This window comes from Adiantum capillus-veneris, chromosome 27 (genome assembly GCF_014529385.1).
Source record: "Adiantum capillus-veneris isolate H3 chromosome 27, ASM1452938v2, whole genome shotgun sequence".
In the NCBI taxonomy this organism is placed as follows: domain Eukaryota; kingdom Viridiplantae; phylum Streptophyta; class Polypodiopsida; order Polypodiales; family Pteridaceae; genus Adiantum; species Adiantum capillus-veneris.
Genome location: NC_140957.1, coordinates 85,854,464 through 85,909,867, shown reverse-complemented (window position 1 = coordinate 85,909,867; position 55,404 = coordinate 85,854,464). Strand labels below are relative to the sequence as shown.

Here is a 55,404-nt window from a genome sequence, read left to right as displayed (position 1 = left end):
TTTTCGGCAAGTGCTTGCTATTCCTCTGTGTAGAGTTCACGTTTGTACACTCCATGCACTCTGTAGAATAAATGAAAAGGTGTTTCATTTGTACATATGTTTTGCATGGACCTTAAAGCTAGTGAGTAAAAAAGAGTCATCAAAGCATAAGAGGAAGTGCTCTCAGACATTGGTTTGCATGGAGGCAATGTCAAAATCAAAGATAACCCTACTTGATTTCTCATGGTTGTTACAAGGAAAGCATCAATAGGCTATGTGAAGGCCAGAAGGTTTCTTGTGTTTAGACTCAAATATTTTGATATCGAGGAGAAGAGAAACCTGTTCAATAAATGGAAACAGTTACATAGAGTGGTTAAAGACAATGTTGGTGGTGGGGCAATCCAAAATCACAAGACAAACGTGTGGAGATCACTTGATAAAATCTTCCACTACGTTGAGCAGCATTTGTGGGACAAAAGTAAGCTCACATCATTTCAAGCTGCCTTGGTGGATTGGAAGAAGGCATACCTGGCAAGGTGGGGTGGGCAACATATCACTCGTTACATGGTGAGTTAGCATGTTCCATATGTAAAAAAACATATGCTCCATAAATCCCTACTCTACTCACCATTTTGTCTTATTCCAATGCAACACATACTGTTCAATCATGGTCCTTATTTTGTCAAAACATATGGCTTGTTGTCAATATGGTCCACACAAGGCATGAAAAAGACCCATTACATGGCAAGAACATGATACTTTAAGCACACCAAACATGGTGGAGGAAAAGATAGAGCCAATAGCCTGTTAGAGTTACACCAATGGACTCATAGATGACTTATACATAGAGCAAGGTAGAAGGATCTTCTTAAGAGTTCAAAAGTTACACGTTCTTTACAACTCATCCACAAAGAGAGGAAGCAAAGGGCTTGGGGAAACTCAAATGCGGGGAAGCACCATGCAAGGTGGCAACATTTACGAGTCCAAAATAGGAGAAGATGGGCTTGACCCTATCGTTTTTATTCTCTTCGCTACACCTGCACCCCCTTCTTCCTCACTGTGTACCACTTTGACGTGCACACCCCTTAGCCTAACTCTTTCCTCTGTTGATGGTAGCATCCCTGCGGGCATCAAACGTCTTCTATCCCTTAAAAATAGCCTTTTGTTGTATGGATCCAAGCTCTCTGGGTCTTCGACTCCTACTTCCAGGGCATGTATGTATGACAAGAAATAAGGGGCCCTGAGTGCTTCGCACCATAGCCGATGCCAAAAATGCATAGAGCAAATTGTTTCTCTATCAAGATTATCCTTTTTGCATTTAGTGGCATGGGATACCCACCAAAAAATCTTGTGATAACTTTCCTTGCAAACAAAGGAAACTTTGCATTATCCTCGAAGTATTCCTTGTGGTATATTATGATCTACAAAAGAATATCAAAACATTCATGGGTTATTATTCACATGGATACAATAGTGTCGAGTGCTTGAATTGTTTCTATAAACCTTTTTGTGGTTAAAAAGCCCGATGTACTGAGACAACACCGCATCCTTGCCTTGTAATCTAGTGACAAGTCCTTACATTGAGCCTCCTACTCTAAGGAAACTATCATCATACACAAGCACTTGCCAACAATCAGATTTATCTCAATATTGCATCATTGGGACATGGGAAAAAGCATTTGCATGCCTTAAATACATTACCATCTGATTCTCGTCCATTTCCACCATGGACCTTCCCCACAAGTGAATTGAGTGGCTATTCACCAGTTGGGCTAGGGGTGCCACGGGGATACCCATGTTTTCTAAGTCGAGATGTCTTGTGGTCGATTGGAACTGCTCCTCTGCTGGAAAATTGGCTTCTCCAGACTTTGCTTCAATATCTTTGATCAATTAACCCCCTGAAGTGAACTGTGTGTCATGCACAGATGTATCAGCAAGGAGATGTTTGTCCACTCCATCGTCCACAAATCCCATGTCTGTCTCACAAAAATTTGCAATTGCAGCTAAGCAGTAGTTCTCCTGTATATTCAGCTCATGCATAATATCCATGAGGAGAATGTAGTGAATGTTGGCCATAGCAAAACTGGGAGCACAATTCAGAGGCAAAGATACTTCCTCATTCGGCTTTCTTACTTGCTTCCAAGTGCTACATTCGCAAGAGAAGCAAGAGTTAAGCCTGCATCAAATGTCTCCTTCAATACCTCTTCTGGGTCAAAACTGTAACTCTACGTCCTCTACCTCTTCCTCCTGTGCCAATGTCAACGACCAAAATTTGACGACTGGGAAGTCTTTGACTCACCATACCTCAACAGGTACAAGTAACACACAAACCCATGGTTGAATTCCACTAAGGGACACTTTTTAGAGTGCTTAGGAAATCTTTCTTTGACAATCAGTGCATTAGAGGGACACTTTTCCAGTCATGAATTCAACATTCTTGCAACACGCTTCTCAAGGTCAAGATTTGCTGGGTGCACAAATCGCTTACCATCAATTTCCAGGGAGCTATCACAGATGAGTGTTTCGTACTGTTGAAAATCTGTTTGTAGGTACTCCATTGAGCAATCAACGATCCGTTGGACACAAAACATCACATTAAACATTACTGATAGCTCTGGTGCACGGTCATGATCACGGGAGCTGTATAGGAACGTAAACAATTTTTCTTCACATGTATCCTTCCCTACATCGTCCGTCTCTAGTACTATGTTTCGTATGTATGAAAGAAACAGCAAGACAAAGCTACTATTACATAATGAACATGACCAATGTGATCATCTCGATACTATTCATAATGTACCCACTTCTATTTGGGGTCAGAACCAAGCAAATAGAGGGCTTGAAGGATTCTTCAGGCCCTTCTTCACTTGTTTCTGACCCAAGAGAATATATCAGTAGAATTCACAGTATATCCATGTCCATTCGACACAAAGGGTTAGAACCAAGCAAGGGGGCCCTTGGGAAATTATTAAGGCCCCTATTTGCCTGCTTTTGACCCGTGCGTTGAGAGGCCTCGTCAGAACCATGCAAGAGGCTTAGTTATGCATTTAATACTCTAAAGGTATTTACTTGCTTGGTTCTGACCCGCTTGTTTAGTAGAGTTGAGGACGTAAAAGTCATAACCAAGCAAGTAAGGGTGTAAAGAATCCCCCAGGGCCCATATTTGCTTGGTTCTGGAAAACATGATCATCTTGATACTATCCACGCTACGGCCACACATCTTTGGGGTCAGAACCAAGCAAAGGGATGGCTTGGTTCTGGCCCCCTCGCTTGGTTCTTGACCCAAATATATCAATATAATTCACAGTATATCCGCGTCCATTCGGCAGAGAGGGTTAGAACCAAGAGAGGGGGCCCTTAGGAAATTATTAAGGCCCCTATTCACCTGGTTCTAACCAGTGCATTGAGAGGCCTGGTCAGAACCATGCAAGAGGTGTAGCTATGCATTTAACACTCTAAAGGTATTTACTCGGTTGGTTCTGACCTACTCGTTTAGTAGAGTTGATGACATGGTAAAAGCCACAACCAAGCATGTAAGGGTGTAAAGAATCTCCCAGGGCCCATATTTGCTTGGTTCTGACCAACGTGATCATCTCGGTACTATCCACATTGCACCACACAGATTTGGGGTCAGAACCAAGCGAAGAGAGGGCTTGAAGGATTCTTCAGGCCGTTCTTTGCTTAGTTCTGACCCAAGAGAATATATCAGTACAATTCACAGTATCTCTACATCTTCGACACCATAGAGGGTTAGACTAAGCAAAGGGGCCCCTTGGGAAATTATTAAGGCCCCTATTCACCTGGTTATGACCTGTGCATTGAGAGGCCTGGTCAGAACCATGCAAGAGACTTAGTTATTCATTTAATACTCTGTCTGAGAATAGTTGGCTTAGTTATCAATAGTTTATAATGAAGAATCGGGTGACCATAGCCAAACTAAGCCCACTCACTCACAATGCCCAAACAGAGCATTAAATGAGCAACCTTAGCCTTGCATGATCAGACAAGGGGTCATTATTCCACTATGCTTTGAGCCTCACAACTATGCATGGAGAATCTCAACCCTTTGTTACCGTGCTCCAACCTTAACGACTACTCTCCCCATGTGCCCTAACCCCATGACAAAGGTGCAGACAGACGTGAAACACACGTAGAGGAGAGCTAGCCGGGGGGTGAGTGAGTCACAGAGAGAGAGAGAGAGAGAGAGAGAGAGAGAGAGAGAGAGAGAGAGAGAGAGAGAGAGAGAGAGAGAGAGAGAGAGAGAGAGAGAGAGAGAGAGAGAGAGAAATGACATGAAATGAAATGTTATATTAACGTCTTCAAAAGGACAAAATGACATATGAGACCAATCTGTTACAAAATGGTGAATCTAATACCATGTCTCTTATTGCACAATATGCCGCTTATGCCAGTTAGAGCCAAAGATAGAGCTACATTACATATGTCATTTCACACTGTACTATGAGATACGGGTCCGTTTCCATTGCTTATTCAGATAGGGTTTCGGTCCTTTCTCTAGGGTCATGAGTTATGAGGATCAGAGATGTCTTGGGCTATATCTACTTGAGTTACACAGATATAGAGGCACTTTACTGGGGAGAGATAGAGAGAGATAGTCCGAGAGACAGATTACAGATTTATTTTCACTAATCCAATGGTACTGAGGTGGATGGGGATGCGGCAGGTAACAACAAATGCAAAGCTTTGGAGGTCGCTAAGAGCACGATTGCGAGAGGTGGCTGAGAGCAAGATCACGAAAAGGTGAAGGCAAGGGTGATGGCAATGTGGCATTAACAGACTCAAAGCTTTGGAGATTGTTGAGATCAAGATTGAGAGAGGTGGTTGAGAGCAAGATCGCAAAAAAGGCAAGGCCGATCTGTTTCTCCTATTTGGAAATGGTGATGCGGACCCCTAGCTCCAAAAGGACACATGCATTGGCCTCGCACAAGGACAACTAGTGTAAACATAAGAAACAGACTCAGATTCTCATGTAGTATGGTCCACCAAACGCCATGAAAATAGAAACAATGCTCATTAAGGAGGCGCATGGTATAGATTTTAGAGGTAGGTAACCCCGCCTTTGTGTGTCAGCCTGCTCCCGCCTTGCATTTTAACTCTACCCCCGCCCTAGCTGAGCCTTCACGCAATGTGCAAACAGTATAAGGACAAGTAGTCCCGCCACCTTGCCATGTCCTCTTCTTCCTCGATTTATCAACACAGATCTATCTCTACACAGTGCTTAGGTATCCTATCATTCTTTTCTGCAGTTCAAATTTGAAAGGTCAGTACCAAGCAAATAGGGACGATAGAACTCTGTTGCGGGCTCGCTTGGTACTGACCATATTCCTTGCAGTTGCGTTGTTGTCGTGCTGTTTGTAGATCTTTTATTCTATTCTGTAGTTCAAATTTGCAAGGTCAGTGCCAAGCAAATAGCGATGTCATTACTATATTTGATGCTCTGGTTTGCTTGATACTGACCATATTATTTGTAGCTGTGTTTGACGCGTGGATCCCCTTATGTGAAAGTAACATTCACACACATAATGTGGTTGTTTCTTTGTTATGCTATTTGTAGAGATGGCTCGTGGAAAGGCCACACCTAGAAGGGCAACAGGTGAGCCCTTGCATGCTCAAGCAAGAAGACGCCGATGCTAGGTGCATAGATGCTCCCTACAAGAGCCGCGTAGGATTGAAAAGCACATGCAACCGGCCATTCCAAGGCTTCCCCTTCAACAAGTGGTGTGAGAGATATGCGAGAATTGAAGAGTGGGCATGCGATGGGCCAACATTGCTCTTCTTTGCCTATAGGAGATTGCAGAGAATTACCTCGTTGAATTTTTCAGTGATGGCTACATCCTGGCGGCCCATGCAGATCCTGTCACAATTATGCCTAGGGATTTTGACACCCTCCACATGCCACATTTTTGCTACAATGGGCTGCTTCAGCCTATCCAGGACAACATGACAATGGATATTCTTAATATCCCCCCATGCATCCTCATGCACAACGGGTAGAGCCTTCAAGGGTTGCAAGCAACAGACGCACACGATCACAAGTCAACTGAGAGGAGCCTGAACATGCCATGAAGGAGCCCGCACATGTAGAGACAGATCCCGAGCCCGTACAAATAGAGACAGAGACCACCAGGATGGAGCAACCGGTTTAGAGCCTGAGCCAACGAGAGAGGAACCCGTAGAGGCAGAACCAGAGCCCAGCAATTCAAACCCTGAGTCGGTAAGAGCAGAGCTCAATGACGTAGAAAAGCAACAAGCAAGTACCTCTTCGCAAGGGTCAGCCAACATAGAGCAACGAAAAGCTAGCGAAGAGCAAGAACGTTTGCAAGAAGACTGGCATATTGTAGAGAAAATCAACAAAGAAAATGAAGAGGAGCTACAAAATGCTTGTCAATATAGCACCTATTTGAGCACATATTCCTCTTTCCAGATGATCAAAGACGGCCTCCTTTATCAACCTCAATTGAAAACATTTTCTCTGCATGCGCGATTTCTCCAATGCCAACGCAATGGATGCAGTCGTCCACGTTGTTGTATGGTAAAGATAAAGTTCATTATGTGACATTGTCGGAGTTAGTACCAAGCTAAGAGGGACCCTTAAATATTTACAAGGTCGCTATTCTCTCGTTATTGACCTTAGTATGGGATCAAGTCCAAGCAAATAGAGACACTTGGAAATCTTTAAGGCCACTAATCGCTTGGTATTCACTCGGGTCAGAACCAAGCAATTAGGGACTTATATGATCATTTCAAGATCTGTATTTGCTTCATTCTGACCTATCTCTATATATACAGTAACCATTCTAAAGGCTAGTTCCTTTTCATGTCATGCACGCTATCTCGATTTTGCTTGCGAATGTGCAGGAAAAAATCTATGTAATAGATCCGCTAATATCGCCTATGCTTTAGAACAATGGAATGTCATTTTTGACGTTGCTGGGATGGTTCAACATAGTAAACTGGGATCTAGCTTGATTTTTGGTCACTACCTACAATCAAAGGCGAGTTTTGTGTCTATATACAAAGCTATGTTGGATTTAGGGTCTTACTATTTTTCATTGTTGATAGTTTTGATGTTTTCTTTTTGTGTACTGAACATTGGAGCTTGGTGTTCTTTGACATTGAACCGAAGGTCGTCTACTACAAAAAATCCGGGCAAAACAGAGGATTCCATGGGTGTGTAAAGGCGTAAGGCTTATCTTTATGTTTTTGCATGTAGTGTCTATTTCTAATGCCCTACTGAGCAAGTGCTTATGTATGTAGTTCCATGAGAAAATTTGTTTGTTGTGTGGAGCACATATTGTTAGAACATGATCTAGGTGCTGCCACTGAGCATCGATGGGTGAGCGTGCCTACTCAGACTGATGATTTTAGCTGAGGCTGGAGGACGTGTATGAATGCTATGCTCCTTCTAAGACAAATTTTGGATGTACCAAACGTAAGTACGCATGTTGTTTTAGTGCTTGTATCACTACAATGCCTTTATGAAACGAATATACTTCTTTACTTACTTTCTTATTATCACGCATCTATAAGACCTTGAATTACATGACTACATCCCCTATGATGTGCGCAATTTTTTTGTGATGGCCATTCAACATATTATAATTTTGGTGCATAGAGTCGGCCAATAGAGGAAAGCGCACGAGCTGAGGAGTTTGAACAAGCCCGCATTGAAGAAATCACGCAGATGTACCAGCAGACTCAAGAGGAGGTTCGAAACATGCAAGAAGCAATCAATCAATATTCTGCGGACTCCACAAAATTAGAGGATTGGGTCACACATCAACATCAAGAGAGAGAGCAGAGTGAAGCTTCACAGGTTCAAGATGCATGGGAAGCCATGGACGAAGCCCAGACATTCGAGAGACGTGAAAGGGCACCCAAGACTAGTGTCCCCCGAGGGAGAAGGAGTAGCAACCATGGGAGAGGGAAGGGGAGCAGTGGTAGCAACAGGGGCAGGGGGCACGCAAGCAGTGGTGGTAGCAATCGAGGAAGGGGGCAGGGAAGCAGTGGTAGCAACAAGGGCAGGGGGCAGTAATCATCATCCCTTTGTATAATTTTGAACGAAAAATTACAATGTATAAAGCCTTGAGACAATAGAAAGTTTGCAATTTTGATAAAATTTTTGAACGACACAAAATGTCTTTGTATTAATCATTTTTGGGTGTACATCTTGGATGGCATGGTAGTAAAACTCATTGCGTGCACATGATTTGTGACCTACCTACGGTTGAAGCAATCAAGTGAAGTGTGTTTGAGAGAAACTCCTTGCATAATGTTGTTTTCTCCTTGCGTCTTGGTATCTGAGAAAAACAAAGTGTTAGTATCTATATCTTTAAGGCATCAAAGCCAAGTGAAATTTATCCATTTAGTTAGTACCTGTCTATTGTTGAGACTTCATGCATACACTTGTGGAAGCATTGGAAGGTCTTCATATGTAAGATCTACCCTAAGCTGTGTAGGAGTTGTACTTGACATTGTGTCCATCACAGTAAGTAGTCTCTCTCAAAAGTAGATCTCCATTGCTAAAGGTTTTTTCTTAGAGTTAGACTCTATATCTTGGTCGAGTGGAATAACCCACTAAAAAGATGATATCTAGAATAGTAAAATGACACTATGAAATTTTGAGAGCTTATCATGTACTTGCAAATTATGGACTTCTTTTGCCCTCCGACTATTTCCTATCCCAATTATCATCTAAAAAGTCCAAACAACTCTTAGACTTGCAAATGAACATTGTTGTGGTAGTTCTTATTTGCTCATCAAAAAAGAAATCTACAAATACTTCAATAGGCATAAATAGAGCGAGCCTAAAAATCTTTGTAGCAATTGAATACTTGAGGGACTTTTGTATATCTTGAAACAACTTCCTTAAGCTTTTACTAGTTTGAGACACTGGCAAAGACCAATCCTTGTTGTCAAATGATGGAAGTGGCAAATGAGTCACACGAACCTAGGCAGATGATATTTGGGGTTCCAAATATGACATATCATAAAAGAATATTCCATTATGTGAAAGCCGTAACATTTGGGTGGGAACATAGATACTGGATGGAGCCTTCAATGCAAGTTCTAAAATTCTTTGGTACAAAGTTAGTATGATTTACGGAATTTACGCTTTGAATGTGTGACATTGTATAATTTCAATATTTTTTTTTTGTTTTTTCTTATTTTCTCAACAAGGTTCGCTCTAAAATGCCGATTTTCAAGTAATTCTAGTCTCTTCCTCATTGGTCCAGCGCCACTCTCTCTCTCTAGAACTAAAAAACCTGAAAGTGAGTCCAAAGTTCTCCTAATGTAACTGCTACACTGTGTAATTATAAAACTTTTCATATCTAAGAGTAGAGTTATGAAAAGATACTTTCCAATGTACCAGGAAAGCTTCCAGTTTCAAAGAGATGAGTTGAATTTCTTTTCATTTTAAGAATGTGATTGACCCTTCCATCTATGTTGCTCTCTAGACGCCTTGCTTGCATCTCTATATATGCTTTGTGCACAAGCATAGTAATGTTTTACATCATCACCTACTACAATAATGCATAAGTAGCTTAGTACAATAAGGTGCACACTATTTGTTCATGTACGCTTTCAAGTCATTTGCACTTTAAAATGTGATAGAAATTAAAGAAAAATCAAGTCACTCAATTGTTTATTTTTGCAAGAGTTTTGGCCATTATGTTAAACTGAAGGACATGGCGCAAAATTGAGGTTTTGACATGAAATTATGCATGTCATTGATCTCTATCTCCCTCTCTTCCCAAATTATAAAAGCATGTTCCTTGTTGAGAGAGAAGATTACATACTTGAGTCTATTACTTTATGCACAATCTATATCATACCAACCATTTGGCTTAGTGCCTTAAATGTGAGACCGAACATTGAGGCAATGTAGGAGAGCCTCTTCTTGTATAGATATTATGTCAGCTTTTGATGACATGAAATTTCTTGTCTTAAAATTTAGCTTGGATCGTGGCCTACATTTCTTTGTCTCCCAAAAACTTCATGGATTTAATTTGTTAGCTCCCACCATTATATCCATATTCTTTAAGCATGCTACATGTAGTATTTGGTTCCATAGGTCAATCTAATGTTTAGGGACAATGACTCTCTCTCTCTCTCTCTCTCTCTAACTTTGAAGTCATTGAGATTGTTTCTACAATATTAAAAATCCCACCCCCTCTCCCTCCTTGAGAAAGTATGCAAGCATCTAAGCACTTGCACTCAAGAATTGAGACTCTTTATAATAATATTTTTTAGGCCTCTTGTCTTCTTCTTCTTCTTCTTCTTTTCCTCTCTCTCTCTCTCTCTCTCAACTCATTTGATAGTATTTGTCACTCAATTATCTGTTTTGGTGATCTGAAACATTCTGTTTGTGTGTGTGTGTGTGTGTGTGTGTGTGTGTGTGTGTGTTTGTGTGTGTGTGTGTGTGTGTGTGTGTGTGTGTGTGTGTGATTTAAGCTATGCAACAGGATGACTCCTTGTGAGCAGTGTTTAGAGAAGGTTTGCATAAGCTTTTCCGTTGAGAGTCTAGATTAATGGGTCTCAAACCACGTTAATAAGAAGTAAAATGGGTAAAAGTAGTAAAAAATGCTCTAGAATTGTAGATTTTAGAGATTACTAGTATTTTTGGTGTGCATCTTAATGGAAAGGAGATGTGCATTGTAGATACATCAACAAAGTGAAAGCCACTTCGGCTACAAAAGGACAGGTGCCAAAATGGTCTTGAGGGCTTGGGGGGAGAGAGAGAGAGAGAGAGAGAGAGAGAGAGAGAGAGAGAGAGAGAGAGAGAGAGAGAGAGAGAGAGGCAGGTTGCCTAGTCAAGGGAGACACACATGCAGCCACCGCTATTTGTTGATACACTGTCTATGAGCATCTTCTCTGATTGACATTATGCAAGGGTAGAAGGGGAGGGTTACATGTGGAGAAGTCAAGAGTTTAGGAAACATTTTATGCCAATGAAGAAATTATCGAATATTATAACATCATTAAAAATATCTCAAATTATTTCAAATATTTGAAGCATCTGATAGAACATTAGGAAGTGAATGGGGTATAGGAGGGCCTCTTTATTTGGCAGTTTAAGGGAACGCTTAAAGCTTACTCCAAGTTTGACCAAGCCTAAAAGAGAGGGCAAAGAGAGATTTAAAAAAAAGCCATTTCCATATTTTGTATTTGAAAATAGTCTATTTAGTAACCCAAAAGAGAGGTGGGTAAATAAATTTTAAAATTTCTTTTTTCCACCCCTCTTCTCTCTCTAACATACAAAACACTTTCTCTCACTTAGATCTCATTAAAGGATGCACTTTTCATTCCCCCTACTAGAAAAGCAGATTTTCCACATTCTCTCACTGCACTCTCTGTGAAACGTGAGCCAAATCTCTCTCTTTCTTTCCCCTCCCTTTCCTCTCTTGTCACTTCCCCTCCCAATCATTAAGGAACATTATTTGTTGCCTACTTCTGACAGAGTGCAGATCCTCCAAGGTTGCATTTCTACCCTCTCTCCCTCTCTCTCTCTCTCTCTCTCTCTCTCCCCCCTCCCCCCCACCCTTTATGGTTCTCCCACTCTAGCTCCAGCTGAGAGCAATGGAAAACTCCATTACCTTTGTGTGCACCAACATTTCTCTCTCTACACTCATGATCAACAAATTTGAATCCAAAAAAGATTGAGCTTCACTCCCTCTCTTTCTTCCCTCCACAACACAATCCTTTTCTCCTATCTCTGAGTAATCCCCACTTCTTTCCTCCATAGCCACCTTCACATGTTTGTAGCAGTCATCATTACACAATATCTCTCTAATTTTCTTGATTAGCTAACACAAATGTCATTCAATCCCCTACCATTGCAAGACATTACTAAGACAAAACAATATCAATTAAACGTTGAATTAGAGCAAGAGTACGCTACTATGCGACTTGGCACATCTAATCCCAATGTTGGAGATCAGCTACGGAACCTTGGGTGCAAGGCAATCAACTTATGGGTTGATGGCCATATTTACCCTGACGATCCAATGACCAATGTATCACTGCCCTTTCGTAATGTCACTGAGCTGCTGCCTTTTATTGGAGATGGGAGAGACAGATTTTTTGGCTACTGTTGGAGATTATATTCATCTTTTGTTAATGAAAGGGAAGCAAGAAAACATCTCTGTGATGTCTATTCATCATTGCTAGAGAAGTTCAGCAAGTCAGAGAGGAAGCCAACGAGAAGACGAAGTAGCTAAACAGATGTCAAAGCTTAATAAAAAAGTAGAGCATCAAAACATGGAGCAAGAGCGTCGTCTAGACAATTATGTTCAGCTACAACACACTGCACATATTATGCATTGGTGAATCGATCATCTCACACACATTCCATTGGGCTACCACATTCGCAAGCGCAAGGTACATGCGATGTCTATGCTATCTTCAAGCGGTGGAGCTCAAAAGAAACATATCCGTTAAACTCAATTGGGATACAGATTCAAGCTTCTAATTTCATACATTTTTGGTAGGTTGCTATAATATTATTTCAATATACAGGAACTTGGCTCGGATGATGGTGGGAATTGATTTTGATGCTCAAACGATTGGACATATTCTACTGCAGTATATCATCAAGCCAAAGGAGTTGGTGGAGCTATTGGATGATCCATCCAATGTTGGCATTGCTAATTTTTTGCTCCAAAAGTATTTCATTGAGTTAAAGAGCATTGTGTTGCCTAAGGAGATGATGGAGGTGTGTGAAAACATAGGAATAAGTTTCAAGGCCTATGAAGATTGGATAGAATTGCCACACTAGGTCACAGAGCAAAAGGTTTGTTTAGGTTACTGCCAACACCTTGCAACATCACCATTGCAAAAAGATACGCCAATAATGATGTTGCAAGCTTGTTGGGTGGATTTCAATATGTGAAGGATGCCCTGCTATTAGAAGAGAGCAAATCCTTCCGTTACAACGAGTTCAATAACGTTTATGTTGACTTGTTGAAGCTCTAGGAGTCAATGATTATATTTTATGGGCTGACATAGGAAGAGTGTGATGGAAAATTTATATTTGTGATGAAGCTTGATGAGTGCCAGATTGTCAAAGGTCAACGGTTTGCAAGGGTAAGTGTTACGCTTATGAATAAAGCCTTGGTGGGTGTCGGTGTTGAGGTAAAGGCCAACGAGAAGGGAAATACTTGTTTAAGTGTTCAGTGAGAGAAGAATATTTGGTGGCTGGAAGCTTTTCATCTCCCACACGACACATGAGTCCCTCAAACGGTATTTAAATCACACCCCAATCGTTGATGTCATTCGGCAACAACAAGAAGGACAATGATTGCATGTTTCAGGTCTCTCAAGATACTTAAAAACTCTCAAGTGTATGTTAGGGTGCAAGCAAGGTGCAATGAACCTCTTTCCATGCATTTATTGATTCCTGCCACAGTAAAGTCTCATTAGGAACCTAGGGCAAGGGTGCAAAGGCCAACAAGTCAAAGGGCGGTGAGGGTAAGGGTGGCAAAGCTGCAGTCAACTCTGCAAAAGGTGTGTCCACTACAAAAATAGTGGATAAAGCACTACAACAATGGTTTCAAGGTATCCTCAAGTGTAACCAGAGTGTACCCCCTAATCGAGACATGGACGATCAAAATTGGGATCCTATTCTATCGATTCCTCTTATAAATGTGCATGTGTACAATCTTCATGCCCGTCTACAAATTCTTGACAAGTTGCTTATGCTCTATATTAATTATGCTTGGAATATGGAGCCTACAAAAAGAAGAGAAGAGAGTATCAGAGAACTCGAATCTATTCTATCAAGTGTTGGTCTACATGGGGGTGCAATAGAGTTATCAAAGGACAAGAAGGCATCTGGTAAAATATGTATGGGTGGTAGTAAAGCTAGGCGTTTGCTTTCACACTATTTTGACTCCCAAAGTCCCAATGAGTTTCGATTGTGGACTACAGAGGTAACAAAGCAGCCCTAGGAATTAAGCGTGCTTGTGTGTGGCAGTATGAAGATGATATTTTTTGTTTGCTTGAAATAGCAAAGCTAACCTGTGCTGAGATATCCACCTTAAAGTTTGTAATAAATAATAGTTTATAGTGCAAATGGGATTCCTTGGGGGAGACGCACATAACATATTACATGGTGGGTTGAACACTTTGTCTTGCATTGAAAAACATCAGTGTTTGAACTAGAGTTTTATTATTTTTTCAGCACATTCTTTTTTCTCATAGCTCATTTTTTCTCGACACATTCGGCTCATTGGGCATCTAGAGTAGCCAAGGAATGGAGCACTCACACTATCAAACAAAAGCAATGTATTTTAAAAATACACAGCATGGAGGTGGGAGGAAAAAGAGCAATGCCCTATACGAAATGTCCGATTGGTTCTATAGAGTTTTAGTGAGGGGAGAAAGGAAGAAGAATAAAGTGCAAAGAACTTTGAAATGCAGAATAGAGAAAGTGGTTAGCCTGAGGCGATCACAATCATATCATGCTTCTAGTACAAAAGATCGATTTCGATAATGGTTGGAGACAATGCGACGAAATGGTAGGCGCTGGGTGGAAAATCAATGATTTTTGACACTAACCACTTCTATTGTAAACATGCAAATGAAGGATGCCTTCATCAAAAACAGTTTATCCCATGTACTCTCTCTTGATGAGATTTGTAATCTTTTCATATAATATCAAATGTCAAATTTCTATCATTCCGTGCAATTGTTCCACTTGATTTTGTACATTGTTTCTTTTAAGTATTTGAATTGTTCAAGATGTTAAATTTAAGATGATCACCATGGCACACGGCCCATCTTGTGGTGTCGACATACACAGAACCTTCATTAGGAAATTTTGGAGGTCATTTGGAGGGCCTTATTGAAGAGAGAGAAAAGAAGACGCAACCAATGAGCAACAACCTTACGTAACGTAGAATACATGGAAAACATCACAAAAATGAAAGAAAAAATTTTAAAGTATTGAGTTTTGTCGCATTTTCATAAAGTAACTTCCTGGTGTCACAAAGTAGGGCCCACTGCTAGTAGACGTCAAGTTCATGACAACTGACTACTGATTGATAGCTAGCTCTCTCCCTTCATTAAAAGATATCCACTACCCTTATGAAAGGCTTTCAAACCTCAGTCTCCCTCCATTTTACCTATGGCTTCGTCTTCTACCCGCCTAAGAAGTTCTAGAGGTTACTCTACATTGTCCCCAACCAGCCTCACCATTAGTGTGCCAAGAAGACCATGTAGTAGCATAAGCACTATCTCAATATCAAACTCTCTCACTACAGATAATAGGTGGCAAGAGAAGAGAATAAGCAAAGTTTCTTGGGTTCTTATGCAGCCAAGAAGGAGAAAAAGCTCGAAAGCAACAAACATATTTCGTTTTGCATGGAAAGCAAGAGTTCTGAATTTCAAAGTCGAGGTCGGTAAGAAGACATTGAAAGAAGTCTTTGCTCAACATGTTTTCACTCACTCTGATGTGATTGCTAATGGCGGCGATGTCTCCATCGTGCATAATCCACGGTGAAACTATAAGTTAATTATTTAGCACTCCTCTATAAATGTTATCTTAATTTCAAATGTGAATCTGTTTGCTTTCTTCTCTTATCACACAGGTATATAATTAGGTTATACAGATGTTTGTATTTGTTTCTATTCTATTACATTCACAAATTTTTATAGGAATGGGAGCCATTATAGGTCTCATCTTTGTGACCCATGCTCATATTGGAGTCTTGCAATATGCTGGCAAAACTAGCAAAAGCCTGGCAGAGGAGGGTATTTTCTTTTATGACCATTTCTACCAACTCAATCAAAGGAATCCGAGAGGAGTGTTGGTGAAGATTCCACTACCAACCAACTGGAACTCCGTGGATTGGCCCGTTCCCGACACAACAATGAGTGAGGCACTGAGGAGCAGGCTCTATAGGGATGTTCAGAGGTCTCTCTGAAACTCTATACCCACTAAATTGGTGAAACTTGCAAATTTTTGTCCTATTGGTCTCTTTGTTGAGTTATTTCATGCCTACAAAGTACATGTTTCTAAAACAATGCTGCTCTGCAAATCATTTGATTCCCTCTTGTGTGATAAGCTTCTTGATCGAAGGTGGTATGTGAAAGAAAAAAATGGCATATGTTGCGAGATTGCTCTTGACACTTTCATTGTCAAGTATATGCTTGCAACACAGACATTAATAATCTCCTTTTCATACAAGCATTCTCACATTGTTGAAGGTTGCTATGCGCCTATGGATCAAGAGGCAGCAAGTTTGGCAAACAATGTTGTCATAGACGTAGAAGTGGTGGACAAAGACCTAAATCTTATGACAGTAATTACAATAAGCCAGCAATGCAATCTTTTGCAACTTCGTCATGACATAGTGGAGGACACTACCGACACTGATTCCGTAAACTTTTCTTTCTTGCTGGACGGACGAAGAGTAATGCAATGAAGAGAGAAGCATTTTTTCTGTGGAGATCTTTCTGGCCGTATTCAAATTGTGCCCATGTAATCAGCCCTGAATGGGTTCAATGAAATGTAAAATTTTTGACTAGTTTAATCTTCATATCAAGTGTTTGCTCAAGGCTCTCTCTCTCTCTCTCTCTCTCTCTCTCTCTGAGTATTCGAGACACATAGACAGTATCAATTTAAGGTATAATCAATGAATTACTAAGTACATTAAGTACAAATTTCGATGTGCTCAATGGGCTTAAGTACATTGCTTGCAGGTATGTGACCAAAATGTCCTCTAGGTAAAAATCGTGAAGATGCCCTTCAAATGAAGGTGGGGATATAGTAGTGTCGGATGGATTAAGTAAACCCTTATGTGGTGTGTCATCAATCAACAAAGTGTTGAAAGCATCATAAGGTACATCGATATGCTCAAAGGGCTTGTAGAAAAGTGGTACACTAGCTTTAGTTGGGTGGAAATGTCCCGCAATGGTATTAAAATTTCTTTGACTATACACAAAATAAAAAGCCAATCTCTGAATTTCAGTCAAATTACAAACTATGGAAACAAGGGGATTCAGGTTATGGGCCTGCATTGAAGACCAGATAGCAGCCCTAAACCTTGGGAATCAAAAAATTCAAAAATTCCTTTGTGCCTGGTCGAATTAATACTCTGACATTTCCCAAGCGGAAACTACGTAAATCAGAGAACTCTGTATGTACACTATATGGCTGTCATAGCAGTAACAATCCATTGAGATCCAAGATAATTAGTCTCTGCAATCATTGTGTGCATACATATAAGTAGTTAGAAACAAAAAAGCAATGGATATTACCGGAACAACCATATCTACTTGAAGCAAGAGTCCATACTGGTCATTTCTAATGTTGACATTTTGTTGTTGAGTGTCGATGTTTCCTTGTGTATTGCCAAGGGTATCCACCTCTTGTGGTTGTGCAGTACATGACTCTTGTGTTTCCATGGTCGAATGGTTAACCTGTTCTGTTGTCTGTTCCTGGCCTTGATTTGCAATATTGGCCTCCTCCTCTGGCACTCCCTTAGCCTCCTCTCCTTGGCCTAGAACCTCTGTTACATTCTTCATCTCTGAAGAGCATTTCACATATGCATTTTCAGGGGCTTGGTCTACTTCACATTGCTAAACCCCAACTTCGGATTCAGCTGCTTCGACTGCAAAGCTTACCGGTGTCTTCTCCTCTAATATGGGGTCAGTTTGAGGAATTTGGTTTAGGGTGTTGGAAACTGGCCTAACTTCCTCTTCACCGGTCATTGTTAAAGCTATAATATGGTCGTCGACAAAACTGTCTTCTGCATCTAAAATTCTTGGGGTTGAAAGAGATAGTAGATGTTGAATCATCGAAGCACGGTACCTTTGAAAATATTCCAATGTATAATTTTCCAGAGCATTCTTCAAAATTAGGTTAACTTGTGGTCAATACTTTAATTAATAATAGCACAAATGTTGGTCCATACCATAGCAAGGATATACCTTTGACATAAATGGATTCAAAGCAAAAAAACTCTGGAGTATATACTCTGCATGGAGAAGACATCTCCAACCACAGGAATTTGGATCTGTTTGATTAGGCACTTTGACAACTTTAAAGGTGGACTTGTACAGTTCATGATTTCCACAGAGTTTTCCATAGACATGAAGTAATCTTTTTACACATCTGTGAGCAGTGAAGGTTATTTATTATAAACAATATTTAGGTCATCAACCATACCCCAAATAAACACTAAAGGTTTTATCAACACTTACACTTATCTTTGAAGGTGTTGCTTGTATGGAGTTGATAGTCCATACCACTTGTTTGTCCAATTCTATGCATACAAGGCTCCAATGATTATTTGATTTGTATGGCAACACCAGTGTTGTCACATGGAGCATTGGATAGTGGACAAACCATCTCTCCAATGTGCCATGAGGGGTGTTCTTTATTCGGAGTGGTACAGACATTTGTGGATCTAAAATATAAATTTCATTTTGGGTTTCTTGAGGGAGTTGGCTCTTTATTAAGCTACAATCACAAACAAGGATTTAATTAGAGGCCAAGTACCAACAAAGAAAGATCTTAAAGGTAGAGATGAGCACTTACTTTAGGCATACATAAACAATAGAGTCGGTAATTTGTGCATTTGGATCTTTCAATATCCCAATATCAACAGAGTCCAGTGCTAATTGCCTACTACCATCAGCAAAGGGAATGCTTGCTAACAGTCCCTTTGTCATGGAGTGTAAAACATCATTGTTTCTTTCATTTATCTATGTGGTAACTTGCCCATAATTTCTCCTCTGGGCCTCTTCATGAGCAGCAGTAGACTATATACTCTTTAACTTGTCTGCTTCATAGAGACATCTTTCTTCTTGCTCAGCTCTAGCTCTGGTGTTCACCTCATGAGTAACCTCATGAATCTTAACCCCTTGAACTTGGCGGCCTAGTGGTATTAGCAGTATATCTTTCATTTTGGGATCAATAAACTCATTAGAGATAAGGAGCTTATAGTATCTCCAATGCACTCTCTTAAGAGTCTCGCTGTCCTTGTCCATTATTGTCACACGGTGAGCATGAGCAGCAACAATAATAATATCCTTAAAATACTCCAAAAGAAAATCTTTTGCTACTTCTTGAAGACACAGCAGGGCAACTGCCTTCCACCTCATTGTACCAGCACATGCTTCCTCACAGATTTGTCTTACTGCTCTTTGAAAAGGAAGTTTAGGGACACAAAGCTCAATACAGTTTTGAGCTTTCCTAATCTCCCTAAATAAACCCATGTTTCTTTGAATATTCTTCATTCTTGGGCCCTTCAATATCTTCATTGGTCTACCTGAAGTTTTCTTCTTACTAGTAGACCTTACCTGAAGTTTTCTTCTTACTAGTAGACCTTCCACATGCTTTCTTTGCAAGCCCTGGTCCTTTCCCTGCCTTCCTTGCTGTTGCCTTGGTTCTTGCCATTCCACCGAAAGAGAAAAATGTAGAGGATCACTGTGTGTGTGTGTGTGTGTCTCCTGTCCTTCTTTCTCTCTCTCTCTCTAATCCCTCTCTCTCTCTCTCTCTCTCTCTCTCTCTCTCTCTCTCTCTCTCTCTCTCTCTCTCTCTCTCCCTTTTTCTAGGATCATAACACGCGAGCTCATATTTGACATGGGCTAATAGCCTATTGCGCGTCGTGATCCACAAGTGGAAGGAGGAAAATAAGAAACTTACTTCAAGCCTTTTAGGCAACAAGCCCTAATTTTAATGATTATTAAATTGAGTCTAAAGTAGTAATCTTGAGATGTAGAATACTATCTCTATCTCTCTTTCTCTCCCCTATCTCTCTCTCTCTCTCTCTCTCTCTCTCTCTCTCTCTCTCTCTCTCTCTCTCTCTCTCTCTCTCTCTCTCTCTCTCTCTCTCTCTCTCTCTCCCCCCCACCCACCCCGTTTTTTGTGGATCACGGCGCGCGGGTTCATCTTTAAGCCAGGCTAGTTGCTGTCCGTGCATCGTGATCCACAAGGGGATCGAGAAAAGTTTGTAATCTATATCATGCGTTGTAAGCAACAAGCCTCAACAGTTTTATAGGAAACTCTCTCTCTCTCTCTCTCTCTATGGATCATGGCGCACGGACACAAAAGCAAGCAAAGAGAACACTCTATCACATGTCGTGATCCATTTTATGACATCCCTCTCTTTCTCTTTCTCTATCTCTTCTTCTTTCAAACCAAGCAAAGTTTCAAAAATACTATCTCTCACACTCTCTCCGTCGATCTCTCTCTATCTTTATCTTCCAAACCTAACAGGCTATCAGCAACTCTCTCTCTCTCTCTCTCTCTCTCTCTCTCTCTCTCTCTCTCTCTCTCTCTTTATCTCTTTTTGACTCTTCATCTTTAAAAATCATTATGGAAATACCTCTCTAGGTGGAATTCAAATGGAAGAAAACGTGTGTAGGAGCCTTGTGTTTTGGTCGCAGAGGATGTCTCGGCTGTAGGTGTCTCTTTGTCTCTCTCTATCTCTCGTAAAGGTCCTCTTCCTTGTTAGCTATCTCCCTCTCCTTCTCGTCTATGCAGGCTTTTTCTCTCTCTCCCTCTCTCTCTTTGTATTTCACTCCATATCTCTCTCTCTCTCTATCGCACTCTCTCTCTCTCTTTCTCTTATCATGAAATTAAGTGTGCATTTGTTACTATAAATGTACACGTATTTTTGGGTTGTTAAAATCACTTTTTGGTCGTACCACCCATTAAATGCATGTCCTTGTAACACACGTTCAATATATGCGGCTCACATCGTTAAAAATGCCAACGGTAATATCTATTATTGCATGAAAAGGGGAGAGGTGAGAGATAGAGGCTAGAGAGAGACAGAGAGAGAGAGGGGGGGGAGAGAGAGAGAGAGAGAGAGAGAGAGAGAGAGAGATTAACTGGTGTGGTCAAGCTAATTACATACCTCAAAAGAGAGAGAGAGAGAGGGAGAGAGATCGAGAGGGGGGGGGGGGAGAGAGAGAGAGAGAGAGAGAGAGAGAGAGAGAGAGAGAGAGAGAGAGATTAACTGGTGTGGTCAAGCTAATTACATACCTCAAAAGATACGGAGATAAAGCCTTGAGAGACAGAGGGAGAAAGTGAGGAAGTGGGAAAGAGAAACCTAAGAACGCCTCTGCCTCCTTCAAGGTGCAAAAATCAGAAGCTTGAAGACTCAAAACTACATTCCCAGTCCAAAACCTCTACTCCAACTACAATGTCTAGTCCTGGCAAAGGTAAAGCCCTTCTCTTCAGTTTCACTATGTCCTTAGTTTAGTGGTATTTTGTGAGTGTGCTTCAAAATGTAAAAGGTCATTTCACCATTCAAATTCCATAATTGGATCACGACGCTCCAGTTACTTTATGGAGATTCGTTTACATACTCCGTGCGCCATTATCCTCTTCTAATATTTACAAAGGGATTTTTTGTATAATAATATTGTAGGTATTTCAATGCATGAAAGCCTGCTAAGTGGATCACAGTGCGCGAGCAGTGTTTTTGATGTTAATTTACATACTCCACGCGCCGTGATCCTCTTTTGGTTTTGTACAAATGTTTTTTTTGAAAGTACAATTGCTTTGATGTATTGGTAGCTATTCTATTTTATGAAAGCCCAATAAGTGGATCACGGTGCGCCTATAGCTGTATGGATATTTGTTTATGTATTCTTCGCGCCGTGATCCACTTGTATGGCTTTTACTCCTCACATATATAACCCAGTTTTGCATTTAATCCATAGTAATCATCTTATTTTTTTGACTATATGATTAGTTGGTAACAATTGTGAGATACCTAATTATAGTTTGTTCAAAACTTATATGATCATTTGGTGCTCTTCTTTTTATATATACTCATGAAACTTATATTTGTGAGTATGAAATAAATGGCAGGTCCACCGCTAATCTAGGACTTCCTCATTTGAGGCATGAAGCATATATAAAACATGTAGCATATGCTTGGTTGAATCATAGGAGTGTTGGTTCATGGTGCACTCATCTGAGCTAACCTCCCTTGACCTATGGAGGAATGCAAAGCCCACCACTTGTCCAAGCTAGGTTCCCTTGACTTATGGATGAATGCAAAGTCCACTTCTTATTCAAGCTACACTCAAAGTGATAACATTTAGTTAAAATGATTATCATTGAGTATTTTTAAGTGGTTCTCTATTGCAACAAATGGAATTTTGTTTGAAGGTCAAGCAATTAGGTTCAAAATACACATAATAATATATCTGCCACCTACAAGAAAATATATTCTAATAAGCTATTTCATATTGAATAGGAAAAGGTAATTTCCAAGAAGAATCTAATTAGATCTAAACCTTCATGAAGACATGCATGCATACATTGACTTCTAGGACAACTCAAGAGTACATGCAGTTAGATTCCATAGTTTTCCTTTCATAGTTTTTTTATTTTCTAAACCTCTTTTACATGAAGGATGTAGTAATAGAATTCTTGAAGAAAACATTTGTATCCATTAAAAAGATCTCTCTCACACATCCAAAGTCCATGAATTCTCCCTTCTACACTTGCAAGTTCTATTTTGACATCAAAACATCAATTTCTCTTGGTTACAAATAGATGAAACCTTGAGATGGACTAACATAAAATTTCTCAAGAAACAAAACATAATTATTGTTTACTAAATGATCGAACATAGATCCCAACTGAATAAAAAGGAAATCCCCAAAAAAGGGGTGCACTCTAAAAATACATTGGACTCTCCTTACAATAGGATGCACTTTAGTAATACATTAAAGTCCCCTTAGAGCAAGGTGCACTTTATTAAAGTGTTCATCAAATTGATACATCTTTTCTCCAAGATAAAATTTATTTAATGTAATTATACAAATACTAAAAGATACCCATTACAAAAATGAATGAGACATCTTGTGGATTATTGTTAATCAATGTTTTTGCATTGACAACTACACACCAAGGACATAATTTGTCTTAGAATCATAGTACTGATTCACAATTGTGTTGTACGATATTCTCTCTTGTCTCTTGAAAATAACCATCCTACCAACCATGGCATCATTGTTTCTTGCAAGAAGCTTTGAAGTTGCCTAGATGTTTGCCTCCACATCTTTGGAAATATAAGATATGTCCCCACCATGTTTCACATCACCCTGTATGGAGTGTCATAAAAAATTAGGGTGTTTTTTGCATCCAAATCCTCAAACATCTTCCAAATATAACTCAAATTTTTGTAATAAAACCTTTTGAATCCTAGCATGATGTTTGGATTTTGGCAATTCTTGTTACTCATAAGAATCTTGAACTTGGTATAATGCTTAGGGAAGCATTTATGTATGATGTGTTTCACTCTTGTTAAGTTATAGCAACTCCATATCCATAGCTCAAAGTATTCACTACAAAAATCCAAAAAAAATATCTGCATCTGGTTGCACTGCATGAAAAACTTCATCTTTATCCTCCATGAGTCACATTTGTTGAGCCCAAGTTGGCATAGAATCTCCATGTTTTGTTTCAATTGTCTTGAGAAGCAATCCCTCTAGATCCAAGATAAGTACTCTTTTGATGTCCTTGCTGATAGCAAGTGGTAGGTGATAAGGAGGTGGTTGAAGCCTTGGAAAAAGTCTTGGATGAGGTTGTTTGGGTAGTTCAATAGTTTCCTTCAAATTGTTCATGCATATAGCCAATCCATTTTCCTGTAATAAATTTGAAATTAAAAAACAAGAACATTTATTGTCAATGAAACAATAAGCGTGAGTTTTATATTGTATATCATATGATAATATTAGATGGAAAAAACCATCTATCAATATACTCATTGCCATAAAGAAAGTCAAATTGGAAACCTAACCTTTTTTATGTTGCACTCTCTCTTAGTCTCAATATTATATTCTTCAACTAGATCTAAATCAATTAGTAAGTACTACTTGTCAAAGGTATGCTCAAAGTGCATAAGGTCTCAACCAATTCTCTATTGTAGAATGTGTGCTTTGGTATCAAGTCTACCAATTTACAATATAAGATCCATTTGTATATGGAAATAGGAACTCATAACCACTTGTGCAAGTGATCAAATAAAGTTTAAATCTTGATTCCTATAACACAGGATTTTGACTAATGTCTACTCAATCTTAGCATATATAGAATTAAGGTCCATCACTTGTCCAACCTAAGCATGGGACTTTAATATAAGGTCCATGTCCCTATTCTCAATTATATAATGGGGATTTAGTCTCAAGATTCACAAATAAAATAAGCTAGGATTCATTAAACAATGATGACAAAAACATCACCCATTATCCATGCTAGAGCCCACGTGGGTAAATTAGCTATGGATTTCAAGGTCCACCACTTTCTTGAAAACTTATGATTGTTTGTTGCATGGGGAATTTGGTTTGAAGGACCACTGCTTGTCCATAGTTGGAGCATGGAGAGAATTAAGGTGCACCAATTATCCAATCTAGGCTTACTTTTATCATGAAGAGAATCAATGAGCATCACTTGTCCAAGATATGCATAACCTATTGATACAATGCCACCACATGTGAAACCTAAGTGGTGGATCTCCTCTTGGTTTCCATTTATTGATAGGATAAGTGGTAGAATTTTCTTCCATCCATGTGTCAATGGAGCCCAACTTAGATAAATGATGGAAATTGAAATTGAACCCCCCATACTACAACATATCATAAGTTGATCAAATAAAAGAAAAAAACACTATCCATTCTATAAAATAGCACAGGTGTGGGACCTTATATCAAGTGGTTTTCCTTATAGCTTGGACAAGTGGTGGACCTTTCTTCTTTCTATGCTTCAAAAGGGCTTAACATGCACATGTGTGGGACCTTATATCAAGTGGTTTTCCTTATAGCTTGGACAAGTGGTGGACCTTTCTTCTTTCTATGCTTCAAAAGGGCTTAACATGCACAAGTGGTGGCTCTTGCTTCTCTCCACTCTCCATTAGAGATTGGAACCAAAATCCCATGTGGAATCAAACCATCATGGGGTTTTCATGTTTTAATGGATCTTAGCTTGGATAAATGTTTAAACTTGCTTCTCTCCATTCTTCAATGGAGCTTGGCTTAGAAAAGTGGTAGCTTTGCTTCTCACTATGTTCCAATGGAGCTAAGTTGACAAAACAAAAATCCTTGATGTTGAAGATACCTGGGGTTTTCCATGGTAATGGATTCTAGCTTGGACAATTGGTGGAGCTTGCTTCTCCCATGTCTCAATTGATCCAAGATTTGACAAATGATAGAAATTATCTTCTCTCCATTTCCAACGATCCTTGAGACCAAAAATCCCCATTCCTAGATTAGAAAACTAGCTTTCCTTCCATCTCTCTCTAGAGGTTAGACAAGTGTTGGATCTTTGAACTAAACAAACTACTATCTATGATGCTTAGGTTGGAAAAGTGGTGGATCTTTTCTTCACACCATGTTTCCATAGATATTAGCTTAGACAAGTGGTGGATCTTTAAACAAAAATCCCCATGTAAACATAAATCTGGTGTTTCCATGTTTCAATAGATCCTAGCTTGGACAAGTGGTGGACCTTGCCACAACATTACCCATGTAACAGATATATATGGTTTTTCCATGTTTCAATAGAACCTGTTTTGGACAAGTGGTGGACCTTGAAACAAAACTTTCCATGTACAACATATATATGGTTTTTCCATGTTTCATTAGACCTTAACTTTGAGAGGTGGTAGAGATTTTTGATGTCATTGTTTCAATGGATCATAGGTTGGATGAGTGGTGGATATTAGCTACTCTCCATGCTTCAATGGAGCCTAGCTTGGACGACTGGTGGAGCTTTGTTTTTCCCCAAGTTCCAATGGAGCTAAGCTGATAAAAACAAAATCCTTGATGTTGAAAACATCTGGGGTTTTGCATGGTTTAATGGAGCGTAGCTTGGACAACTAGTGGAGCTTGCTTCTCTCCATATCTCAATTGATCCAAGCTTGGACAAGTGGTGGAACTTATCTTCTGTCCATGTCCCAATGATTCTTGAGACAAAAAATCCCCATTCCTAGCTTAGATAACAAGTGGTGGATATTGCTTCTCTTCATGTTTCAATCCTAGTATGGACAAGTGAATTTTTATCATACAATTATGTATATGTTAGACACATGGCTAATTGTAAGGCCAAGAGTGCTTATTTTTTGCAAGCTTCTAATTTAGAGCTTTCAAACAGAATTTAGAGCTTTTTTTAATCATGATGCTAGTTTTTCATTGTAGCACCCAAAACAACATCTTTTTCAACACACTAATAATCATAATACACCAATACACTTGGATTAAATACATCAATCCTAATATACTCTTTATTATTATCCCCATAACAAACCATTTTAAAGTACACTATAATATATATGGAGGATTTCCACTAGCTAGTGATTATGATTAGCAATTAAATGCCACAAACCATTGTTCTAAGTGCTTTTCAAGAGGCTTGTGTAGTATGCTTTGTTAAATTAGTATATAGAAGACCAAGATAATACCTTTCCATTGAGAAAGTACAAAATACTAAGATTCAAAGAAATTAGAATCTTCATGCATCTACCAATGTAGAAGGACAAGACCTTGAACTACACACCTTACAGTAGTCTAAACGGTCCCTCTATTGTGTCATTCACAACCAAAGCCATAATTTATACAATGTGAGTGTCTTAAAAAAAATACATTGCTAGGAGATACTATGTAAAGGGACTCTAAATGTTACCTCTATTGTGTCATTCATAACCAAGCTTTTCTTCTATACTATAGAAGTTCACTTTAAGTTCTCCTTGCTATGCATTAGGTTGTAAGTCTATCAAACAAAGCTACATTGCTAGGAAGTAGTATGTAAAGGGAATTATTGACTTCGAAGGGAGGCACTTAGAAACTGAGAGGAGAGAACAAGCATTGTTAACAAGAGATAAGTGTATGGAATTATTTTTATTGTTTCTATCTTCATCTCCATCTACACTCTTTATTTATTTTGTCTCCTCTCTAACAAGATGCACAAATGTGAGATGTCACTCATCTAAATAACACATATGATGGATAGATGGTAGGAAAACTTGCCTTGATGCTACATACCCTTACTAAAACTACTCAATTTCTTCAAGTTACCTACAAAGTGGTAAACACATTGAGGAGAGCACACAACCCTTACAAAAAGGGGGAGCCCTTCATCGTTAACTACTTTTATTTGTATCCATTATCCAAACTCACATATGAGCTGTCATAATAACTAATATCTAATTCTCCTAAATGATTTTATCATGTTAAACTGATCATTTAATATGGGGAAGTACCAGGGGAGAAAAAACTAGAATATTGGTTAAGCTGGAAGACCGGCCACAGTAGGGATCCAAAGGAGGGAAAATAGGGATCCAAACAAGGGGCCATCTGCAAAAGAGCAATGTGAAACAATGAGATTAAAAGACCCTAAGGTTCAGCCCATTAAGACTTCCAAAATGCTAAGGTTTCAAAATTCAAAGGTTGTGCCCAAAGGTCAAACTCTAGGGAAATTGGATGCTTTGTGTGTGTCCCAAAAAGTCTTCTCAAGTCCTACATAGGAGGGGATGAGCCCAAGAAGTAGGGGATGAGAGAGAAACACAACACACACACACAAGCTTCCTTTGTACACAAGGGGAAAGAGGGACACATGTCAGCTCCCTAGCCTAAATGCCCACAAGGTGTACTCAAATCCTATTGGATGGCCATGGAGGTGGACCAATGAGAATTAGGCTAGAGTAAATCTAGTTTAATAAATTTAAAATCGCTTAATAAAGAACCAATAAGAATTAATCTCTTTAGAAGACTATTGGACAGTCTCCCAAGGGGTCCAATGAGCATTCAACGGCCCAATGGCTTGCCTGATTCCTATTGGCCAGGAGACAAAGGGGTCCAATGAGAGTTTAGTTGAATTAATTAATTAGAAAAATCTCTCACAAAAGGGGAAAGGGGGACACATTTCAGAAGGCTATCACTTATGCTGCTTAATTTCCATTGGCTAGGCTTGGGGAGGACCATTAGGGTGGTTGCAGCATGAGCAAATAGAAAGAGGGGTCGGCCAAGAGAGAGAGTGGGATGATTTTTCAAAGGCATTATCACTTACACACTCACACAATCTCATCTGTGGAGCAAGAAGACTCTCTCTCTCTCTCCCCTTCTCAAGGTTTAATAAAAAGCTTACCACATACTCCAAGCTTGTGAGAAGGGAGGCCTACACCAGCAACACTTGGCTTTGTGACGCAAATCCAACCAACAGCCAAGATTCAATGCATGCTCATCTCCTCTACCATGCTAATTACTAAGCTAAGCTATGCTAATATGAGTGATTATGTGAGGAGATGTACATCTTTCTCATAAGAATACTCCTTCTTCCTCTTAATCTACTCTCATACCCCACTAGCTCTCACCATCTTCAAAGGTGTGTGAGGTCTTGGGTCTGAGATCATGAGGGAATTGATGTTGTGTTTGATAAGTGTTTTTCTTAGTGCATGAAGTTTCCATCTTCATTGCACTAGCTAGTGTTGAAGGAGCACAAAGAATTGTATTGTGAAATGTCTCTCTTGATGGGAGAAACCATAATACAAAGCCTTTTGGAGGGGGGACCAACTCCATGTAATCCGGTCCTCAACTGTTGGCAATAGCTTAATTTTCCTCTCTTTTGAAGTATTTTTCATGCTATCTAACTAGGTGTTATACTTTTTGTTGCTGTCTCCACCCAAGCACTCTTGTTATTCTCATTAGGAATCTATTCTAATGAAATGCTCACTATGTTCATGCTATTTTCCACTACACACAAGTTACTTGGCTAGTAAATGCTACATGAGCATTCACTCAACAAGGAGATCAAGCACATTTGACACCATTATCCTAGGGAGGCTCCACATTGATAATAATCCGTTGATTATTTTAAGACGTAGAGAAATACTATGGATTTATAATTTGATTCGTTACCATAAAAAACATACATTTGGATCCAAAAAGAGTGCACAATAATGTGATTGGGAAAATAAAATCTCATTAGAAATAATTTCATTGCAGTTATCTTTCACTAGTGTCCTAGAATTCACATAGTCTATTGATGCTTCTTACATGTGATATCAAACTTTGTTTTTTTTCATCTATTGTAGATCTAACACAAGCCTTGCAAATAAGTAATGTGATTTTTACATAGTGGACTCCCTGGGGATATTTATACATTTGAAACTATAATTTGCATATGCTGCGTTAGCTCAAAAAACTAAATCTTACTTTAGCTACACCTTCTAGGGCACACTTTGAAAGCAATGCATTCTAAAATGAAATATTGTAATAGCAAATTCTCCCTAAGGTATTAGAGGCATAAAAAAGGCACACCTATATACAAGAGCACTACCTAGTGTCACACCTAATTTAAAGCTCTGCCTAGTGTGGCACCCATTATTGATGCAAATATAGACATCATAATCCTTGTCACATTGTTTACAAAAGGAAAGCTTGCACCACTTGAAATGCACAGCTTGGGCAAGTGCAAGAATAGCCTTGTTATAGGAAACTAGAGAGACACTTTAATAGACCCATCTTAGAATCTTATAAAAAATTATAAATCATAAATTTTGGAGTGTGTAAATTGTTTTGATTAAGTGAAGACATGCTCCTCAAAACTAACTCAAAATTATTTATTGTGTAGGCACCATTTAATTTGGCCATAAAGTCTCCGTATAGCAAGCACTATAAGAAAAAGAACAAATTTTACATTGTAGAAACAATCCCAAGAGACCCAAGAAATATAAAGCACAAGTATTGAACTTAAAAGAATGGTATTCCAAACTTTGCTGCTGGTATGTGAAGCCTTGGCTTTTAAATATTTATACAACAATAGCTCACATGCCAATGGCTTGAATGTAGATAGTCTAGAAGCTTATAGAAGAATAACATTTTTAATGTTTCAGTGATGTAACTGGTAAGTGTTGAGCTCAAAGGTTGGTTTTTAAGATCTAGGTCAAAACAATTTGGCTTCCAGATCTTCATATAGGAAGAGCTCACAAACAAGACGGGACAATTTAAGAGTTCATAGAAAAAGAGTTCACAAACTGGATCCTTATAATAAGATTATAAATCAAGGTGTAGTACTGAAGGTTTTGATTGCAACAAAAGTTTTCTAGCTAGGCATCTTTGTATCATTGGCTACTTGTTTAGGGGTACTTTCAATCTTACCATTGTGGTGCTAGATTCTTTGCTATTCTGCTATCAGATTCTTTTATATATGTGTTGTGTAGTACCAATGCCATACTCAATTAGTTCTTCCACAACTATCCAATTTCAAATATTCCCACTGACAAGTATCAACCCCTTTCCTCAAGGTTTCCAAGGTCAAAAATATATGAGGATTGTGCTAAATTTGGTAAAATCATTATCTACCGTATCAAGCTCAAAATTGAAGATTGTGTAGAGTTGTGCGGACGATCTTTCATCTCTCGATGACATACTGAGTGAAAAACTCTTCTTCCAAAATTATGGGACCAAAATGGTTAAGAAAAACACGAAACTTCCCAAAATATCGCTCAAAATTTAAAAGTTATCAAAATACTTTTTATCAATTTTAATGCATTGCTCCAAATTTTGTGTCTTTTTGATAGTAGAGATCCATCCTTAAGTTTCATATTTATATAAATTGTCTACTCATAATAATCCATTTTAGCTTGAGAGTCCACAACTCCAGCAAAAGCCATAGTTTTGTCATCTTCGGTTGAGAGCTGGAAATTTTTAAGGAGTCTTTTTGGGAAATTTTGGAAAAATACAAGGGGTATTGTGAGAAGGTTTGGAATTTAAGGGGTATTTCAAGAAATTTTCTTTGCAATAAGTCTCCAAACATTAGAAAAATATGTTTCGGTTGGGCTTCTTGCAATCAGTCTCATAATTTTGTCATCTGAGTTTTTGACTCCGTGCATCGTTGACAGCTCGCAATCCATCCGCGTGCACGCAGACGGACTGTGAGCTCTTTTCCTACCCAATCTTCAATTTTTTAGAGTATTTTGGTTACTTTTATCGACACAGTCAAAGAAAACGTGAGACTCCCCTACAAAATGTCAATATTTTAAGGCTATTCTGGTAACTTTTTTGAGAACAAATTGATAGTCGTGTCAATGAGAGGAAACGTGAGATCCTTAGCAGAGCTCGCAGACTGTCCGCGCGCGCGTACGGATTGTGAGCTCTTGAACATGCTAGCAGCTAGAGTAGACATTGGAGATAGTTGTTGGCAGGGTGGTGATGCTAGCAACTAGCGGCCGGGTAGCCACTCCCGTTACACTTAGCGCAGGGATTGACAGGCAGCAGAAAACGTCATTGAGCCAGTAAGAGGATGACAAGCAAGCGTGTGTGACCGCACAACGAAGACGGGAGGGCTGTCAGAAAGAGGAGGAGGAGGGCTGAGAGCAGCATGAGTCGGGCTGCACAGGTTGCCTTCGAGCAGTAGAGGAAAGAGGTAGTGGTGGTGCAGGGGCCGTCAATTAGCACCCAAGTGCACCGGCGACAGGAGATAAAGCAAGAGCACGTGAGGGCCAATAAAAAAAAACCAGACAGTGCTGGTTAAGGGAAGAGAAGTTAGCGAGCAGGAGCGGACGAGGGTGGGGGCACGTCAACTGGGGCATCAGAGAGCCGCCAAGCAGGGCAGAGAGAAAAGAACCTTCATAAGCAGATTGCAGAGAAACGTGACGAGGTGGAAGAGCCTTGAAGGTGAGCAGGAGACAGAGGCTAGGTGACGGCTTAACTAGAGGGGGGAGGGCCGTTGGGGTAATGCTTGAGGTCCGGAAGAAGGGACCGCAGGTCAAGGCCAGCGTGCAGGACGAGTCGTTTTTGGCAAGGCATGGGTTGAGCAGTTGGTGCCGTACAGATGACGAGACCAAGGCTCCTGCTACACGGCATGATGGCAAGGTGATAAACGGGGGGAGCTAATGTTGTCGACAACACAAAACCCACCCACATCCTTTGGAGATGTGATTCCCTATGCATTCCCATTACCTCGCTTCTTATAACGGCTGTAGAACATGATCACACAAAACCCACCCCTGGCACATCCTCTGCAGATGTGATTCTCTATGCATGGAAATGCAAAGACATGCTACATCGTTCATCAAGGAGCGTGCACGTTCAAAAAGCTGGAATCAACACCCAAACACCTAACACATGCACAAGTTCATACAAGTACAGGCCTAGCACTGCAAGTTCATGCAAAGAGTGCACGATTTTATATGGCACATGCGGTTTCCTGTCTTGCATGTGTGTGTGTGTGTGTGTGTGCCCGCGCACGCGTGCTTTCATGCAAACATGTCCAAAAGAAAATCAATGTCCTAACAACTTTACACATCGAATGCAAATTGACGTTGAGGTCAAAAATACCAGACGCTGAATGCAGATGGACGCAGAGATCAATCCTGACTTTGTAGATCGCTGAATGCAATGGACCAACATCTCTTTGCAGTCTAGAAAAACAGGATTCAAAAGAATTAGTGTTGTGGATGACATGTGCATGTGCAGGATGGATTTGCGAGGGATGATGCACCAAGAGCAGTGTTTCTGAGCATTGTGGGGAGGCCAAGACATGCCGGTATAATGGTCGGCATGGGGCAAAAGGATGCTTATGTGGGGGATGAGGCACAATCCAAGAGAGGTATTCTGACACTCAAGTACCCAATTTACCACGGCATTGTTACAAACTTGGATGATATGAAAAAAATTTGGCACCACGCTTTCTTTAATGAGCTAATAGTAGCACCGGAGGAGCACCTTTTCCTCCTCACAGAAGCTCCACTTAATCCAAAGGTGAATCGTGAGAAGATGACACAAATCATGCTCGAGACTTTCTATGTTCCGGCCATGTATGTTGCAATCCAGGTAGTCTTTTCTCTCTATGCGAGAAGACGTACTACAGGTAATCGCTCTCTCCCAATTTCCTCCATGGTTTTAGCATACAAACATGAATCAAATGTTAATTTCAAAATAAGATTGTTGCACTGGCTTCTAATGCATATTGCATTACCATTTACTGAATTTTCTATATGTGTAACCAGGAATTGTGCTGGACTGTGGGGACGGGGTGACCCATGCAGTGCCCATCTATGAAGGGTATGCCTCTACACACTTTCTTTTGAAATACATGTCTCCACACACACACACACACACACACACACACACACACACACACACACACACACACACACACACACACATACACACAAAGATCTATGTAAATGCATCTCCATCCATGCAGCTATGCCCTTCTGCATGCAATCCTGCGGCTGGACTTGGCGGGAAGGAACCTAATAGACGCACTGATGAAGATTTTGACAAAGAGAGTCTACTCCTTTACAACAATGACAACAGAACGGGAGATCATGCGGGACATGAAGGAGAAGCTGGCGTATGTAGTCCTCGACTACGAGCAAGATTTGTCTCCAATTGAGGTCAAAAGTACTAGACGTGCCCATTACACTTGTTGCTTATAACGGATACAAAACATGATTGTACAATGATATGATCGCCAACATTGTGAAAGGACAACCTCCATGGTTTTAAGCTTCAATTTTCACGTTTGTCTTGTCGAGGACGTGTTTGCATAGCGATTAATGACCACCGCCAATTATTTTTGAGATGGTAATTAATGGGCACGACTAATAACAAGGTGTTGCAAGATGTAGTGAAAGGATTGATGCAGAAAGTGTTAGTAGTATCGCACCCTTGATTTCTAATGTACGTCAAAGACCTTCATTAAATATGGCCGCACTTTGAGAGAAAGAAGACTATAGAAGCCACCGCAATCATCCAAAATCAGTCCATATATGCATTGGCAAGAAAGGTCTCTAAGAGTGATGCTTTTCAAAGTCTTTGAGCATGTTGGATGCTTGTTATATGTAGTCCATGTGAAAATTTTGCATTGGTTGATGCGTTCGTGAGGTGCTTATTACAGATCTTCCAAGTGTAAGGTCTCTGACTCCAACCCGGCAAAAAGAGCACCCTTGTACCATGAAATGATCATAATGGAAAAAAAGTTACTATTTTTAGCAGTTTTCCGAATTCTGTCAGAGCCATGATGTTTAGAATGTTATAAAGCTTCGAAATGTGAATTAAAATAATTTTTGTGAAAATTTTCCAAATATAGTAAGTTTTTGGTCACCGACCCGTCTAGTTTTGACCGTCTCGAAAATCTGCACACGTACCCCGAATTTGAAAAAAATGCATTTTCAAACCCCGGGGGGCTGCTAAATATGGCAGGTACTCGGTCCAGTACGCCTTAGTTAGAGCTCAATATAGCAATTTACGGCATCAAAATCCGACTCGTATGACCCGTTTTAGCCTAAAACCAATTTTTCATAAAATTATCCGGGGAGGCACCGGGGGCCCGGGACTGTGTGGGAACAGGTTCCAGCCCACTCCAGATCAGCTTTAGCAGCTAGGGGGCGCCCTCTTGCTTTGTGGGAGTCCTGGGAGAGTTTCCAAGCCAGCAGCTCAGTCTCAGAACCATTTAACCAAGCCAACCTGACACTTGGTGGGCAGGGAACTAGACTTGCCATGCTTAACTGAAGAAGCTCCTAGATGCATTTAGCAACCCAGATCGATTTTCATCTTGAGGAGGCCTATTTAAAGACCTACACACACACACATATGCTCACATACACACAGTGCACACACACACACACACCTACATACACTCTGGGAAGGTGCTGCCGGAACACACACCTTTTGAAGGGGAAGCAAGGAGGGAGGTGCTGTCGAATTCTCGCCTCAAGAATCTCGATTAGATCAGAGAATCAAGAGTATTATCAGCCCTTAATCATGGTAACCACGCTTTAATTAATGCTTTCTGCAAATCCTTTTTCATTACAATCTAAATTTCTCGTCTATTATGCTTATTCCTAGTCGTAATTCTCTATGATTACTCTCTAAATTCTCCTTATCCATATTCTATTATGTAATCATCATTCCATAGCTGAATTATCAGCCATTCATCACTCTCGATTAATGATTAGAACATAATTATCAGAATTTTCTCTCTCTAGGTAGCATAGTAATTAATCGGTAAGCTAGTAATTGTGTAGATTGAAGAGAATCACTCATTAACAATGAAGCTTAATTAAATTCATTCTCTTATGCATTAAGATGTAATTAAGGAGGAATTAATCTATCATTAAGACTCTAAGAATTGGTTTTCCTCACACATATGCCTAAGGTAAATCTGCATCGTCTATTTGCCAGGAAATAGTTTAATCATACTTAATTCAATTCTCTGGTAATTCCAAGGGTGAAATCCTAATTATTTTTAATCATGTAAGCCGAATAATTATCTTAGAGCCGGTTCCCATAGGATTATGTGCCATCCTTAATGATTGCTTTATGAAAGAAATCTAGATATCTCATATAGGAGAAATTAATTGATGTCACTAATCTACCCATTGGACTGTTATGATGCTTGCGAACCTTAGCTCTTTCTCCAAGCTAATCATTTAAAGTAGTGAGAAATGGCCCCGGTTAAGAGGACGCGCTTCGGTGGTGCCCACGATCGCGAGGCAGGAATGAGTAATGTCAACGGAAAGGGGAAAGCTCCTATGGAGGAACAAATACTGGCCATCTCACGGGCCATCGATGAAGAAGTGGAAGAGGTAGATCATATTTTTATTCAAGTTGTTTAAATTAACATTGCATACGCTAGTTAGGAATGCTCATATCCCCACACATGTTGGAGAAATCCGACGGAAACCTCGGCATTGAAATCATTGTACATTAAGTTCTAAAGTAGGAAGGTAATGTTTGATGGGTATGCCGTTTGCAATAGGAAAGAATGTCTGCTAGGGAAAATTTAGCTGGACATGTTCATTTTAATTCCAATGTTGAATCAGTCCTGACCCCCCTACAGATCACAGGGGGCAGAGTTCCTCGTTAAGGACTCTTGAATCCATGACTTGCTTTCTATGCGGTGGATACCCACGACTTGCTTTCTATGCGGTGGGAACCCACGTCTTGCTTTCTATGCGGTGGGAGTGTCCATGACGTGCTTTCTATGCGGTGGACATACCTAGTTGTATGGGCAGCTAGGCGACAACGGGAGGAGTGAACTCTCGCTGGAGGGGGGATGTTGTACCTCCAGAACATTGGAACTTTTATGAATAAGTTTGAGTAGAATTTTTGCTAGAATTCTGTCTTGGTGTTGTTTGCAATACTGGTTGAAGGGCTGTATTAACGAACAATGTGATTCGGAATTAAACAAGGGATCTTTATGTTGAACAACCTTTGTGGTAGTAATTAGGTCACACAAGGAAGTGTGAGTGTGGGGGTGGAAAGTGGGGGCTTGGCTCAGGTTGCCAATGCCTACGAGATGGGTGGTCTCGATTGGTCGGGAACTCTCTGTCCCCATTGTGCTTACTTTGATATTAGTAATACTCATTGCCCCTAGAGCGGTGAAATATCGAGAGTACGTGCCTCTGAAACATGGGGAAAAAGGCACTGGAGGTTTCTCTCCTCTTGGAAGGTGGGTCTTAGGATCGCTACATAGGTTAAATCACGCTTCCCCTGCGAGGTGGAGCTATACCTCCTTGCTAGTAGGTGTTGAGCCAGCAGAGGATCACACCCACATTTTTGCTCACACCCATCATTTTGTAACCATTGATTGTAATAAATGTCTTTCCGACATTAATTTTGATTTGAGCCATTCATTAAGTAACGGGACTCAATTGAGTTTCCAGCTTGTAATTCCGAAGTAATTTCACCTGTTGATGTAAATAATTAGAGATGTTCTCACCTCCAAGGCTGAGGTATATAAGCCAAAGTTTTGTAACCTAAAGGAGATTCAATTATTAATCAAAGTGAGTTTTTGAGCGCCGTGACTGTGTCTGAGAGAGAGAGAGAGAGGGTCTTATCTTCTTGCTACGCGAGCTACGGGGCCGCCATTGGAGAAGCGACACCGCCATTGTGTTAGCAACGGTGAGAGCTACGCACAGATACCAAGAGTGCGCGCTATCGGCTTCTACGTATGGTAAGTTCCTACGAGCTTCGGTGTGAGTTTTCTTCCAACTCGTGTGTCGGAATAGAGCGTGCAGCATATCTATAGAACCACAACGAGTAGAGCTACGCATTAGTATCATCGAGGTCAAGTTTCGGTCACCTGTATTTTTCGGCCTGTCTTCATACGCGTTTGCCGCACGGAGTGGGTATAGGTTGATTTTGCAGTTCAAGTCTTTAGGGTGTTGTTCTTACCTAGTGTACAGACTTCCCCTTGAGTTTGAGATCGATTCAATGATTCTAGATCCTGTTTTGTATAGCATTCGTTCGTAGTACGGATTTCAGTCACTTGCGTATTTTAGAACTTAGATTTGATTTCCTTAGTAGTGATTGTCATTAGAAGGTCGAGTAGGTGATTTGACACCCACCTAGTTGTTTCCATGCGCCTGCGGGTCAAGCTCCGTCCTCGTCTGACAAATTCTGTTGTTGGTTGAGTTCTCGCTATTTAGCTTCCGCTAGCGGCGTAACCGCCTTAACATTTGGCGCCGTTGCCGGGGACGAGAGCCCTAAGTAGGTGACCTTAGAGTAATCCTACGAGGTGAGTCGTATAAACTACTTTGTATACTTTAGTTAGAAAAGATCTAGGAGTGGTGGACTCCGAAGGTCTCGAGAGATACTAGGAAGTGGGGTATTCCTGGGTCTTCCGTGTTGACAGTATTTTTAGTTTAGTTTAGATTAGATTGTTTTTGATGGTGTACATAAAAAGCATTTGCTACTCCTTGTGTGGTAGTAAATCTCTTTATATTTTCAATTGCAAAAAATCCATTTTATGATTAGAAGTAGCTTAGGTAGGGCCTGATTTGATCCTGATCTAGAGCTATCAATTGGTGTTCTATTTGCTTGATGTGTTTGATTGCATGTTAGATCACTGAAAAAAGTCGCTTTGGTAGTGAAATATGCAATAAACAAAGTTCAGAAAAATTTTCTGTGTAACTGATTGTTGCTGAGCACTTAAAAGAGCTATTGGAAGAGTTCTGTGCTAAAAAACTGGAAATCTGCAACTTTAGACATCATACGCGTATGATGTCTTAGGACCTAAACAGAGACTACAATGGAAAATTTGACATTGCCAGAGTGTTTAGAAGGGGGGTTTTACCCTAAGATCAACTTAAAACAAGAGCATTAACACTCAAAGAAACCCAAAAAGACAAGTCGGAGTCCAAGAAACGCAAAGAATAGGAAATTTTGGATTCAGATCTTGTTTTTACATTCAAACCTGACAAAAACACTTGAAACTCAATTATAAACATTGGAGAAGGCTTAAAACCAAAAATAGTCAAAATCTGGGACAAAAGACATCATACGCGTATAATGTCTTTTGGCACATCCACTGCTTATTTTTGATATCTGACCTGACAAGATTGTTACAGGCACTGTAGGAAGCATAAATATCAAGTTTGGACCCAAATTGATGAAAAAGACATCATACGCGTATGATGTCTTTGACCTAATTTTGGACATATTCTGATACTTTGCTAACACAGATCCATTGTAATAGCTGTCTAAAGGTTATATTTCAAGTTTCATCCCATTTGGATCACAATTGACCCAAAAAACAAGTCAAAAGCGGAAAATTGCCAAGAAAAGCCTAAATTAGCCATAACTTACTCAAACAGAGTTCAAACTGAATTTTGTGAGTGAACAGAGCATAAAGGGGCCACTGAGAGTGAGCATAACCAAAATAGTCAAAATCTGTGACAAAAAGACATCAACCGTCCCGTCAACGCGTCCCGAGCACACCGTCGGCCCTGTCGACGCTACTGGCTCCGTCAAGCACCTGTCGGGCCACGATTTGTAGTAGGACTACCCACTACAAATCGTGGCCATGATGCCATATGGGTAATTGTAGACCATCTCACAAAGATGGGTCGCTTCATTCCCACTAAGAATATGGTTAAGACACCAAAATTAGCATGCTATTTGTAGAGTCTATGGGCTTCCAGCTAGTATCATTAGTGATAGAGATTGAAAGTTTGATAATCACTTCTGGAGAGCCGTGTTTCAAAAGTTGGAAACTAAACTTAATCTAAGTACGGTTGATCATCCAGCACAACAGATGGTCAAAGCAAAAGAGTTAGTCATGTGATAGAGGATATGGTAGGACCGTACGTTAGCAAGAAGCAAACCAATTGGGAAGACTACTTACCTATATTGGAATTTGCTTATAATAGTTCAAAGCATGTGACTAAAGGTTTAGTCCATTTATGCTTTTATCTGGATTTCAACCTAGATCACCCGTTATGGTGGGGTTGTCTAAGGAGAAGATACAACAAGTGAAGGATTTTCTTTAAGACCATTTTGACATGCCTCGAGTTGCTCAACAGAATGCTAAGAAAGCTCAAGATCGATATAAGAAGTACGCAGATGAGCATCGTCGTCTTGCTACTTTTGAAGAAGGAGACAAGGTTTTCCTCAAAATTTCGGAGCATTCAAAAATTTTGAAGACTGGAAAAGTTACTAAACTTTCACCACGCTATTGTGGACCTTTTACATCCTGTTTCTCATGTTAGCCGTTTACAAAAACAGCTAGGACAGAATGATAATGTCATTGACACAAGTGTGTAAGTTGACCTTATCAAACCGCCAAGCATAACTGCGACAAAATTCTCACTTGATGAAATAGAAGTTGTCCAACTGACAAGATTAAACAATTGACCAAGTATCAGTCAGTTTGGATCAATTCTGACCACAAAAACTTGGGGAAAACAAATTGCCGAGACGGAAAAGTTACAGTCCTTTAGGGGAATTGATGAATTTGAGATCGGGCAGGAATCTCCGGAATAATCAACCAAAACAAGGGGAACCAGCAAGTGTCATATCAACCGAGCGAAGTGTAAACCAAAGTTGGGTGCAACCATTAGAGCCGATCTTAGAAGGGAGTGTTTCTGATACTTCTTCGGAGAGGTCTTACGAGATTTTCACCGAACACTCGAACAGGAACAACAGAGAAAATATGGCAGCAGGATCATCAAACCCTTCCGCCACAATGAAGCTATTGTTCATAAAATATCAGTACGACAATGAGCAAGGTGCAAAGATCTACAAAGATGGAATGGACCGCTATTGTGTAAAGATAGAAGAGAGACCTAGTGAGTTCAAGGACTTAGTGCCTGTGAGCTATAGCGGAGATAGATATCTAGATGACGAGGGTACCATGTACTTGGTAGTCCTAAACCCTAACATTGTGGACAAGTGGGGATTGATGGGCACCAAAGCCAAAATAGATGAAGAACTCGAGGAGAAAGCACCAATAATGAACTTCCCTAATGCGAGGTTAAGAAGAGAGAATGAAACTACAAGGATCAACACTGATAACATCTACGTGGGGCTATACAAATATAATAATGGGGAGCAAGATCTCTATTATAGATATGAAGAACCCTACACCGGAGAGTTGATAGACAAAAAAAAGACTCTATGTCTTTACCTACACAGAGGGATCGGAAGTGAAAATTGCCGCTTACGATAAGTATGGCAGGCAATACTCAACAATGGGCAAGAAAGAATTAGAAGGATATACATACTTTGGGGGACCACTACATCAGTATTATGTTACTTCTAGCTCACATAGACCAGCACCAACAACTGGAGTGCAAAACTCAATGACAACAGGAGGACAAAGAACTCAGGTTGCTGACTCTTTCAGTCAACCTTGGGACTCGAAGCTCGGACCAATGGGATCATTTACATTCCAGAGAGTCAATGGAGATGAATCGAGGTAGTGCAGTTCCAATCCCCACCTATACCACTCCAGGTCCAAGGTTTGAAGCGGAACCATCACATTTACCTCCCAGTAGTAGATTCAAGGCAGAGGAACCGACAAGGGTAACCCCTGAAGTCCATGATGCTAGAGAAAGATTTAGCCGAGACACAGGAGCAATGATATTGATAGCAGATCATAGACGTATGAGACCATCTCAAGTAGCCAAGTGTATGCCAAAGAAGTGTGGTGGTTCAGGAGATCCGTATGCACATGTGTCACTCTTTAAGCAAGTCTTAAGAGCTGAGCAGATAACAGATTTCCATACACAATACGAGGGATTTGGTCTTACTCTAGAAGGTACTGCATTGACATGGTTTCAACCAATGAACATAGGGGGATTCCATGACATTGACCATTTGCTAAGAGAGTTTGCTGAGGAATTCTCAAAACGAGGGATTAAGCACAATACGGTCTCACAAATATATGCTTTTAAACAGAGAGAACACGAAAAGGTGAAGGAAGCTTCACTTCACTTCAAACAATACATTGAGAGATGTCCAGTACGTGAACGAACACAAGATGACAGACTATCTGTTCTCTTTATTGAGGGACTGAGGAACGACACTCTCAAGAAGGACTTGCACTTGAAAGCTTGTACAAGTTTCGAGCAAGTAACGAGAGAGGCATTGTACTTAGTGGATAACTGTACGGTTTATGGAGAGGTGTCAGCGGATACAAATTTTGCATCCAGTAGCTCCTCCTCCGTAGCGAGCGAGACTACCACTAAAAAGAATGTTCAAACAACAACCATGCCAAATGTAGAGCAAATGATAGAAGATGCTCTAAAAAGGATGGCACCATACCAAAAACCATTGCCAAAACCATTGAAATGGTGTGCTATTGAACAAAAATGGACAAATCATCCAACAGAGGAGTGTTATTACAACAAAGGGTATGTAAGGGAGCACCAGTATGCACCTCCTGCTCAATTAGCACCACCTCAGATACATCCAGTACCTCGATACCCAACGGGAAATGTACCGGGACCTATGGGGATAGAAAGACCGCAACCGGTATTGGGACAACAACCACCTTTACCAGGAGCAAGACCAGTGGGCATTAGATATGCACCAACCTTAGAGAATCAGGAAGAACAAGCCTTAGTGCCTATTCAAGCCTATTACGAAGAATCGGGTGCACACATGTCTCCGACAGTGTATTACCCACAAGAAGAACCAAAACAACCAGAACCATGGGGCATGATGGGGAATGTTGGAACACCAACAGTTACAAGTGCTTCTGATGAAGAGAGATACAATATGGACGCAAGAACCTTGATGTTCATAGCTCATGGAGGGTTAGCAGAACAGAGACCATCCTATCCACAAAGGACGAATCAGGTAGGACCAAGACCAGCACTAGGACCCTGTTACAAGTGTGGAGGTGACCATCTGATGAATGTTTGCCCACATACGGAAATCATTAGAATAAACTCTTATTGCACTGAGTGTGGGGTTACTCACTTCATTGAGGATTGTTCAAAGAATCCAAACAAAGTGCAAAAGACGACATTGAATATGTTAGAAACTATTCCTACCAGTAGTGGGTCTGAAAATGAAACTCTGATACCAACGCAAGTTGTTACTAGAGCTCAAGCTAAGAAAACCACTAGAGAACCTGAGAATGGAAAGTTAGTGACTGAAGTGGTTAGTCAAGGACCGCGGAGTCAGAAAAACACATGGAAAGCTAGAAAAGCACGCATGAAGTTGAGAAAAGAACGTGAAGACGCTATTCTAGCTGAGGAACTAAAGCAAACTAAAGCTAGATTAGAAAAACTTGAGAGTCAAAACGGGAAACGAGAGATGATCCCGGAAAGAACGAAACAAAAGAGTATCAAAGAAACAACGAGCTTAAGCTCAGGGGGATCAGTGCTAGTCGACAAAGTACACGAACCATTGGACGCACTGATGAGAGCTTACGAAGCTAGGTTAAAGAAAAACCAAACACAAGAACAGAGGTGGATGACATACCCAAACGCGGAATTGGAAAAGCAGAGACTTGAAATGTGCCAGAGAATGATCGAGACTGCACAAGCCTTATTAGAACCACCAAAAGAAACAATGAATTGTGGGAAGGAAAACCCAATTCAGCAAGAGACTATCGTTTCACGGGTAGCTGAAAAGACTCCCAGTACACAAAAGCCTGAAAATACACAAAAGGATGACCGCATAGTATTGAACACAACCGATCAGGAGATAGAGAGTTTTCATCCAAGCATACAGAGGATTTACGGAAAAGATGAGGATTACAATGAATTTTGGAAACAAGTGAGAGAGGAAAACTTTGCAAACGAGCTAAGTTGCCAAGCTAATCAGACAAATTGGGAAAAGGACATCAGGAATCCTCCCATAGTGGAATTTGAGGCAGGATCTCAAGTGGACTTGGATCTGCAATCTTACTGGGGAGATGGGGGCTCTGTTAGAACAATGGAGAGCAAACCTCATTCACTGAAAACCTTACCTTCATACTTAGGAGAGTATGAAGCAAAATTTGAGATTAGAGCACTTCCCTCACGAAAAATCTCATCAGAAAAAGTCATGGACTCGCAAGGATTGATAGAGATTTTGTCAACACCAGTGACATGCACTATCACTTTAGCTGAGCTTTTGAGGCTAAGACCACATATGTGGACCACTGTAGGAAAATGCTTGGAGAAATTCGGGATAAAAGATCCAACATCGAGATTGCAAGAGAGCATAGAGGAGCTGAGCAAGCCACAAAAGAACGCTAAGCCTGTACCCTTAAACAAGGTCGGAGAGTATTGCGAAGGTGAAGAGGGGAATACAACCTTACCAGTTGAATTCCAAGGAGTGAAGACGATGGCAATACTAGACAGCGGAGCAGGGGTAGCCATTGCTACAAAAGAAATCTGGAAAAAATGGGGGAAACCAGCAATAAGGAAGACTAGGTTGAAACTCCAATTAGCAGATGGACACATGGAGAAACCTATGGGGTTATTAGAGAAAGTTGTAGTGACTTCTTGCGGCATTGAATACGAACACACTTTTGCTATTGTCGATTTTGCCAAGGAGAATAACTATGATATCATATTGGGAAGACCATTCATGAGACAGTTGAAAATGTTCCAAGATTGGGGCTACGATCACATATACTTGAGAAATATGGAAACCACTACACGTGTGAACCTGAAAGACCATAGCTACAAAGATGTGAACCGAACACCGGTAGAGGAGTTTGATTCAGCTACTTTGGCGGGATCCGAATTTCCAGCTTGGTTAGGTAAACCCAAGGAGTTATGGATGTGTGGAGCTTCGAAATGTGGAAGTCTGAAACGAGAAGAATGTGTTTTAGAAAGGGCTATCAAAGACGAAACTTATGTAGGAGAACCCTTTCCAGAGGACACGTTTGAACCATTAGAATGGACACACATTCTAGCAACCCTAGATGTTTATGCAATTTCGGATGGTCCCACAACGAAATTTTGCGACAAGGACGGGTACGACGTGGTTCCGTACTTCATGTTGCGAACTATACTCGAAAAAGAAACTGAAAAGAACGATACACTGGAAAAGAAGGATGAAGAAGAGGTGTTTCACGACATTCCAAATCATCCAGAGTGGGGAAATGAAGCAGACAACGAGTCAACGGACAATTCAAGCGGAAACGAAGAAACTATAACGGATGTCCGATTTTATGATTTTCCGAACCAAACTAAACAACGCCAGAAACGCTTTAGAGCAAAGAGAAAAACAAAGGGGGTTAGAACCAATCCGATGCCTAGAATAAGAGGAAAAAATCAATTCCTAATGCTAGTAAAGGCTGAAGATTGTGTTAAGGATAAGATTTCTGGAAGAATGAGAGGCAGTGATCAAAAGAGCTTACGAAAAGACAAAAGAGGCTCAAGAAATCAAGTTCAAAAGAATGGAATGAAAACTGAAACAGAAAAATCAGAAAAGAACAAGCGCAACAGAGAATACACGGAGTCCAAGTTAGAATGTAGAAACAAGTACAGAGAGCTCAAGAAAACTCTGAAGGAAGTTTGGACGACAGAAATTGAGAGTGGAGAGGACGAAAACGTCAAAATCAAGGAAAACATGGATGTTCCCTCTCACTATAGGAAATTCACAATAGAGGATAGGAAGGTGATATTAACCCACCTATTCGAGAGAGGAAGGAGAACGAATCTTATGACGGACCGGAGGATGCAAAAAAAGTTGATTTAGCAGCTCCAGGTGAGACGCCTAGACCGTGTACATAGCCACAGATTTGTCTCCAAGCGAGGAAGAGAGACTTTTGAGTCTTCTCAGAGAGTACAGGGATGTGTTTGCATGGTCTTATAAGGACTTAAAGGGAGTTGACCCATCGATATGCCAACACTCAATCCCACTGAAACAAGACGCAAAGCCTAGCAACAGAGACCATACACATATAATGATACTTTTGCTAAGCGAATCAAGGAGAGATAGATAAGCTAATGGAAGCTGAATTCATATACGAGATTGAACACACTGATTGGGTATCTCCGATTGTGGTAGTACCTAAGAAGAACGGAAAACTCCGAGTGTGTGTCAACTTAAAGAAAGTGAATGCTGCAACAATCAGGGACAATTATCCCCTGCCGATAACTGATCATGTTCTAGAGCGTGTATCAGGGAAAACAACATACTCCTTTCTTGATGGTTTTTCAGGATATAACCAGCTAGCCATAGCACTGGAAGATCAACATAAAACAGCTTTTGCAACGGAGTGGGGAATTTATGCTTATCGGGTTATGCCTTTTGGTCTAACCAATGCTCCCGCAACCTTCCAGAGGCTGATGACGCATGCTTTCAAAGAATACTTAAGGCTGTTTCTCGAAATATACATGGATGACTTATGTGTACATTCTCTACTGAGAGATGAGCATCTAGAACACCTAAGAAAAGTATTTGAGAAATGTAGGACATATCGCATTTGTCTCAATCCTGAGAAATGTGTGTTTATGGTCCGACAGGGCAGAATTCTGGGACATATTGTCTCACAAAACGGAATATCCACGGATTTAGAGAAGATAAAAGTTATAGTGGATATGCCTAGACCAACCAATGCGAAACAAGTACAGAGCTTTATGGGACATTGTGGATATTATAGACGATTCATTTACATGTACGCTATAATAGGCCAACCACTTTACAGGCTAATAGTGAACTTTGAATGGACAGAGGAGTGTGAGGAATCGTTCAAGAAATTGAAAGAGGCACTCATTACTGCTCCAGTCTTGAAATCACCAGATTGGGAGAAGATATTCCATGTGCATATAGATGCTTCGGCATATGCAATAGGATGCATTCTGGCTCAGCCAGAAGAAGGAAACATGGATTTTCCTATCTGTTACGCCAGTCGACAGCTCAACAATGCAGAGAAGAATTACACCACAACAGAGCGAGAAGGATTAGGAATGATCTATGCTGTGAAGAAATTTCGGCATTATCTTCTAGCCAACAAGTTTGTGTTTTTTACGGATCACCAAGCCTTGCTCTACCTAGTGAATAAACCATGCAATACCGGGAGAATAGTGAGATGGTTCATTATCTTACTGGAATTCGACTTCACGGTAGTAGTAAAGAAAGGAAAAACACATCTTAGAGCTGATCATCTTTCGCGATTGACGAATGGAGAAGACCCTATAGGAGTAGATGACGACATGCCAGACGCGTACTTGTTCAACATAGAAATGATACCGAGGTGGTCTCAAAATGTCGTTAACCTATTAACCTATGGAGGAGAGTTCGATAGAAGAGAATACAACCTGAAACATATTGCTATTCAGCAATCCAAGAATCTTCAATTGGTTGCAGGAAGGTTGTATCAATTGGGAAATGATCATGTTTTACGACTATGCATCAATCCTGAGGAATATAGTATATATCTGCGCGAAGCACATGTTCAGGAATGTGCATTTCATTGTTCAAGAAGGAACACATATAGGAATTTGTTACAATTGGGAGTCTATTGGCCAGGAATGAAAGAAAGCGTACATGAATATGTCACTGTATGTATTGTATGTTCATCAAAACCGCCAGCCGAGTATTCGACATTATATCAGATAATGATCGCTCCAGAATGGAGTCAGTATATTGTTGAATATCTCACAAATAGAACTTTCCCAGAAGGAACGTCAAAAGCTCGTCAGAAATCTGTAGAGACAGAAGCTAGAGATTACGCTTTAATAGGAGATCAACTCTATAAGAGAGGTAAAGACAACCAGCTTAGGATTTGCGCATCAGAGTCTGAGTATGTGATAATCCTGGAGCAAGCTCATGGAGGAGTAGGTGGAGGCCATTTCTCAGGTGATAAGACAACAAAACTTGTCTTAGCCGCAGGAATATGGTGGCCAACATTACATATGGACGCTGAGGAATACGTTAAACGGTGTGATGACTGTCAGCGGACCAAAGTACCACTTAAAAGAGATGATATGCCGCTTAGACCAATGATGGGGGCAAGAGCTTTTGCAAAATGGGGGATTGATTATGTCGGACCCATTTCACCTCCTGCATATAAGACTCATGCACAATACATCATTGTGGCTACAGACTATCTAACAAAGTGGGTCGAAGCAAAGGCAACTCAAAAAGCAGATGCCAGGACCACGGCACAATTTCTGTATGAATACGTCTTTGTACGATATGGATTGCCAATAGAAATTGTGAGTGATCGAGGCACACATTTTATAAATGAAGTGATAAAGATCCTTCTAGATGAATTCATGGTAATCCATAGGAAATCAGCCCCGTATCATCCACAAGCAAACGGACAAGCTGAAGCAACAAACAAAACCATATGCACGGTCCTTACGAAGATTGTATCTGAGTCGAGAACTGACTGGGACCAGAAGTTGCATTCAACATTATGGGCATATAGGGTAGCATATAAAACATCAATAGGAACGACCCCATATAACATGGTTTTTGGGCTAAATGCTATCTTACCAATAGAATTCTTGATTTCAACCTTAAGGGTGGCTAAGGATCTAGAGTGGACAGGGCACGAGCTCTCTGATAGAATAGATGACCTGGAAAAGCTAGATGAGCTTCGCCTAAAAGCAGTAGCTTCCATCTACGCTCAAAAAAGGCGACAAAAGGAATTTTTTGATAAGCATGTGCGGACTAAAGAGTTTAAAGTTGGGGACTATGTCCTAGTTTACACTCTGAAACAGCATGCTAAGAAGCTTAAAAAGCGAGGGATGGGACCTCTGGTGATTAAAGATCTATCACCAAGTGGAGCCGTCAAGCTTGCTACATTAGACGGAGAAGAAATGCCCAATTGGATTAGTGGATGCAGAGTGAAAAAGTATCTGTTGCCGCTAACACAAGACATGCTTTCAAAATACATCAAGAAAAGCTGCGTGTCCAAAAAAAGAAAAAGATTGTAGAGGAAGCGCAAGCCGAGGCGAAGGAAAGAATGGAGAAAAGAAGACTACTGCGTCAGAAACAGCGCAATGAAGGAGCAATACGAATAAACGCAGTTAGTATAACAGAAATGGGGAATGACAAAGAAGAACCCATCATTGAATGCAAAGTAGGGACCAACCAAATCAAAGCCAGAGCACTATTGGATTCAGGAGCTCAAGCTAACCTACTTTCACTCAGTTTGTATAGACAATTGACAAATGACACTAAATTACAAACTGCCAAGCAAGAGTTAAAAAGTTACTCTGAGAATTCAATCAAAACTGTCGGATGCACAGTTTTACATATACAGATTAACCAGTATGTGTATGCTCATATGTTTTACGTGGTTGAAGACCAAGCTACACAACATCCATTATTGCTAGGACAACCATGGCAGAAGCAATACAATGCAATGATTGACTGGAGTTCTAAATCAGTGCTTATCAAATACGAAGGTGAAAGTCAATCAGTTAAGTTCACCAAAAGAGCAGAGCCAACTCCAAAGGAAGAATCCACGGACAAGGGCAAACAACAAACAGAGAAAAAGAAGAAGCAATGGCAACCAAAAGTTTCTACACAACTGGATTGCTCGTCGACGAAGAACTCTCAACATTGGATAAGAAAGACAAGCAATAATATAACAGCTCAACCTTGGGATAAAAAGGAGTCAACGTTGGTATGGAGACCAAAAAAGGTGGTGCCAGAAAACACAAACAGAGTCTTCAATACCAGACAACAGAGTGATCCCCGACAATCAAGGACAGTGAAACAGATCTGGATTCCAAAGAAGTTCATGACGGCACAAAGCTATAGCAAGCAAATTTGGATCCCAAAGATTTGTAAACAGGAACTCCCTTCAATACAATCAACGGAAACTCCTAGGTATTTCAAGGCGAGGAAATCAACACACAGAACAAAGCAGGTTTGGGTCGCAAAGATTTTGTGGCAAGCACAAGCAAAGCGGAAGCAGATTTGGATTGTGAAAAAAGACAACAAGGTAATGAAGAATCCATCTATTGATTCTACTACCGAAGTGCCAAAACCAACCCAAAACCCGACCACCAATCCTTCAATCAAACAAAGAGCAGCTTTATTGGAAAGAATGTTGTATCGTCGCTCTACAATTGCATTGGGAACTTATGACCAAAACAACTACAATGCTTCACCCACAGACACTTCATAGTCGTCCGGGAGGACTCAGACTAGGAGGGGGGGAGGTATACAGGAGCTACAAAGCAGCTACAAGCGGAAAAAACAAAGAAAAACAAAAATTATATTACAAGGGCAGTGTCTTACATGATTTTGCAATTTTTTATGTTTGATTGCGGATATTGATAATATTTATGCCCTTATATACCTTGTTTTGCAACAAGAAGAGATCAAATGATGAATTTGGGTCTCTAGATGTGTAAATATCACTAAATAAGAGTGTTTTTGGGAGCTAAAAAGTGGAAAAAAGTGGTAATCCAAGTCCAGAAATCACAAAGAAGTGTATATTCATATACACAGGGTTACCAGCTATTTATCGTGTATGTTTGGAATTTTTTGGCTTCAATTTGCTATTTTCCTTTATTTTTTATGATTTTGTTAATAAAAATAAAAGAAAAATAAAAAAGCAGGTGAAATGAGATCGGAAAAAAGAAAAGAATAGACGGTGATGGTCCTAATGACAAGGGTAACCCATGATAAAAATTGGGTATAATTCTGAAAAAGTTGCGGAAAGCCCGAAATGACAGAATTTTGGCAAAGTGGACAGATTTCTCAGAAACAGGTCAAATGGAGTCCAAATTGAGAAATTTCAAATCCTAAAGTGCATTTCACGACGAGATAGGAGCACATGTCAAATTTGGTAACAAGTGATCCGGGAAGCCCGAAGTTAAGTATTTTTCACTTCACTATCAAGCTCATTTCCACTATTACCTTCTTGGAGAGAGCAAAGAGCACACAGGAGCATCCGACCTTCTACCGCCTTCTACGACTGCTACGAGAGCTCAGAGGACACCAGACATGAGAGGTAGACTCGTTGCCATAAGCTTTTGATGCTTATCGTTAACTTTTGTCGCGAAAACTCACCAAAACCAAGAAACAAGAGCAGACGGGGAATGGGGAGGAACGCTAGGTAGGGGCACAACCGCCTAACCAAACCTTGCAAGAACTTAGAGGTGGGTTACCCTAGTATAGGAGATGAGTTTCTAGCACTCAAAGCTCGAGAAAGAACGACTGGAAAAACCCTAGGTCAACAGAGCCTGCAAGAGGCAAACAGAAAAAAGTTGTCGGAACGACACAAAACTTCTCAGGAAGCTTAACAACATCGAGGGCAATGCAACCATGGAGTATCTCCGGGTTTGGATCACCAAAATTAGGTCGGAACAACCGATTCGGCTGCGGACACACAAAGCGTCATTTTGGCATAACGGCTGAAATTGACGACCGAATGAGATGAAACTTCATGAGCAGTTTCAACTATACATGGATGACTTATGTTTGCAAGCAAAACCCAAAAGAAAGCTGATTCACTTACCGATGGTGAAAAAGACGCTTTCGGGCAACCAAATGGAGAAAGATGGAGAACGGGGAGCCAAAGTCAAGTTCAACCAAATAGGTGGCTTCACAACATATCCAATGAGCTGGAAATGCAGCTCTCGAGACGAAAAGTTGAAGAAATTCAACTCCAAGGCAAAAAGACGACTTCGGAGACTGAAATGCCTATAAGGGGGCTTTTTAGCTAAACTGATGACTTTTTAAGTTGAAAACTAGTTAGCAGGGCTTAGGGAACTAGCACAAAGCATTCTTTGCACAAAAAGACCAACATTTCAAGAAAAGACATCATACGCGTATGATGTCTCACAGCATGATTTTCACATCCATTTCAACATTTGAGTGCATAGCCTCATTCCACATGTTAATCACATCCTATGAACCAAGTATCATGAGAATTGGAGTTAGAAAACCCAAGGAAAACCAAAAAGACGCAAAGTCGGCCATAAAATTGATTTTTGGTCCTAATTTTGTCAAAATAACTCCAAACTCATTGAAACTTTGTAGGATTGTTGATTAACACATCTACAAGCTATCTGGAACCAAAAAGCACCATTCTGACACAAAAGACATCATACGCGTATGATGTCTATTTGCACTTACAGAGCAAAAAATGCTCATTTGTCATCATACATCCATTATATATATCTAATACATGCTACATATGAAGTTTGGAACCATTTGGTCAGGTGGATCACCCCATTAGCCCAATTAAGACAAAATCCTTCATACAAAGCCTATTTTTGTCCCAAATCCAACATATTCAAGTCCAAACCAAGATTTGAGTATAAACAGTCCTTCACTAGCACATGGAGAGTCCACAGAACCAATCCCATGAAAAATTGATGAAAAAGACATCATATGCGTATGATGTCTCCAGAGCCATTTTTAGTCCAAATTCTATCCAAACTTGATAAATCCACTGAATAAGCCTATCTAAAGCCAAAACCAAGCTTATAGAGAAAATTGGTCCAAAAATGCACTAAAAGACATCATACGCGTATGATGTCTCACTATGTGAATTTTGGCACCTCAGGGCTTCAACCACCAAACAGAAGTGATCTACATGCCATTTGAAGGTGAACCACCAAGTTTTATCCAATTTGGATCATAAAATCCATTTCCCTTTCAAAATTTTGCCAAGAGCCTAAACTGGACTGAACTGGCCAAAACTTGACCAAATGGGATCCAAACTCAAATCCAAGCATATGATACTCATGTATACACTATCAGCTACAAGCACAACCAATATGAAGTCATTCTGACACAAAAGACATCATACCCGTATGATGTCTCAAGCATGTTTTTGAGCCCAGTTTGCATATTTTTTCACCTACATTGCATCCTTAGGCCCTGAATAGCTCATGTTTCAATTTTCAAGTCATTTGAATAGTTAAAAGCTTCATTTCGGCTTTCAGTACTAAAAAGACGTTAACTTCTATGATTGGAGTAACAGGATCCATGGATTCCGCTAAGTCATCGGCAACTAAGAGAAAAAGACCAACCATCAAGGATGCTCTTGCAGAAGCAGAACCTTTTGATATTCCAACAGAAACCCTCAAGCCAACCAAGACTTGGGTGGAGGAAGCAGTACTAGGAAAAGAGGGAATAAAGATCTACCAGGGGACTTTCAAAGATCCTCAAGGGCAATCGGTCGATGTACCTATGATCCCACGAGAATTAGTGGATTATAGCAGATCAGAGAACATCAGCAGATACCTGGAAAAGGCTGACTTACACAGGTTCTTCACCTCGAGACCATCAGGTGTAGACACAAGAAGAGTGTATGAGTTGGCAACATCCATTCAGAAGGATGGGAAAGCCACGTTGACAGCCATGGATGGAGAAACAGTTGAAGTACAGATCACTCCACAGCTCATTGCAGATGCATTGAAGCTGCACAACAAAGGGAGTTCTGTCAGAGAAATAAGGGAGGCCATAGAGGTCTATGGATCAAAGAAACAAAATACAACCTACGGAGATATGGCAGATCAACGAGCGGCAACCCTTTGCCGATTATACAACCAGTTTTTCCATGTGTGCAGTAAAAGACCGTAGAAGTATACTACACCACCCCATGCCATTGCGACAACCATCACATGGGCACTGAAGAGCAACATGCCAAAAGAGGTGAATTATGCTCAATACATCCACGAGCAAGTAATCGCCATGCACAACCAAAAGCCAAAGTACATAGGAGGAGGAGAAATCCTAACAAGAATAACTTATGAAGCTATTGGAGCTAGGGATCAAGGGCCACGGGTTCCCTCCCAAAATGAGTGGCTTAGAGAAGCCGATGAAGAGAAAGAACAGCAAGAAGTATCCAAGAGGGCGTCCACAAGAGCACGCCGAAAACTAGAAATAGTTTCAGAACCTGAAGAGGCTGTGGACGAGCCGCTAAAGAAGAAAGCGAAGAAGAAGGCTGATCCCAAGCAAACCAAAAGTCAAAAAGCCGCAAGAATGGAAAGGCTGGTGGAGCAGTTTAGAGCGGAAAGAGCTCTAAAGGGGGACTTTGAAGAAATGTGGGTGCCAGACCCCACTAAAGTCGGAACCAGCTCTGCCAGGCCACACGTTGATCAATATAATCAATATATTAGAGCTTATGAGGAGTCGGAGGCCATACTGGAGCAGCAACCTGTCGAGCCTTATACTGAAGAGGAAGTACAGCTTTTAAAAGCTGAGCTGAAAAAGGACGACAAGGAGAAGAAGGAAGTAGATGAGTCTACTGAACTTCGAGAGAAAGACGGGCAAGCAAACAAAGGGAAAGCCAAGATGACTGAGGACAATCAGCCCTCCTTTACTGATGTACCAAGCCCGAAGAAGACGGAAATTATTGTGGAGGAGACCACAATAGAAATAGAAACAGAAGTTATGGAAAAGCCGGAGGCCGGGACCAAGGGAAAGGAGATAGATCCAGTTCAGCAAAAGAAAGATGATTATGAGGATTTGGTAGCGATCGGATACAGTGAAGAAGAGGCCCTGGAGGCAATTTATGGGATATCCCTACGAAAACAAGATGATCGAAAAGGGACGAAGGAAAAGACAAAGGGTACAATGGAGAGTGAAGAGAAAATGGACGCACAGAACATACTAGAAGAGCCGAAGCCATTGGAGGTGGTGGCAGAAAGAGCTGTCAAGTTGACAGATGAAGATGAAAAAGACATGCACATGGTGCATGAACTGCTCAGCAAGATTAAAGAAAGATCCAGAGCAAAGGAAGTAGCAATTGAGATAGCAAAACAAAAGGAAGCAGAGTTGCAGAAGAAGTTAGAGAATGCTATGACTGAATCTGAAAGTCATAAAGCATCACTCTACGACGCAGAAAACGAGAAAGACGGCTTGATACTCCAACTAGCCGAAGCTTCAAGAGAGGTAACAAGTTCACAGGAAGCAAAGGATCGAATAGAAGATGAGCTGGAGGCAGCCAAGGATGAGCTCATTGAGCTAAGGGAAAGAGTCGAACTTCAAGAAAGGACAATCACGAAACTCAGGACCACCCCTAGAGCTAGCAGAGCAGGAACAGAACAAGAGGGAGCCCTCGTACCAGCTTTGGAAGATCAGGTCAGAAGTTTGCAAAGAGAGCTAAGGTTAGAGCAAGTGCAAAGATTGCACATGGTGGAGGGATCATTGGCTGCAGAGGAGAGGCTCACATCAGAAAACCAAACACTAAGGACAGAAAATGAGGCCCTCCGAAAACAGCTCCAAGACCTCCAAGAGCAACAAAGAAGAGAAACAGAGCCACCACAAGAAGAAGCAGGGGGAGCAACCATAGAGCTACCAGAAACTCGAGAGGCAACCACAATTGAAGATCCAGCCCCAGTTCAAGAAGTGGCCTCGACTTCAGGAATCTCTGAAGAAGAAGAACAAAGGCTCCAGGACCAAATAGAAAAGTCAACAGAGGAAAGTGCCAAGGCGGAAATGGAATGGGAAAGGAGACTCCTCATCTCCATTAGACTTCAAGGTTTAGACACAAAAGTGCTCCATGAAGAGTGGATGCAACCCAGCCTGCTTTTCCCTCTGATGAAATTTGAAGTGATAAAGACGAAAAAGAGAATAGAGGAGGAGCAGTATGTCGCTCTTTACGAAGGCGACATCACAAAGGATGAACAATCAAAGAAGATTGTAGATTCTCAACCTAGATGGAGGAAAGGTTGGCTGAAAAAATACCCAGCCTACCTCATCTACTTGGTAGAGGCTCCAAAGGAGATTCGGGAGGATGCAACCTTCTGCCCGGCGCCAAGAGTCAGAAGCTGGAAAGAGCATGGCAGGATTGCAGAAAAGAAGCCAAATTGGCTTAATTACCCAAGGATTCCAGGACCAAAGGCAGGAGAGAGAATAGGTAAAGCCTACATGGTGAAAACCCTAACAGGCACCATCAAACTCTTTACTGGCTCTCCTGACCTTTCGTGTCAGATGCTAAAGAAAATCTGCAGGACTCTCTTAGCATGCATTGAAGTGTTCGCGCCAGATAAAGCCACTACCTCGAGTCTACTATCGACGGCCGACACAGTGACGGATATGATGTATGATCTTTCATTGCAGCCATCACCAAAGGTGTTACATCTCTTATACCAAAGAATTATGTTTTTGCCTAGCTTCCACATGCAAACATTCGAAGAAGCTTTCTACACCGGCTTTTTCACTCACGAAAGCAAAATATTCGGCCCAACCTTGACCATCGGCAACCTACGCTACGAATCACATTTGCAGATGCTCAAGACGACAGGACTCTATTGACCAAGCCTAAAAGTC

The 55,404-nt window shown here is 40.6% G+C and overlaps 1 pseudogene; it reads left to right on the top strand.

Moving 5' to 3' along the window:
• Window positions 1-31,701: 31,701 nt before the first annotated feature.
• LOC147422316 (actin-85C-like) lies at window positions 31,702-33,228 on the top strand (annotated as a pseudogene).
• The last annotated feature ends 22,176 nt before the right edge of the window (window positions 33,229-55,404 follow it).